The 60,948-nt window shown below is 40.5% G+C and overlaps 2 protein-coding genes across 2 annotated transcripts; both read left to right on the top strand.

Moving 5' to 3' along the window:
- Positions 1-11,977: 11,977 nt before the first annotated feature.
- Positions 11,978-35,441, top strand: LOC131222704 (protein EARLY FLOWERING 5). The gene is made up of 9 exons (XM_058217866.1): positions 11,978-12,172; positions 16,872-16,965; positions 19,317-19,402; positions 32,480-32,529; positions 32,642-32,708; positions 32,783-32,864; positions 33,026-33,453; positions 34,429-34,968; positions 35,130-35,441. The coding sequence occupies exons 1-9, from the start codon at positions 12,092-12,094 to the stop codon at positions 35,352-35,354; spliced, it is 1,653 nt and encodes a 550-aa protein (XP_058073849.1). The 5' UTR covers positions 11,978-12,091; the 3' UTR covers positions 35,355-35,441.
- Positions 35,442-40,157: 4,716 nt separating this feature from the next.
- On the top strand, positions 40,158-48,091 carry LOC131222703 (HIPL1 protein-like). Its single transcript, XM_058217865.1, has 7 exons — positions 40,158-40,503; positions 40,604-40,761; positions 42,736-43,533; positions 44,044-44,260; positions 45,320-45,498; positions 46,439-46,680; positions 47,601-48,091. Exons 1-7 carry the CDS (start codon positions 40,419-40,421, stop codon positions 48,007-48,009), a joined length of 2,088 nt encoding a protein of 695 aa, XP_058073848.1. The 5' UTR covers positions 40,158-40,418; the 3' UTR covers positions 48,010-48,091.
- Positions 48,092-60,948: the final 12,857 nt, after the last annotated feature.

The following is a 60,948-nucleotide window of genomic DNA, read 5'->3' as shown; positions in this document are numbered from 1 at the left end:
CTAGAAATAAGAGAATTAAAAATACAAAGCTTACCTCTCTCTCATCCGTACGAAGAATCACATACCAAGAAATACCCCAGAAGACGAATTAATGAAATAGTGTACATATCTCTACCTATGGCCCTCCTTATATGGACCATACTACCCACAAGTTAGTGATTAGCCAACATGTGATTTTTAATGAAGGAATCAAACCGCTTGTACCAACACTTTGACGCCTATATTAAACCGTAAAGCGATCTGTTCAGCCTATAAAGTAGATTCTTCTTGTTTTCTTCAATAAAGCCTTCGGGTTGAGTCATATAAATTTCTTCATTAAAAATCACATCTCGATTAATCACGAACTTGTAGGCACTAGGGTCCCACAATTTGTACCCCTTTGTTCCATCTGCATAGCCAAGAAAATAATACTTTTTGGACCTTACATCCATCTTAGTCCTATGCTATTTGGGAATCCACACATAAGCATCACAACCAAAAGAACGAAGGAACGAATAATTAACAAGTTTTTCAGACGACACATCTCCAGGGATCTTGCAATCTAGCACAGTCATAGGAGAACAATTTACCAAGTAATAAGCTGTATTAACGGCTTCTGCCCAAAAACACTGCTCGAGCTTAGCCGAACTCAATATGCTCCTAACACGATCCATAAGCGCACGGTTCATATGCTCTGTAACCCCATTCTGTTGTGGAGTACTAGGGATTATGTAGTGTCTCTCAAAGTCATGCTCACTGCAAAAAATTTTAAATTCTTTCGAGGTATATTCTCCCCCATTATCATTTCTCAGACACTTAATTTTCTTTTCCTTTTTTATTTTCAACTAATGTTCTAAACTTGCTAAAATATTAAAAGCGTCACTTTTCCTTTTCAACATGTAAACCCATACCCTCATGGAAAAAACGTCAATAAAAGAAACAAAGTATTTCTAACCTCCAAAGGATTTAATTGGAGCCTCCTAAATATCAAAATGAATTAGATTTAAAACATCCTCACTTTTGGTGGTGGATAAAGGAAAACGAGCTTTACGGAGCTTTCCAAATAGGCAATTCTCACAAAAATATGAATTAATAGACTTTAAACCAGGAAGTAAATGCCGATCATTGCTTGCTCATGTGACCCAACCGCCTATGCTAGTTGTAGTAGAGTTTGTCACGCAATTGGCAACAATAGCATCGTTAACCATAGTATCTCGAATCAAACAATATAAGCCGACCATTAACTATCCTTTCGTCATTACCATCGCCCCTTTTACAATTTTCATTCGACTCTTTTCACCAAAAAATTTATAGCCATCTTCATTGAATTTTTCCAATGACAGAAGACTCTTCCACGGGTTCGATACGTGCCACACATCATAAACTATACGTGTGATACCATCAAACGTAGTTACTCTAAAATCTCCAATCCCCGCAATTTTACACATGCCATCATCACCCACAAAAATTGTGTTACCATCACATGACTGATGTGTTTAGAAACAATTTTTATGTGGAGTCATATGAAACAAAGCACCTGAATCTAAGATCCATTAATGGCTCAGATTCTCTCGTGGAATCACTGCAGACAACACTTCTCCGTCCTCGAATGAATTGTCTTTCTCAACTAGATTTCCTTGGGAACCCTTTGAATCTGATGCTTGATCATGCGAATCAGGTTTGTAATTTTCTTGATTTTCTTTCTTAAGTTTACAATTTTTAGGCAAGTGGCCCTTCTTCCAACACTAACCTGTTTTGTGCGCTTTCGACTTGAATCTCACCTAATCTCTCCCGCAAGTACCCTTCCCAATAGATCTTCCTCTAACCATCATAGCATCACCTGCAAATTCTCCATGCGCTCTTTTGTGAGATTTTTCGATAAGCAATGTAGACACGGCTAACTCCATAATGAAATCTGGACCATTATTGAGATTCATGATTAAATCATCCCACAAATCTAGCATTGAACAGAGCAGAAGTGCGACATTTTCTTCATCGTCAATCTTCACATCAACCACCGTTAATCTGCTAATCGGGTTGTTAAACCCATTAAAGTGTTCTTGCAAAGAGGACCATTCCTTCATCTTCAAGTTGTATAGTTGCCGTCAAAGAAATATCTTGTTCGGCATCAATTTCCTTCATATAGGTTTCACAATTTTTTGCAATGCTTTGATCAAACACGTTGAACAAAACCGAATCATCTAGTGCAAGAATAGGGTTCACCATAACTAATTGATTTTTCTCCTCAAATACCTCGTCTGTCCTTTCCACAGGTTTCTTTTCTTTTCCTTGAATCGCAATTGTGCATCCTTCCTTCATTAACACTGCGTTCATATTCAGTTTCCACAGCCCATAATTGGATTTGTCGGAACTTCGAAACCTCGAATCTGTTAAAACTCGATCCAACCATCTAATACACAATTACAAAACAAACGCCAACACCGATCTTGTGCTAAAAGGTTCCTCAACCTTTGGCTCTGATACCAATTGTTGAGGAAAAACGCTCGCACATGATCAATGTAGGTGAAGCCAAAACGCAAAAGAAAATAGCCAAACAAAAATAAGAGACAAGAGGCACAATGATTTACGCGGTTCGGCAATATGCTTACTTCACGGGACAGCAACACAGAGCTTTCTTCTTTACTATAAACAAGAGAAACGAAAATACAATGCTTACCTCCCTCTTACCCATATAAGGAATCTCACACTAAGGAATACCCCAAAAAATTAATACCAAATAGCATTGTACATCTTTCTACATATGACCCTCATTATATGGATCACACTATTTGAGATAGCATAGAACCAAACCCATCCAATTAAGCTTCACCATACATAGTCGTACGTGTGTATGGATGTACATAAGAGACAGAGAAATAGAGGAGTTAGAGAGAGATAAGGACATGCAGAAACATCTCCCACTGGAAACATCTTCCACCGCTACAACATTCTCCCACTTGAGGACTAGTTTATCTAATGCGAAAAACACTCCTAATAGCAGTAGCCCAAACGTCACCAATCGCTAGGTAACAACAAGCCCAAGAGAAGTCCTGCACCAAACGAACTTCTCCCTTGCAGTAGGCTTCATCAACATATATACTAGATTGTCGTCGGTGTGAATCTTCTACAATGAGATCTAACCATCTTCCACAGCGTCACAAACAAAGTGATACTGAACATCGATGTGCTTGGTCCGAGTATGAAATACTGAATTTTTAACCAAGTGTAACGCGCTCTAATTGTCACAAAGAATCACCACCACTTTCTGCTTAAATTTTAATTCTTCTAGCAGCTTCTTCAACCAAATAGCTTCCTTGCATACTTATGTAGCTGACATGTACTCTGTCTCTGAAATAGAAAAGGCCACCATTGGTTACAGACTCGACATCCAACTAACTGCATCACTAGCCAAAGAAAAAATATAACATGTAGTAGATCTTCTTTTATTACGATCTCCTGTATAATATGCATCCACAAACCCAACCAACTCTAAATTTTGGCCGCCATAACAAATAGCCGCCTCAGAAGTACCCTTCGAGTAATGAAGGATTCACTTCACAACAATCTAATGATCTTTCCCCAGGTTCGCCATGTATTTACTAACTATTCCCGCTGCTTGTGCAATATCTGATCCGGTGCACATCATGGCAACCATAAGGCTCTTTACCGCCGATGAATATGGTACTTAAGACATATTTGTCTTCTCTGCTTCTGTGCTAGGACATTGATCAAAAGAAATCTTGCAACTAACAGGGAATGGAGTACTAACTAGGTTAGAATTCTACATGTTGAAGCAACATAGAACTCTTTCAACGTAACCATTCTAAGTTATCCAGACTTTCTTGTTCTTCATGTCTCTAAATATGGTCATCCCAAAGATCTGATTAATGGCACCCAAATCTTTCATATCAAATTTTCTAGTCAAAAGAGATTCTAATGTTGCAATAGTATTTCTACTAGTACCTGCAACCAGCATATTATCCACAGATAATAATAAGATAATAAAGCCACCATCACCATCGCTACGAACATAGGCGCAATGGTCTACCTCACATCTCTGAAATTCAAGGCTCACAATGAAAGAATCAAACCACTTATACCAACACCTTGGCGCTTGCTTTAAACCGTAAAGCGATATGTTCAGCCAACAAAGTAGATTCTTCTTATTTTCTTTAATAAAGGCTTCAGGTTGAGTCATAGAAATTTCTCCATTAAAAATTACATATCAGCTAATCACTAACTTGTGGGCAGTAGGGTCCCACTGTGGAAGATGACGTCTCCCATTGGGAGATGTCTCTGCCTGTCCTTGTTTCTTTGTCTCTTGCGTACGTCCGTACACACGTATAGGTACGGTGAAGCCTGGTTGGATAGGTTTGGTTCTATATTATCTCACATGGTATGGTTCATATAAGGAGGAACATAGGTAAATATAGGTACGATGTTCTATTGTATTTATCTTCTGGGGTATTCCTTAGTGTGAGATTCCTTGTACGGGTGAGAGAGAGATAAGCCTTGTATTTCTATTTCTCTTGTTTATAGTAAAGAAAAAAGCTCTATATTACATCCCCGTGGAGTAGGCATATTGTCAAACCACGTAAATCCATATGCCTCTTGTCTCTTGTTTTTGTTTAGCCCTTTTCTTTTGCATTTTAGTCTCACCTACACCGATCACGTGCGGACGTTTTTCCACAATAATGTGCACATGCACATGTCAATGTGCCACCATCCATATTAAGCTCCCCACATTTGCCACAATCTATCATTTTTCCTTGTTACAAAGAGCTTTACAAACAAATAATAGAACAACTAATCATGGTGGCATGTCTGCAAACAACTAGTGCCGACAATATGTCCACGGAAGTTGTTGTGCCACAAACTTAGCCTCAATCCGAGAACAACCTCTGTGATTCATGGCCAAGGTGAATGGCAAATAAATTAAACTTAGCATCTGCATAGCATATTTGAATCATTAACATTATTATCCATCTATAGACTAAATATAATATGCATTGTAGATGAACATGGGCACAATTTGTTGTTTTGACACACTTTGAATGCCATTACAAATTGTATCTACTTCATACAATGGTTATCTTACGATTCACCAGACAATAGAAGTTCTATATCATCATCCTCATCATCAACAACAACAACATCATCTAAGCCTTATGCCAACTAATTGGAGTTAGCTCTACTAAACCTATCCAGCCATTCCACTATGGAAGTTCTATATGATTTATCCATCAACATCATCTAAGCTGTATGCCAACTAATTGGAGTCAGCCATGCTAAACTTGTTCAGTCATTCCACTATGGAAGTTCTATATGATTTATCCAATCAACTGATGTTACCGACTCAATTTAATGAGCACAGAGTACATGTGCAAAATGTCCAAGGGGCATTTTTGTCCTTCAATGAGGCTAGTGGCAAGTTTAAAAATATCAATATCAGTGGTCTGATCAGTGAGCCCAAAATCCAATGTATATTGGTTGCATCTGTGCCTATGTCAGCTGAACCAATGTCATTTTTCGCATATAAAAAAACAGACCAATAAAACTGAAAATGACTCATTTTTATATTTATTTTGTTCTCAGTATTTTTTTTATTTTTTTTTATGCATGTACGACAGTGTAATGGCTGCCATCTCTATCTGTTCAGTCTTGAATGCTTACTTCTGACTTTTTCAGTGACCCCATGTACTCTATTTTAGAGTTTTGAGGCATTCGATAGTTTTCAAATTACATGAATCACATGCATTTGTGTGCAAAAGTGAGGAACACAATATTAATGTATAGTACAAGTCGGGGATAAGAGTCCAACAACAGAAGGGCTATTCTTAAGCAAGCTAAAAGATTTGCTACATTATTTCCTTGCCTCTCAACAAACATGATGAAAGGAAATATTGCAAGAATTTAGTTTTAGATTTAGAGTTTTAAGGGTTGTAGTATATTTTAAAGCCATTAAAACAAAATGAGTATTTTGGCATGTGTGGGGTATAACCGAAGATGAATAACGGCTCATTTGGCATATTGACACATAGGGCACATGTGAGGCATTTGAAGACGGATGGTGACATATTTAGGCAAAACCCTTGCAAAACACACTTTCCTTCCATTGGAAGAAAATGCCTTTCGTACAGGCAAAGATGAGAAAATAAATTGGGCCATTTTCCAACAAAGATACAAAGTGGGAAATAGTGTTTCCCACGAATTCCCACAAAGACAGGCTTGACAATCAACAAAATTGACTTTCGTGTTCCTTTCCTTTCCATGAATCCAAACAGGCCCTTATATGATTGCTTTTCCCTTCAAATACTCCTAAAACATCTTTTGCCACTTTCTTAATGCGCTTGGCCATCTCATTCCACATAACATTTACTTCTTCCTCAACATTCCACTTTCTTTTTTCGATAAATTTATTTCGGAATAACATTGTTTTCTCTCCTTTTGAATTCAACCACCTAGTTTTTTAACACCTATTAATTTCACTCCCCTTCTTTCATCTCTTAATGTAAATATCCATAATCCTTAACCTTTGTTGTGAATCAAACTCTCTCCCAGTTGCAATCTTTACATACTGATTGTTTGGTTTTTCCTACGGAAAAAGAAATCTATTTGGTTTGTATATGATCCACTTTTGAAAGTTATTAAATGTCCATCTCTCTTTTAAGCGTGTGTTTGCTAGAGCTGGGTTATATGCCACTGGGAAATCAAGATAGCATCTCCTCAAAACCATATCCTCTATCTATATATGCTCGCATATGCTCTCAAGTCAGTTAATCAAGATTTGAAGAAAACGCCCACATCTCACGTGTGCAAGCTCCACACTTGTGCACAAGAAAAGGCCCACCCTTTTTTTTTTGCTCATCTATAATTTCCTTTTATATCATATCTCCATATTAGGAAATAAGTAATCTTAGATTTTTCTCATTTCCTTTTTTAGCCTATCTTAAATTTCCTTTGTCTTTTATATCTTTATATTAGGTAATAAGTAATCTTATATTTTTCTTATTTAACCGTTTGCTTAATTAAAATATTTTCTTATTTTTAGATATTAAGGCTTAGGCCTATGGAGTAAGATAGTTGAATAATAATCTCTTTGAAAGATTCTCTTGATTCTCTATGGTAGTTGTCGAAGGGGGAGAAGTGATCTCTAGTTTGAGACTAGAGGATTGTTGAGTTTGCTCATAGTCTTGCATTCTTTTTTCTTTTATGGTTTGAACTTAAATCTAGTACATTGAATCTTTTTGCAATTAGTTTCTTCCTTGATCTAGTTACATCAAGAAGTGATCTCTAGTACAAGACTGGAGGATTGTTGAGCTTACATTGAATCTTCGTGGTCATATGGATGCCTATAAATTCAGCTACCTGTAAATTAAATGCAGGCAAATGATTTACAGGCAGTGTTTGGATGCTCAAAAATGTCTGTAAATCATTTACAGCTTTTAGCTGCAAATGAAATTCCTCTGAAAAGCTGTGATTTTATTTACCTGTAAATCATTTACAGCCTAATAGCTATAATTTTGAACTTTTAGCTACAAATGAAATCCCTCTAAACAATTTATAGGCTATCCAAACGAAGACAACTATTTACCCGTAAACAGATTACATCTTAAAGCCAAACAGGACAGGCTGTAAATGATTTACACCTGCAAATCATTTACCGCTTACAAAATTTACAGGCATCCAAACACGCCCTTATTGCAATTAGTTACTTCCTCGATCTAGTTGCATTACCCTTGCATCTGACAATCACATGCAGCGCTTTTTTGTTGGGCCACGTCAGGAGTTACAGTAATCCCCGGTACTTTGCATCCATCCTATCATGTCATTTCCCTCCAAATCAGGACATGAAAAAATAAATCAAGAAACCGAATTCTGGAATCAGAATCCAGAATCCGAGACAGAAAGAGAAAAAGAGGGATGATTCCCGGGTGCAAACCAAACCCTAGATTACAATTTCAGATGTAGAGATAAACCCAGAGATACGAGCTGGAAACCCTAGAGTTGGAATCGGAGCTTACTTGGTTTCTCGGGCTTGCCATCAGTCCATTTGGAGACAGCAAAATGGACTTTTTCACGGGAAATGGATTCGGATTTATATGGTTCTTTGAGGCAGCTACGGACGAGAGAGGCGCAGATGTTTGAGTAGGTTATGTATGTCATGCCTGCTGCTCTCCAGAAGGGAACGGCCGCGCTCGATCCTGCTGCTGATGCCATAATTCTTCCGTCTTCTTCGTCTTCGATGCCAGCCCAGAATACTCCATATAGGTAAAGGGAAGCTGTTTGATACTCTGGCGGAGTATGACAGCTGATACACAGGCACACCGCAGATCGTATGAGTGGCGTTGATCAATTAAAATCTAGGGCTATCAACGGCTTAAAATTCCGAGAGAAGCAAACCTAGACGGGCCCGTTGATAGCCCTACTACTCATATATCGAAGGCCGATTGCTTTGTGGGGCCCACCATAATGCATGTTTTTTTTTTTTTTTTTTTTTTTTTTCTGTTTTTTTTTTATAATATATACACACGCGCGCACACACGCTGTGGCATTACACCACCGGTGGGTACTCGAACCCTTGACCCGTGTTGAAACTCCCGGGAGCCTACCACCCAGGTAAGCGTAAGGACCCACCATAATGCATGTATTTTATCACATTATTCATTCATTTTGGATCATTATTTTAGGGCATGATATGAAAATGAGGTAGATTCAAATATCCAGTGGACCACACCACATGAAAAGAGTGATGATTGAATGCATACAATTAAAAACTTTTTAGGCCCATTTTAATGTTTGTTTACTATTAAATCTGTTAATTAGGTCATATAGGCCCGATGATGGAAAAATGCTTAATCCAAAACTTATGCAGACCTCAAAAAGTTTTAGATGATGTGTGATCAATCATCACTATTTCTCGTGTTGTTGTTCGCCTAAAATTTTGTGGGCCCTGCCACAGTGTGTGTTTTATCTACACTGTTGCCTATTCATTTTTCCTGCTCATTTGAAGGCATGAGCCTAAAAATAAGGCTTATCTAAATCTTGACAAACCACACTATAAGACACAATGGCGATTGGACGCTAACCATTGGAATTTTCATTAAAAACCTTATTTTGGCCACAGAAGTTTAAATCAAGCTTATCTTTTTCCCTCTGCTTACATAGGTGGACCCAATTAATAAGCTGGATGAAAATAAACATTACAATGGACTTTGGATATTTTTAACTGATTTGCTTTGGTGTTATTCTTCCGAGATTTGGATCTGCTTCATTTTTGGGCTCATGTACTAAAATGATGAAAAATAAATTAACAACATGGTGGTGGGTCCAAAGAGCACCATTCAGTAACTATGTTGCTGGTGGTGCAGTATACAGTCTGCAATGGAGCGGAAATCATCCACACCTTACAAACCTATAGTAATAACCATTCATTCCTATTTTTTAAGACTCACTGTCATTCAGTAATCTAAGCACCAACGAAAAAAATATTTTAGATACTGGAGAAAGAAACGATGCTCTTCAACATACAATGCTTAATGCATATTCACTGAAAATTTATACAAGTGCAATACAAAAAAATCAAATTAGACCGACTACATTGTGGAACCTACTGACAAAGTTATATTTGTAAAATAAAATTGGTTGAACAATCGGAACCTCAATTTTTATTATCTCACTGTCTAATAAATATCAAGAATTCTGATATTAAGATAGTCAAATAATTTTAATTTATAATTCATTACACATCCAAATAATAGCCCATATTTTGAACAGTTCAATTTGAATTTCATATATGCAATGTAATTTACATGTGGTTGTTACAGTTAATCCGCTTTCATCCATGGAACCTCTTCGTCATCTCTTAACGAGAGAATGCAGCTGACCCCAACTAAGAACGTGCATATGCAGTTATACCAAAAAAAGGTGGAAAAAGGAGTGCAAGATCGGAGTTTTCCATTACTCAGCTACACTGTTTACATCTTCTAGCCTAAAAATAACCCATTTCACACCTCAGGTGGGTCTCATCATATAAGATAGATGGATGGCCATAAAGACTTATGCTAAAAATCAGCTTGCTTTGTACAATGTGGCCTACCCGAGGAGCACATCTGCATGATTTCTTAGGCTGAAAACGCAACCGTTGTTTTGAACCTGATGAAAAGCTCAGATCTTGAACACATGTTTCACAATGGCACATGTTCCTGCACACATACCTACATAGCTCCTCCCCGCTTGAAATTAGCAAACTCTTCTCACACGAGGCCATCAAATGAACGGGAGTGAACCACTCGGCACAGGGATATGCTCGGGGCTGTGTGTGGCATAGAAATGTCCTTAACAAATTTGCTTCATCTATTCTATTTTGAAAAATCACAATACCATAGGATTCTAAAAACCAAGAAAGTTTTGTATTGGGATGGTATTTGTTCCTGCAATTCATCATGGTAGTAATAAATTTATGAGGCGTTTGGAAGGCATATAAATATTATGGTAAGCTCATAAATGTTTTAATGGTGGACATTGTTGTTCTCATTTTTTATAATCCTATTACATGGTGGTCATTGAAAACAGAAAAAAATAATATAAAAAAAAAAAAGTGAATTTGTCACAAAAATGTCCATAAACCGAGCACATCCTTGAGGGGAGATATCTCTACGCTGTCTATGCCGGTGTCACAAGCAATCAGCTCTCCAGGCTGGAACAGCTAAATACAGTCTCCATGCGACTTGATGTGAGGCCCACTATGATATATGTGTTTTATATTGTTTATCCCTTTTCTAATTCATTTTAGGACATAAGCTTGAAATAAAGCAAATTAAAAGCTTAAGTAGGTTACACATGAAACGGTGTTAATCGAACCCCCGCCGTAAAAAACTTCTCAAGGCAACCAAGGTTTCAGGATCAAGTTGATATTTGCGTTTTCCATGTGACCTCATGATGGCACATAAACATTACAGCAGGCCTGAGAAGGCTTCAACCGTGGGTGTCAGGCATATAAAACTCGGGCTAAACCATTGAACTCATCAAACTGTTGGTTTCTGACGATCATGGCCGTCTAACTTCACTTTTCTCTGCGCACATGAGCGGCTTGATCTATTTGTTTCACATCAGGCCCAAGGCACTCTCAGCGGCAGCTTGACCGGTTCATGGCACATGCACACCGAACTGGCACGCGTGCCGCCAATAGCTTTCCACGTCCCGAGGTTGGCTAATTGCATTCGCGTGCAGTAGCTATTCCCATCCGCAGGCAGGCATACGTGCCAACATGGACCACGAGTGTTAGATCTGACCATTCCATCGGATGGGTTACACTGTCCACATCTTCTGCCCAAAAAATCAGGCCATTTCACAGCTCACGCCCCACGACCAACAAAACCAATGGATGGCTAAGAAACGTTCTTTAAACGGTCAGTTCACTCTTGTAAATTGCGACTCACCTAAGAGTGAAACCACCTGATTTTTTAGGCAAAAGATCTAAGCATCATCAACAACCATAAGGAAAGCTCGGATATCTCACACGTATCTAATACCGTACTGCGTGTTGATGCAAAGGCCTCACACGGGTGTGGTTAGCAAACATGAGGATAGGGATTCTCGTGTATTATTTTATTACGAGCTTTGCTGAGCGCGGACACGCGGGTCCAATAAAGTTCGCGTACACGCCACACAAACGTGTGAGATCTAATCCATCCATCAGGCTGGTCCGATCTTTGACATGTTTTCAGAGAAATAAAATCTGGTCCATTCAGCATGTGGGCTCCAATATTAGGAACAGGTTGAAGGGTTGAAAAACTTCAGCCAAGTTTTTCAGAGCCGTACATCTGTTTTGAAATTTGTGGCCCTCATGGTAAACGGATTAATCTGATTAATGGTTTTAAGTATCGATAAACTGTTCTGATGGATGGATTGGATCATGTAGCTATGGTGCCATGCTGGCACACGTGTGGCGTGTAAACGAGCTTTATCGCCTTAGCAAAGCTGTTTTATTAAAAATCAGAGCGCCTGTAAACGGCGCGAGCTCGAGCGACAAAACAGGCTCTCGTATTTTCACGTCCGAGGTGAGAGGAAAGGAAAACCAAAGATCGCTGCTTTTGGTGTGAGAGAGACGATGAAGACGACGAAAGGAGGGAAGGTCATGAACCCTACAGATGCCTATCGCAAGGAGCTCCGAAAGAAGGAGCTCAAAAGGGTATGAAAATCTCCTCAATCCCTCAATTCTAGGGTTTTTTTTTTTGTATTGTATTGTCTACCCTTTTCCTTCTAAATTCAAATTCATCCAAACATTCAGATGCTTGCAATTCCGTTCTCGAAACCCTGGATTTTTTGCGACCATAGGAAATGCGATGCGTCATCTCGAGGAGGGCCCGAGGATGATGCTCTCGCTATCGGTGTTGCTGGAAATAAGCCATCCGATTTTCGCTATCGGATGATCCGAATCGTTCTTCCTATGGGATCTGTCTTGGATTGGATGTGGTCATGTGGACAGAAAATTTACTTGATTGGATGATCCTTACCGTCCATTTGATGAACTTACTTCCCATGTAATGTGAACTTGCTGCATTGTCTTTTTTGAGAAGGTAACCAATTCATTAAACACACCAAAAAGCTAGAAAAGAAAATACTAGAACAGTAGCTGGGGTGACGCTCTCATTGCCTTCCTTTGCGCAAGATCCATCTATAAAAATCATAAGCATACAAGACTACGAGAAAAACAACTCAAGCCAAAAAGTCCAAGGGTAGCAAACCAAAAACGCAAGTCGCCCATAAACAATGGATTCCCAATTCAATCGAAGTCCTTCTAAACTCAGGCAGTGCCAGTGCCCACTTAAATACCAAAGACACAATGCTCAATTTGAGAGAGGCTAGGGGGAAATTGTGGCATTCATCTTTCTCAAGAAGTCCAAATGCCCCATACAACTGCAAAAGGCTGCAGCTTCCAAATTATCTTTCATTGCACAGAAAAGGGGCCAGCAGACCATCTGGGGATGACCTCAAAAGAAAAAGAAACGCCTTTAAGCCACTGAACTCAAACAAATCAAAGAAATGGTCCCCAATTTCATGTATGGACTAGCAACGAAGGAGTAAGTGGTCAACAGATTCCTCATCGTTTTCTACACACGAAACACGTACAGTAGCGCAGCTTGAGCTGTATTCATCTTCTTCAAATTGTGTATGGTAAGGATTTTGCTCATAGAGGCAATCCAAATGAAAGCTTGGAATGTAGGACGGCTAGGAGTTTTCCATACACGCGCATGGGTAATGCGAGCTTCCAATGTTGCAAATCTTTGATGTAAGGGATTTGGAAATTGGAAGTGAACCCTCCATTAGCCGACCATGTTCTTCACACAAAACATCAATGCTTGCCTCGTGAAGGGTAAACATGAGGGTGGAGAACTCACATCATCATCATTTAAATTTCTAAGGACTGCATTCCACACTATAGACCTTCCCATGAATTCGTAACAATCAACCACCATAGCTTCTCTATTCGTCGCTAAAGAGGACACCATAGCTTCTGTATTCGTAGCTAAAGAGAACAAGGGAAAGATTTTCCAACTTTGAGTCTACTCAAGCCAAATGTCCTTCCAAACGATTGACCTTATTACCACAACCAACAATAAACTGAATCCCCTCCTCAAACGATCACCTCAATTTGCTCGGGATTGATTGCTCATTTCCTCTGCCTAGACAGGCTCCCCCAATCATACTAATAGTTCAATGGAGGACACGTGGCTAGTGAGAGTAGTGACGCATTTGGGTTTTTAGAGGCGTGTTAATTGCTTAGAAACTCCAAGGAGGTGTCAAAAGCTTTTTGAACGTTAATAGATTCAGGCCAGCTCCCCTAGAGGGCTCGCTCTAGAGGAAGGAGTGACGACCCTATCGAATATGAATTTGTATGGAGGCACCGGACTAAAGAAGAAGAAGAAGAAAGGAGAGGATAGTGGCCTCGTGCCTAGGGAGGAAGGTAAGGCGTTGAAAGCGGATTGTGAAGGGGATTCATATGGTGAGGAGAAATCTCAAAGTTCTCCATTGGAAGGACTGAAATCCCTAGGTACTCCAATCTCTTCGTTGTCTTCTTCTTCTTCTTCTTCTTTTTTGGTCACCTTCAACTAAAGATCATTGGAACCTCCCAATTTTGTTTAGAGCAGGGCCCTAGATGAAAATTAGTGTGTTTGTGAGTGGTGACAGAAGCGAAAGGAAGTGAGGAGAGGAAGATCGTGGTTATTGAAGGTGGTGGGAAACCATCACCTGTGATCAGTACCATACCTAAGGAAGAAACTTGTTCATTAGCATACTCTAACTCTCCACCACAATAGCAAAAATGAGAAGGTCCCCTTGATGAAGATCTCTAGAACTAGAGAAGCAACCTATCATTGATCTATTAACCATGGTGGAAAAAGAAGTCCTGCTGATGAACTCATTTGACTGGTCTTCATGTAGGCTGATGCATTGCTGTTGTCACTTGAACGGTTGAACCGCGAGAATCATCCCCCCTAGCATTTAGAGCAGGAAAGGATAAAGGTTCCACTTGATGCTTATCTGGCTTCACCATGACACCCAGATCCTTAGAACTTCTACTTGCCTCCACCTACCAGTTTACTGTATTTGGACATGTGTACCATTAGTTTCCATCTCTCAGCAGACCTACCATTAAGAACACCGAAGGCCTTGCTTCATCCCAGTATCAAAATCTAGCAAATACAAACCTTCTCAGTTTCCCTTATCCCTGTGAGTCTGTGACAAGGTATAATTGTTTCCATGAGGGGACCCAAGTTGTCAAACACCTCCACAATGTCACCGGCTCCCCACTTTGAACTGGCCATCACTGCACAACCTTCTAGCCTGGAATCACACCATTCGGACTGTCCATTGCTGTGGTGCTAATGGAATCACAATCCACAGCAAAATCCGCTTCCAATCCCACATGGGGACCACAGTCAACCCATTGAACACATGAATGGGGAGGCATCTGGCAAATCCCCTCAATCCACTGTTCAACCGGCTGAAAGAAAGTCTAAGGGGCTGTTTGATTTTTAATTTCCTTGGTAAATACATGGAAATAAGTAATTATTACTTACTCCACCTATTTGAAATTCGCCGGGAATTACGTTTCGAAAATCGGTCCATAAAAACCCTGTTATTACTAATTTAAATATGTGGGCCCCATCATGATATATGTGAGTTATCCACACCATCCATCCTTTTAAAAAACACATTTTAAGCAATGATTCCAAAAATGAGGAAAATCAAAAGTTCAAGTGGACCACACCTTAGGAAACAATGATCATTAAGACGTCCACGGTTAAAAGCCACTGACAAATGGGGAGGCATCCTGCATATCCCCTTGATTTGCAGTGTAGTCTGTAGAGATGGTTGCTCTTGGCCTCAAACAATGAGGAGGGGACAGGGATTCCCTGGAGAAAGAGCTTGATGAGAACATGATGCAGTACACATTATGGAAAGATCACATTAACCGCCAGCCAGAAGATGGCGGTCTAAAATTTGTCTTTTGGTTCCGTTCATGTACTACCAGGTAGATGGTTAAAATTGTCAAGCCAGTGTGATTTTTGGTATATGAATTTTTCATGGTTGGGCCTAATGATGCTCTGAATCTAAATCACATTCTACATAAAATTGTGCTTCTTCGACAGTTGCACTTAACTGCATTGTTACATTTATTTCTTCAACATATCAACCCTAGTGTGTGTTTTGTGACCCAATTAGATGGTTAGGATTTCTGATTAGTGTTTTGTTTGGTCTTGGTCCCATTCATAGTTGGACCAACTCAGTGAATGGTCTGGATCTTGTCCACAGTATGTCACATAAGTGGTATTCTACATTAATTTGTATTATAAAAGATGATTGGTTTAACTCTTCAAGCAGTTGTATGGTTGAGTGGCAATCTTTTTCCTATAACTCAACTGGCTGTAAAATATTGAATTGAGATTATTTCGGTCCATATCAATTGGATCCCATAGAGCATTGCTCAGGACTGATTTCGCATAATAGTACTAGTTATGGTCCACTTATATTTTAAGTTGGATTGACCGACTTACCATGAAAAAAAGGTTAGATGGATTGACTTACCACCTGTATGTCATGGTTTGTTTATTTGTTTTGGTGGGTATTTTGTTTTCCATGCCGGAATTAATAGTTTCAGCATTTTGATGTTTTCAGTGTTCAATCTTGGGAAGGACAATATCTCTCTGTCACTTCAATCATCATCATCTAAGCCTTATCCCTATAAATCAGGGTTGGCTGCGTGAATCCTATTCCGTTGTTCCACTCTATCAAGGGCAAGACCTTCAGTTAAACCATAGGTCAAAATAGAGGACAAGAAAATGTAATTAAATAAAATTGTAAATTGTCCTTTAGTTTTTAACTTCCTCATTCAACTAGAAAGCGAACCTAAGTGCCCCTAAATGCATTGAGAAATGCCAGCCAAAATGGCCAAACATTGGAAGCCTTTACAAGAAATTGTAGCATAAACATTCTAGCCAGAATGGACGGAAATGGTTCGCACTGGAACAGGGAGCAGTAGATTCTGGTACCTATATATCTGAACAGCACAAAATATTTGGCTGTTTCAGACAGAACTACATTGATAACTATGATGGGCACTCAATTTTACACCCGTTTTGGTGACAACAGTATCTGCTTTAAGCTACTTTTGAAGATATTTCTGACTTCTTCCACATTCGATTTGTGATAATGTGGTCAGGCATTTGGAGCTAGCATATGTAAAAATTCTGTACACTGTTCAGTCTTTTTTCAGCTTTTGTTTCATATTCTTTGTTACTTTTTCTGGTATTAATCCTTGGTTAGTCATTTGGGATTTTTCATTTCCGGGCATAAAGATTTTCATTTGAGTTGATTCTTTGTAACAGAACAAAAAAGAAAGAAAGAAAGTGCGGGAGGTTGGGATTCTAAAGAAGGATCCAGAAACCATTAGGGAGCAGATTGAGAAGCTGGAAATGATGAGTAAGTGATATATATCTATTGCTACCTTTTCATTGAAAACAAACTAAAAGATTTCTTTCCAAACTAATCATTAAGCTTTAACTTGTTGAATGTGGATTACATTGTAAGGTATTCAATTACTGTCATTGGGCTTGCTATCATCATAGTCATCACTATCCTCATTGCCATCTCCATCTACATTGCCATCGCCATCGCCGCCGTTGTCATCATCATCATCAATAACATCACCAGAAACTAACTAAAAAGGCTTCTTTCCAAATTAATCATGAAGCCCTAACATCGTTGAACGTGGATTATACTATAAAATATTAAATTACTGTATCAAGCTTGCTATGATCTATCAGAATCTAATGATTTGTGGAGCATCAGTTGGAATTGATGGTGCTGTATTTAAAACAATTGCACATTCTCACTGCTGTTGGACTCGAGAGTAGCAAGGTATAAAATTTATCATCAAGCCTAGGTTGTAATTGTCAGACAAAATAAAACCTGAAACTAAGTTTGTGCAAGTCTGGCGAAGCAGGATTTGATTGGCAAAACAGAATTCATAAAGCTGACCCTGAATAGCTGGGACCAGTTCGTAGAAGTTTAGGGGTTGCAGTCACCTGGACAGTCCAGACAATGTTTTCTTAAATGATCCAGAAACCATTAGGGAGCAGATTGAGAAGCTGGAAATGATGAGTAAGGCCCCGTTTGTTAAATCTGAAGTCTAAAGCCTGAATCTGAAATCTGAAGTCAAAAAACTTGTTTGGTAACTATGGCTGAAGTCTGAAAATTAAGTACTGAATTTGAAACAATCTGTTTGTTAACAAACATCTGAAATGTCTGAAATATGTTAATTTGACACATTTACCCCTATCTATCTCTTGTTTTGAAATGTTTTATATTATAAAGAAATTATTTTTTATTAAATGAAAATAAAGTTATTTTTTTATTAAATGAAAATAAAATTATTTTTTATTAAATGAAAATAAAATTATTTTTTTATTGGATCACACCTTAAATTATCTAAAAAGATTGATGGACGATGTGGATCAAACACATAAATCATGGTGGGGCATAAAGAAATTCTGCAGGTTAAAGGTTGATTTTGTATTGCGCAAGCAATTGAAAAGAAAAACTTTCCATAATAACTTGAAAAGGGGTACTTTTGGAAGCAAAAAATTTTTGTTTAATGAAAAATCACGGAGCGCATTCCGCGTTCACCATTAAGCCAGACTCCTATCACTGAAAGAATTCAGTGAAAAACCACTTAGCGCTTTCCGTCTTTCGCGTTAACAACGCATTAACAAACACCACTAAACACGGAAAATTTTCCACATTCCGCGTTAAGTGCAAAAATTCAGCGTTAACAAACACGGCCTAAGTGATATATATCTATTGCTACCTTTTCATTGAAAACAAACTAAAAGATTTCTTTCCAAACTAATCATTAAGCTTTAACATTGTTGAATGTGGATTACATTGTAAGGTATTCAATTACTGTCATTGGGCTTGCTATCATCATAGTCATCACTATCCTCATTGCCATCTCCATCTACATTGCCATCGCCATCACCGCCGTTGTCATCATCATCATCAATAACATCACCAGAAACTAACTAAAAAGGCTTCTTTCCAAATTAATCATGAAGCCCTAACATCGTTGAACGTGGATTATACTATAAAATATTAAATTACTGTATCAAGCTTGCTATGATCTATCAGAATCTAATGATTTGTGGAGCATCAGTTGGAATTGATGGTGCTGTATTTAAAACAATTGCACATTCTCACTGCTGTTGGACTCGAGAGTAGCAAGGTATAAAATTTATCATCAAGCCTAGGTTGTAATTGTCAGACAAAATAAAACCTGAAACTAAGTTTGTGCAAGTCTGGCGAAGCAGGATTTGATTGGCAAAACAGAATTCATAAAGCTGACCCTGAATAGCTGGGACCAGTTCGTAGAAGTTTAGGGGTTGCAGTCACCTGGACAGTCCAGACAATGTTTTCTTAAATCATAATTCAATTTTTCTCAAGTAAAAAAACCACTCACTGCCATCTTATCCCCAACTAATTGGGGTCGGCTAAGTTATATATAAAAAAACCATTAAAAAAAGTTGGGTAAAAGTGCAGTTGCTTCTACCCATATATATGTTTTGTGTGCTTTGGTAAGCTGGTCGTGCCCCTATTTGCATGTCAACATGTTAGATTTTGGATTTTAGTAAACACAGCATTGTCTTATTCTTTACCAGTGACATTTATCCATAACTTTTATTTCTTATATTCTGTTATTCAAATACTGATGATTTGACAAAGGTGTTCTTGTCATTTGAAATTTGGATTAGTGACTGTATTATTGAATGGTGCAGAAGCGGATGGTGCTCTTGACAAGGCAAGGAAGCACAAGAAAAGACAACTTGAGGACACATTAAATCTTGTTTTGAAGAAGAGAAAGGTAACAACGACTCTTGTGTACTGGAGGTTAAAGGACACTTTCAATGGCGGTGTATTGTACCGATTACATTTGCTGATGCTTTTAGGTTTCAAGTGAGAGTCAAATGTAACTTAATTACATGATGCAGTTAATGATGTCAGTTTTATGTCTTCTTTGCAAAAATTATTTCTCCAGTGATATCTACCCCACAGGATTCCACTTGCCCTTGTATTAATGTTTGGGATACTGTCATTGGGAAAAGCCAAGGAAGCCCAATGGCTAAGAGGTTTTTCATGGGGTGGTGAGGTCTCCTGTCCTTTCTACATTTGTCTTTTTTTGTTGTGAACTTCAAAATGTTCTCCATGTTCACCATTGTTTACAAACTTGGAGTGAACTTGGTAGTAGGATTGGTTTGGACCAGAACTGTCCACCAGAATGGTCAGGTCACCAGAAACTTGGTAGTAGGATTGGTTAGGTGGGCAACTTTTTTCTTGCAAAAAAGGAAAAGAAAAAACTAAAGAAGATGAACCGTTGGAGGTGGTTGCCATGATTCAGTGGGGATAGTTGTCCCATGGCTATAATGAGGGCACAACAAATTTCATCAAGGGGCTGCGTCTTTGGTCCCCACGCGTCCAACCCCCTTTTCAGTCATGCCGCGACCATTAGGAGGAGAGGGATAGATGGTAGGATATTTCCAAAGGGTCTAGAAGCAACTCCTTTAGTGCTCTTGTGGGAATGACGTGTTTCTGACTGGTTTTTGGAGTCTGGAACAAGAGAGAAAGGGGATCATTTAAGGAGGGCCACTTTTTACTGCCATTTTCTGTCTCGAGGAAGTGAATGTCAGAGGGCAGAGGATTCTCCATTGGTTTGAGACATGGCAACTTGATGCAACCAAATGGTCATACAAGTCGATTGATCAAGATTTGAAGAAAAGGCTCACATCTCACGCGTGCATGCTCCACACGTGTGTACAAGAAAAGGACCACTTTTCCTTTTTAGCCCATCACTACTTTCCTTTTCTTTCAAATCTCTAGATTAAGATTTTTTTTTTCCACATCTTTATATTAAGCAAGTAGTAATTTTAGTTTTTTCTTATTTAAATATTTTCTTATTTAGGTACTTTCTTAATTGCAAAGCTTTCTTATTTAAGTAGTTTAATATTTTCTTAGATCTTGGCTAGCTAGGAATTTTATTTTTACATTCCATGACTTTTATTAGAGATTGTAAGGACTAATTATAAATAAGGCCCGCCTATGGTCTATGGAATAAGACATGTTGAATAATATTCTCTTTTATAAAAATTCCCATATTTTCTCTAAGGTAGTTGTTGAAGGGGGGGAAGTGATCTGTAGTTCAAGATTAAAGGACAATTGAGCTTGCTCATCGTCTTGCATTCGTGGTCTGTAGCATTCGGATAGAGGATTGTTGGGTCATTTCCCACAATCTCTTTATTCTTTTCTTTGATCTATTTACTTCTCCTTTCGGGGTTTGCATTATAGCTCCCGTGGTGTGTAGGAGGGGACATCAATGTGATGAGGTGTGCTTACGAGAAATTCAAAGGGTCGTGCATAACTAGTAGTATGCGTGAGTTTTTCTGAGTGGGTCTAGAAGCATGAGCTCTTTGATCCGCCCATGAGAGGATTCAAGTTTACGTGGCTTAATGGTAAAAATAATGATGCGGACACAGGTGCATTCAAGGTGTACCAACGAAGAAAGCGCCAACCACAAGTGCCGTCCTTGTGGATAGACGAATATTGAGGAGCTGAAGACCTTTCACATGTGATTGGACATATAGAAGACCCCACTTAGGGAAGACACATGTGAAGGAAGATTGGAGAAAGAAGACCGAGCACCCAAACTTTCCCATACTTATGTTATTTGCGCGTTTTTTTGACTTAGTTAGGGGTCTTTTAGTAATCTTATATCTTTATTTGCTTATCCTAGGGGTATTTTAGTAATTTTATGTCTTTATTTGCTTATTTAAGTGTGGTAAAGCCCTAAACACGAATTTCAACTATTGATTAATGAACAGCAAACCCTTTAGTTGCCTCCTTCCTCTCTTCTCTCTAATGGTGCTTCTTCTCTCCCCTTGATCTTCTTTTTCTAATTTCTTCTTGTGCCCCTCCAACTTCCTCAAGGTAATAGCTTTTTTCTTTCTATTTTTCACTTTTGGCTAATTCTTCTTCGATCAAAATCTTGAGAATCAATCTAAACCCTAAATCCCCAAATTCTCAAATCCCTAATTCGAGAAACTTCTTGGTTCTTCGGACTAGTGACCTTCATTGATCGATTGGGTGTGACCATGCAAGATCGGGAGGTCTCATCCCTCGCCGGATCCAACCTAAGTAGTAATTGAATTCCATACTCCATGGTTGTAGTGATGGCCCGCTCCATTGCATGTTTCCTTTATGATTTTCTTAGTTATGATGATTACTGTTAGAATTTTATATCATTTATTCCTTTTATTTCCGCTGTTTAATTATCTCCATGAGCATGCATCATAATTAGGGCTGTCCTGCGTCAAATTTGGTATCAAAGCCTAGGCTTGCATGGTTTTTGTCTAGATCGAGTTATCAAATTAGGGTTTTGATTTTTAGGTTTAACTTAGGAAAGTTTCAGGTTTAGAAAGTTTTCAATTTTAGAAACTTTCTAATTTTAGAAAGTTCCTAATCTGGAAAATTTTCAAATTTGAGTTGTTTCCTGTTTCAACTTAATTGTGTTAGTTCATAGTAGTTTTGCATTCATCGCATTCATCTTGAAAGTCATAACACCTAGTAGTCTAGTTAGGTAGAGTTTGGTTCAAGTCTTCATTGTATGCCCACGAGAAGAGGTAGAGGTTTCGGACTTCAACCTACCATGAATAACGAGCAGTTATCTGAGCAACTTGCTCAATTGATACAAAAGATAACCGCCCTAGAAGCGGGTCAAAGGCGTGAGTTTGCCCGCCTTGAGAACCAAATTATCACCACCATGACTAAGGTGGAGCAACTAGAGGCGTCCCAAAAGGAAAATCCCGCTGTAGGGGAAGATGCGCACTCCCAAGTGGAAGGAATCATTGAAGAACGTGCTGCCACACGTGGTGGTAGTGAGGATAGAGATTGTGGTAACGGTCGTGGTGTGGTGCGAGAGGCACGAGCCACATGTGGTCATCAAGACCGTTATGATCCAGATGAGCGTGCGATGAAGAGTGTGAGAGTTGAGGCCTCGAGTTTTGATGGACACTTGGATCCCAAGGCATTCCTTGACTGGGTTGCTGACATGGACCACTACTTTGAGTGGTATGGCATGTCAGAAAACCGTCAAATGTGGTTTGCTAAGATGAAGCTTGTGGGTCAAGCCAAGCTCTTCTGGACCAACACCGAGCGTAGGGTAGAGAGAGTTGGTAGAGCCCCTATCACACATTGGTATGAGATGAAAGAGAAGTTGAAGGAGAAGTACCTTCCTCTCTCATACCGTCAGAAGCTCCTTGACCAATGGCAATCCTTACGCCAAGGGTCAATGCCTGCCGCTGACTACATCGCTAAATTTGAAGAGTATGTGATACGATGTGATATCCAAGAAGACCCTCTAGTAACGCTCTCGCGTTTTAAGACGGGACTTTGTGCGGATCTTCAGCGCGAGCTTATTACTCGGCCCTTAACGGACTTAGATGAAGCATATCAAGTCGTGCAGGAGTTAGAGCAGTATTTGAAGGCTCCTGTCGTTCGTTGTTTTGAGTCCCGAGACTCCAATGCTAGATCTAGTTCCCAAGGAACTAGACCTAATATTGGTAATCAACCTAGGGCACAGGCGACCATTTCGCCTAGGCCTAGGGAGGACAAGGGCAAAGGGGTTCTTGGTGCCGGTCCTAGTAACATGCGCCAAGTGAGGTGCTATGAGTGTGGCAACCTTGGCCACATGTCTAATCAGTGTCCTACGAAGAGCCATGGGAGAGCCTTAGTTATAGGCGAGTCCCACGAGGGTGGAGATGATCAGGGTGATTATGAAGTTGATAGTATCACCCTGAAGGAGGACTTACTGATGAAGAAGTGGATGGAGAAGCAACGCTTGCAGTAGTCAGGCGTGTGTTAGCTCAGTCTAGAAGTAGTGCCGACTGGCGTCGAAGCACTATCTTCTACACTATTGCCAAGTGTGGTGAAAAGAATTGTAAGGTGATAGTGGACAGTGGAAGTTGTCAGAATGTGATTTCCACTAGCACCTTAGATCGCTTAAAACTGAAATTCACACCTCATCCAGACCCGTATAAAGTTTCTTGGGTTGACAAGACATCCCTACCTATCACCCAGCAATGTCTAGTCCCCATCGAGTTTGGGTCATACAAAGAGTCCCTGTGGTGTGATGTTTTACCTATGGATGTGGGACATGTTATCCTAGGTAGACCGTGGCTATTCGATAATGATGTCACGATCTTTGGCCGTTCGAATGCGTGTACTTTTATGTATAATGGTAAAAAGATCAAACTTAATCCCATGCCACCTGAGAATACACTAGGGAAGAAGAAGGATGAGAAGGCAAGTGAGCCTAGAGAAATGGAGAAATCCAAACCTAAGTCTTTACATATAATCAGCGCAAGAGAGTTTGAAAAAGAGGCTAAGGAGGATTCTATGATGTATGCCCTTGTGGCTAGAGAAATTACACCTGAGGTTCCATCAGAGTTGCCCCGTGAGGTGACCTCGGTCCTGAAGGAATACAGTGATGTATTTCCTGAAGACTTACCGAATGAGTTGCCACCTATGAGGGACATACAGCATGCCATTGATCTTGTCCCAGGGTCTACTCTATCGAACCTTCCTCACTACAGGATGAACCCTGCAGCGCATGCAGAGTTGAAGAAGCAAGTTGATGAGCTTCTGCAAAAGGGTTTCATCCAAGAGAGTATGAGCCCGTGTGCCGTGCCTGCATTGTTGACGCCAAAGAAAGACGGCACGTGGCGCATGTGTGTGGACAGCCGTGCCATAAACAAAATTACTGTCAAGTATAGGTTCCCTATACCTAGACTTGATGATATGCTTGACATGATGGCCAGGTCCACTATATTCTCTAAGATAGACCTCAAGAGTGGATATCACCAAATTCGTATACGCCCAGGAGATGAGTGGAAGACGGCGTTTAAGACGAAAGATGGGCTGTATGAGTGGTTGGTCATGCCCTTCGGCTTGACTAACGCACCCAGTACTTTCATGCGGGTGATGACACAAACTTTGAGGCCGTTCATGGAAAAATTCCTAATGGTGTACTTTGACGATATTCTTATTTATAGTACTACTAAGGAATCACACCTTGAACATTTAAAGAAGGTCTGTAGTGTCCTTAGGAAGGAAAAGTTGTACGCTAATCTTAAGAAATGTGCATTCATGTCTAACCAAGTTGTGTTCTTAGGATTTATAGTGTCATCTGAAGGGATGCGCGCAGACCCTAAAAAAGTCAGGGCCATAGTTGAGTGGCCAGAACCAAGGAATATTCATGAGGTGCGAAGTTTTCACGGCCTAGCAACTTTTTATCGTCGGTTCATTAGGGGTTTTAGCACGATCATGGCTCCCATTACCTAGTGCATGAAAAAGGGAGAGTTTGTGTGGTCTAAAGCCGCCGTCAAGGCTTTTAAAGAAATTAAGGGCAAGATGGTGGAAGCTCCTGTCATGCGACTACCTGACTTTTCTACAGTCTTTGTAATAGCGTGCGATGCGTCCGGTGTCGGTATAGGTGGAGTGTTGAGTCAAGAAGGACACCCAGTGGCCTATTTCAGTGAGAAACTGAATGAGGCAAAACAAAAATACTCCACTTACGACAAAGAATTTTATGCGGTAGTGCAATCCCTGAGACATTGGCGACACTACCTCCTACCGCAAGAATTCGTTTTGTTTTCTGACCATGAGGCTTTGAGATATTTGCATTCTCAGAAGAAACTCAACCCAAGGCATGCCAAGTGGGTAGCGTTTCTTCAGGAATATTCGTTTGTTTTGAAACACAAGGCTGGGGTTGAAAACAAACCAGCGGATGCCCTTAGTAGGAGAGTGGCGTTGCTCAACTCCTTGAGTGTAGAGGTAGTCGGATTTGAGCAACTGAAAGATGAATACCCCATATGTCCTGATTTTGGGGGTACTTACACGTCGCTCTCTAATGACCAGCATATTATGGGTGGATATGTTCTTAAAGATGGCTTTCTTTTCAAGGGAGACAGACTTTGTATTCCCCGTATGTCCCTTCGTGAATTCCTCATCTGGGAGCTTCATTCAGGAGGGATAGCTGACCATTTTGGTCGTGATAAGACCATTGCCCTCGTGGAAGATCGTTTCTATTGGCCAAGCCTCAAGCGAGACGTAGCCAAAGTTTTAGGGCAGTGTCGAACATGTCAGCTAGCAAAGCAAAGAAAGCAAAATATTGGGTTGTACACGCCATTGCCAGTGCCACATGCTCCGTGGCAGGACATTAGTATGGACTTCGTGCTCGGGCTTCCCAAGACTATAAAAAAGCACGATTCCGTTTTTGTCGTTGTGGACCGTTTTTCTAAAATGGCGCATTTCCTCCCATGTTTGAAGACGTCAGATGCGTCTCATGTTGCTCGTCTTTTTTTTGATGGTGTGGTGCGTCTCCATGGGTTACCTAAAACCATAGTGTCTGATCGTGATGTTCGATTTACTAGCTATTTTTGGAAGACACTGTGGCACATTATGGGAACTCATTTGCAATTTTCTACTGCTTACCACCCACAAACAGATGGTCAAACTGAAGTGGTAAACCGTAGCCTTGGAAATCTTCTACGTTGTCTAGTGGGTGAACATGTTAAGACTTGGGACCTAATTTTACCAACTGCTGAACTTGCTTATAATGGGTCAGTTAATAGATCTACAGGGTTGAGTCCTTTTGAAATTGTAAGTGGTTATAAACCTAGAATGCCCATAGATCTCTTACCTATGTCTATTACCCAAAGGTCTTCTGAGTCAGCCGATGCATTCGCACGCCATATTCATGATTTGCATACACATATTAGACAGCGGTTAAATAAGAGCAATGATGATTATAAAGTTTCAGCTGATTCTCATCGTAGAGTGCAAGAATTTCAAGAAGGAGACTGTAATGGTGCGAATAAGACCAGAGCGACTCTCTCAAGGATCTGCAAAGAAATTACAAGCGCGTAGTGCTGGACCATTCAAGATATTACAAAAGGTTGGGTCCAACGCGTATCAGGTTGACCTTCCACCTGAAATGAGCATTAATCCAACTTTTAATGTGGAAGATCTAGTCCGTGCCCATACTCCCATTGTTGATACATCGTCCCTTTCATGGCCTTTTTCTGAGTTTGCTACCCAACCCCTTTCACCACCTCCTCCACTCATTACCCATAAAGAAGCAATTGAGGAAATCTTGGATGACGAGATAGTATCCACGAGAGATGGGGGTTTCCAAAGGTATCTTGTCAGGTGGAAAAACAAACCATCGTCTGAATCTACGTGGCTGTCGGGTGACGTATTGCAAGGTATTGATCCAGATCTACTCGAGCGCTACAAAAGTTTCAACTCGTCGGAGTCGAGTTTTTCTCACCCGAGGGGAATTGATGCGGACATAGGTGCATTCAAGGTGTACCAACGAAGAAAGCGCCAACCACAAGTGCCGTCCTTGTGGATAAGCGAATATTGAGGAGCTGAAGACCTTTCACATGTGATTGGACAGATAAAAGACCCCACTTAGGGAAGACACATGTGAAGGAAGATTGGAGAAAGAAGACCGAGCACCCAAACTTTCCCATACTTATGTTATTTGCGCGTTTTTTGACTTAGTTAGGGGTCTTTTAGTAATCTTATATCTTTATTTGCTTATCCTAGGGGTATTTTAGTAATTTTATGTCTTTATTTGCTTATTTAAGTGGGGCAAAGCCCTAAACACGAATTTCAACTATTGATTAATGAACAGCAAACCCTTTAGTTGCCTCCTTCCTCTCTTCTCTCTAATGGTGCTTCTTCTCTCCTCTTGATCTTCTTCTTCTAATTTCTTCTTGTGCCCCTCCAACTTCCTCAAGGTAATAACTTTTTTCTTTCTATTTTTCACTTTTGGCTAATTCTTCTTCGATCAAAATCTTGAGAATCGATCTAAACCCTAAATCCCCAAATTCTCAAATCCCTAATCCGAGAAACTTCTTGGTTCTTCGGACTAGTGACCTTCATTGATCGATTGGGTGTGACCATGCAAGATCGGGAGGTCTCATCCCTCGCCGGATCCAACCTAAGTAGTAATTGAATTTCATACTCCATGGTTGTAGTGATGGCCCGCTCCATTGCATGTTCCCTTTATGATTTTCTTAGTTAATGATTACTGTTAGAATTTTATATCATTTATTCCTTTTATTTCCGCTGTTTAATTATCTCCATGAGCATGCATCATAATTAGGGCTATCCTGCGTCAAATAACCTCGCGATGTCTAAGCTTGACAAGTTCCTAGTCTCTCTATCTTGGGTGGAAAAGTGATGCAGGACAACTAACCACTTGATTTAAAAGTTCGAATTGATAAAGCGTGGCGAATCAATCCCTTTATCTCGTAGCCCATGCTCCACATCTTATGGGTTAGGTCCTCAGTTGAACCCCCCTCGTGGGCCCCACATAACATGGATTCCACCTCACACGAGCCACCCGCCTCTCACAGGCTGCCCACCTCGAGTGTGCCCCTGCATCCAACAGGCCACCCCACTCAAAGCCGATGTGAAAATGCCCCTCCATTAATCACCCCTGATAAGGGTCTCGAACACGAGACTTCCCGCTCTGATATTAATTTGATGCAAGACAACTAACCACTTGCTCTAAAAGCTCGAACTGATAAAGCGTGGCAAATCAATTCCTTTATCTCATAGCCCAGGCCTTACGTCCCATGGGTTAGGTCCTCGACCGAACCTCCCTCGTGGGCCTCACATCACATGGATTTCACCTCACACGAGCCACCTACCTTAATACTCTCACCCGCCTCTCACGGGCCTCCCAACCTGAGTGTGCCCCTGCATCCCACATGCCACCCCACTCGAGCCCGGTGTGAAAATGCCCCTGCAGTAAAAAGTATCTGCTCATGATCCAAAGGGTTCTTCCCAAACCCACCCCTGATCATTTGCCCCATCATCCTCAAAGTGGATGAGGGTATAATTGGGGCTCTAAGCCCTTATGATTTGAGAAAGCATGGTTAGAAGTGGAAGGCTTCGCTCGTCGGGCGACAGAGTGGTGGAATTCGTTCTAGGTTCAGGGAGCAACATGGTTAGAATCATTGTAGAAGCTCAAGGCTCTCAAATTTAAGTTGAAGTCCTGGAGTAAGGAAGCGTTTGAGCAGAGAGACGCGGAGTCGGCGAGAATCCTCAGGGCTATCCTAGCTCTGGTAATTAAAGAAGAAGAGGGTTTTGCGTTGGCATCCCATCAGGCTGAGAGAGAATCTCTATCTCACCTATGGTCAACGACTGAAAGAGGAAGAAATCAAGTGCTGCCAGAGATCCAAGGCCTTGTGGCTTAAAGAGGGAGACCGATACTTGGAAGTTCTTCCATGAAATTGCAAGTGCCTAGCCCGGTGCAAATACATTTATTGCCTTATGATTGATGGTAAGAATGTCAAAAAGAAAGATCAAATTTGTTTTCCTATTGTCAACTTCTTTCGGGGCTTCTCTCGAAGGAAGATTGGGTCCGTCCTAGTCTTGAAAATTTGTTATATGATTGCATCTACCCCTCTGATGCGTAGCTTGTCTAGGCACTTGTGTCGGAAAAAGAATTTTGGGAAGTTGTTATGGCGCTAGGGAGGGATAAAGCCTTGGGATTAGGCGGGTTTGCTCTGGCGTTTTTTCAAGTTTTTCGGGGAGACTACTAGGGTGGCGTTGTTGAGTTTGTTTTTTTATTCGATCAACTGTCTAAGGAGCTAGGGAGTTCGTTCTTGCTTTGATTCTTAACAAGTCTCAAAGATTTTCGTCCCATAAGTTTGATCAGTAGTCCCTACAAGATTGTCGCCAAAATTCTAGCTCAGCCTTAGAGGTTGAGGTTAGTCTTGCCTAAGGCCATCTCTTATTCCCAGTTTGCATTTATCTCTAGCCGACAACTCACCCATTGTTTGCGGATTGCTAATGAATGCGTTGATTCATACCACAGGGAGGGTCGTAAGGGATCTGTAAGCTGAACTTAAAGAGGGCTTACAATCATGTTGAGTGGGGATTTCCAGATTACATGTTGGGTAGGTTAGGATTTGGGGATAAGTGAAAGTTGTAGATCTGACCGTGTGTTTCTCTATCCTGATTACCGAATCTCCTTTTGGCTTTTCTAGAGCTTCCAAGGTCTTAGATAGGGTTACCCTCTCTCTTCCTTCCTCATTTTTGAGGCTTTGAGCAGAATGCCAAGTAAAAGTTTGTCTTTGGGTTTGTTTGAAGGCTTCAAAATTCTGAGGGTAGAAAATCCCATCTCCCACATCCGGTTTGCTGACGATAACCATGTTCTACGGGGCGGAGTCCTAAGTGGACAACCTACGCAAAATCATTCAGTGCTTTGAGGTAGTGTTGGGCCTTAAGGTCAATCTCTCTAAAAGTAAGCATCTAGGGTTAATTTGGTCGAGGGGGAAGTTAAGTCGTTAGCTGAGTTGTTCGGTTGTTGTGTGGGCTCCCTCCCGATCTTGTATCTCGGGCTTCCACTATGCTGTGGTAAGCCTCCTAGTCTTCTCTGAGGTATTGTTATCGAAAGAATGGAGAGGAAGCTTTCCCCATGGAAAGGCAAGCTTTTGTCTCTAGGGGGTAGAATCAACCTTGTGAAGTCGACGTTGTCTAATTTCCCACTCGATTTCATATCCTTATTTCGATGACCTAAGTCGGTGATCCAGGGAATTGACAAGCTTCATAGAGATTCTCTACCGTGGCGGTGCCACATCTGAGAAATTCCTTCTTTTGAAGTATAGGGAGGTGTGTAGGCCCTTCGGGGAGGGTGGGGGCTAAGATAAGAAGGCTTGAAGATGTTAATTCGGCTCTTTGGGAAAGTGGGTCTGCAGTTTGGGGTCAAGGAGGAGAGTCTTTGGAAGTCAGTTATAGCTGGAAAACATGGAATCTTGAAGACAGGGTGGTGGATAAAGGAATCCTCTCAATACAAGGCTTCCTGTGTTTGGAAGGTGATCACTAGATTGGCCTAGAAGGTCTTCTCGGACATAGGGTTTTCGGTTGGAGATAGCGCAAGGATTTGGTTTTGGGAAGACACCTGGAGAGGAGAGTTCTCTTCTCACTCTCTGTTCCCTCGAACTGCCAAGCGTTCTCTGGACCTGGACATCTCGATTGCTGAGTGCTTCTCTCTCCATGGCAGCAGAGGTGTGTGGATCCCCCCTTGCTGGCGTAATCTATCGAAAGCTGAAATCAAGGAGATGTTGAGGCTCCTTGTGAGTCTGGAAGGCATCAGCCTCTCCCTGGCTCTTAAGGATGATTTATGCTGGAGAAGAGAGATTAGGTTAGGTTCTCCATTCGCTCCTTCGTTTTGGTGTCTGGTTCCGCGCCAACAGCTGAGGGTGTTCACACAGGGATGGTCTGGAGGTACAGGGCCCCACCGAAGGTTGCAGCATTCGCTTGGTTGGTTGGTAGGAACAAAATTCTCACTATTGACTACCTGTGGAAAAGGGGTGTGATGCTCCCAAACATGTCTTCTTTGTCCGAAGAACGAGGAGATGGTGGTGCATCTTTTCTTGCTTTGCCCATTTGTGCACTTGATTTGGGATGGTGTCCTCTTTGCATTCAAAGTTCTGTGGTTTTGCTGGATAGTATGTAGATGCTGTTCTTGTCTTGGCATGAAGGTGGTCCGAGATCAAAAGCCAAAGGGGAGTGGCGGTTGGCCCTGTTGGTGGTCCTGTGGTCAGTTTGGTTGGAAAGAAACAACATGTGCTTTCGGAATAGCAGGGCCCTGGTTGCATCCATTGTCAGTAGATTTTTTTTTTTTCACTAGTCAGGCAATGGGCTTCTTTGTCCTTGGGGGTGGGGACTGTGGACTTTTGTATTTTTGTTGTTTGTAGTCTTTTCCTTCTACTTTTTCAGCCTTTTGGCTTCTAATAAATTTCTCTATTTTCAAAAAGAAAAGAAAAGAAAAGAAAATCCACCACGGATAAGGGTTAAACCAATGACCTGTAGTCATAAACCAAAAGCCCAAGCCACTATGTGAGGAGTAAGCTGTTGCTTAAATCCTTTTATTTTAATGATTTTAGATTTGATAAGATCGCAGTCCAGAATGACTTAGCACACGTTGGACTGTTTTGATTAAATGGCCTGTTAAAATGGGTAGTGGTTGTCCAAGTTTAAAATATTGGTGTTGATTGAGTTTGTAACCATAACATGTTGCTGATCCACACGCGCGCGCGCACACAGAAAAAAAAAAAGGGGTGGGGGGGGGGGGGAGGGGACAATGTTGAACCAGAGAAATTAGGCATGTCACCATGTAACCGCATTACTAAACCTCTCCTATCAAACATAAGTCTGTACTTCTTGACCAATCTCTAAGAGAAAACCTGGAATGTTTTTGTTTCCCATCACCTGACTAATATCAGAAGTGTACAAGGTCCAAATTGATAATCACATAGGCCCTACCTTGGATGAGCCATATCCCAAATTTCACATGTGGTGCATGATTGCAACCCTTGGATTGGACAATTTTTCGGGACAAAGAGCCATTTGAAATCTATTTTCTTATCAGCATGATTTCAGGGTACAGGCCACACAGCCCTTTGATGTAGAGATTACCTGATGTTCCACATTTGTCAAGTCTATGAAAGGCAAGTCACTGATGAACTTGCAGGGAAGAAATTGACAGACACGATAGTCTAGCCAAGCTTTCAATATGATCAGGCAATTTTTACCAGTTCTTAGGGCATTAATTGCTACTTTTAACTGCAACTTAAATTCTATACCCTTCATGATTTTCTTTACATTTTGGTGTTGTGACTGACAATTCATTATCTACTGGAATTATGCTTCAGCTATGTTTATCTGCAGCTCATCTTCCAATTTATTGTCTGCTGCTTCAAATGGCATATTTCATTTTACTTAGATGTATCATTTTCTGTCGTTGCCTATCCATGCATATTACTATTTGAGGGCATGTCTTACATCTTTCTTTGCTTCTGAACAGGAATATGAAGAGAAAATGCGTGACAAAGGCGAGGCACCCGTTATGTTCAGGTGTGAAGCATTTCTTATCTAACTTATTTTATTTTATGCATGCAATGCTGTTTTGAGTTTTAATTAAATCCATCCTTTCACAATTTAGAAAATTTTTATATGTTTGTTTTAGCCATTTGGGGCCTCCACGAAGACGAACTGCAGAAGAAGAGGAGAGAACAAAACACCCAAAGCCAGAGGTATTTCTATATCTTATTCAAGTCGATGCATTATTTGCAATTCAATCTGATTTCCAACTGTGGTATGGATGCAGGACTCTGTTTACTATCATCCAACATTAAACCCAACTGGGGCACCACCTCCTGGAAAACCTCCCATGTACAAATCATCAATAGGTTACTCCAACTTTAGCTTATTACTCGTAAAAATGTAGTTTCTTTTTACCTTCCTCTCATTCCGTCTCATTTGTCATGTTTTGATTCTGCTGCGGTGGCAGCTTCAAGTCTTCTTCTTCTTTTTCTAAAAATTTCGGGTTTTTTTTTTTTTTCCACTGTAGGACCCAGGATTCCCCTATCGGCTTCAACAGGTGCTGCAGCATCATCTTCAAAGTCCGAGTCAGAGGAAGGGGCTTTGGATGTACCTCCTCCACCTCCTCCTCCGCCACCACCCTTGCCAAGTTCCGGTGAATTGTCTTCTGCAGATGATTCTTCTGTAGCAGCATCTTTGCCACTACCGCCACCTCCACCTCCTCCGGCACCGCCAAAGCCCACTGCAGAGTCAGGTACACAATTTCCCCCAGTGCCGCTGCCCCCGCCACCTCCAGGCCCCCCACCGAAAGAATCAGTGGCAGTTCATGCTTCACTGCCACCACCACCACCGCTTCAACGACCTCCTCAACCACCCCCGCCAGGCACTGGTGGAAGTGAGAGGGAGAAGAGTCAAAATTCGGCATCAGATAGCTTCAGACCAAACGATTCTAATCAGGTAAGTTCTTGTTGTATCCGTGGTTTTGGAGGTATGTGTACAGTTAAATAATGCTCTGATAAAGCTAACTCGCATTTGCCTCATTCTTCTTGGTGGCATAGAAGGTTGCCATTTCCTACTACGTCTAAGCTTTGTTATTCTTATTTAGGTGCAGAAAACCATCCACATTCTTCTTTTTTCTTTTCATTTGGCTGCTTATAACAAACTCCCATGGCCTACATCGTATTGTTGTGAGAAATGATAGGCTGTTGAGCCCCACAAATTTATTGTTTGCTGAGGTCCGTGATTCCATACATGTAGTGCTCATGGTTTTATGATCCAGACTATCAATCTGATGAGCCCCATCATCAACTTTTGGATAATAAAACCCACTGGGCCCCACATTTAGGGTTTCCTGGGCTTCAGCATCCTATAATTCCTATATTGTTGTTTAAGGAGCTTCTATCTCAATGCCGATAGAAAAGGAGCCTTGGTCTCATTCGGTCTGTTGTCATACCACAAAACAATGTGGCCTTTTCCACACACCCACACACACAAAAAACAGAAAAAAAAAAAAAAAAAAAACCCTCAAAACAATGTGTGGGTGATGTCAACTTGACGCTTCTATTCTCCATTTCCTCCCTTGCAGTCTTTAGTTGTTGCCATTTCCTGACTTTGCTTTTGTATTTGAGCTATCAATAGCTTGATTTGTTATTTCCACGGCCGCGTTTATGCTGTGCTGTTGAATTTTCCAAAAGCCGAAACTGATGGAGCCCAAATCATACATCGAGTCCACACGAGCCAGCCCAAGGTGACTCATAGCCAGAGTTGACAAGTCAACATGATTCCCATCTGCTAGATAGCAAGTATGGTTTTGAAGTCGCAACAAGTTCAATAGCAGTTTCAAAGAATTCCATCGAAATCATATTTTGCCTTCAGCATTTGAAGAACCTTTGTCTCATATTCAAAACAATCATAAGGTCATCTCTCTTGCAGGCTGCTGCTGTGCTCCCTCCACCTCCACCACCACCTGGGTTGCCACCGAAGTTGGTGACTCAGCAGCCCGAAGGTCCACCGTCCGGAACTGATGCCAATAATGCTACAGGGACAAAAGATGCCCCTAAAATGATTCCCCCACCACCGCCCCCTCCAAGGCAGCCATTACCAAGGCCTCCCATGATCCCCACTATACAGCCTGATGTATTACCTCCAGGCATTTCACGCTTCCCTCCACCCCCGCCCCCGCCAGATATGAGGCCACCATTCCCAGGCCCTGGACTTCCTACTCGGCCCACTCCTCCTGGAATGGTTGTCCCACCAATTCCAGGGCCCCCACCCTTCGGTCTTCCCCCTGGGCCACCACCACCTCCTCCCATGTTGAGGCCACCACTTCCACCTGGGGTTCTCCCCAACCCAGAAGATGATCTTGCAGCAACTAAACCGTTGGCATCTCAGAAGCCGTCCTATGTTAAATCGGCAGCATCTACAGTTGTGAAGAGGCCACTGGCGCAACATACCCCAGAACTTACATCCATGGTGAGTTTGGACTGCTGATTATTTCCTTGTCTTTTGGTAGTGTGTGCATTTGCCTGTGCTTTTCTTGATTTGAGAACATCCAAAACCTGCATTTGTTTGGGTCCTCTGTTGGTTTTAGCGTGTAAATGTGGGTAAGATAATAACCATTGATCTCAAAGCAGGTTCCTGCATCCGTCCGTGTGAGGAGAGAGACCGCAGTTCCGAAAGCAAAGCCGAAGCCGCAGCTCCCCACAGTAACCACAGCACTGCGGCCATCACCAGCCCCCGCCGCTGTTGGGAAACTGGAATTCACAGCCCAGCCATCGGCATCGAAGCCGCAAAGCATAGATGATTCCTATATGGCCTTTTTGGAGGACATGAAGGCGCTGGGTGCACTTGACAGTTAAAAAAATTGAACATGTGCTGTTTAAGGTTGACAACCATGTATAAAATGCTCTTTTAAAAGCATTGGGGCTGGTGGCCCCATTATAACCTTGCTTTTTTTTCTTTTTTTCTTTTTTTGGTTAAATCGTTTTATCTCTTACCGTCTTGTGGTATCACTACCAGGCTTCTCTTCTGTGTTAGTTGAAAACTTCCAATTTCCTCCCTTGCCGAGGGTTTTCCTAACTTCGGCATTTTTCACATGATGAATATGCAAAGGCAGCATGACAGTCATAAGGAAAAGTTAAAGCCAGCACATTGCATTTGAGATCCCTAAGAGGTCATTTGGATGCTGGTAAAATCCCACAGTTGTAGAGGGCTTTCAGGTAAACACATTACAAGAGCTGTTTGGATGCCTATAATTGTCTGTAAACCTTTTTCAGCTTGTAACACTTTGCAGGTTACATGGACTTTCAGGGGGCGTTTGGATCTAATAGTTAGGAAATTTCATGGGCTCCAGGCACAATGTTTGGTGTCTTCATTCCCCTATTGCACGTTGCGTGGGAATCCAGCTAATATTTAATCCAAGGGCCAATGTTTGGTGTCTCCGTTCCCTTATATTGCATGTTTTGTGACCCACCCAGGCTTGCGAGAATCCCGCTAATATTTAATCCAAGGGCCTAAAATCACGATTTGAATGCCATCAGTGGATTGAATGTCACCACATATAGGCCGACGGAGGAAGGGAGAGAGAGGAGAAAATATTGTCCGGTCTTCTAATCCTTATAGAGAAGAGGTGGACACGGCTAACTCTTAAAAAAAGATACTGAATTTTTTTTCTTTTTTTAAAATTCTTTTCAACACACCCACGCATAGTTCATGAGTACTTGAACCCATAATCTTAGTGAATACATATATATATATGTGTGTGTGTGTGTGGTGTGTGTGGGGTGTGTGTGTGCAGTCAAGTGCATGGAAACTTTCCATGAGGTAGAGCTGTGTGGGCCCCACCGTGATGCGTGTCAAACATCTAGCCTATCAGTCAGATGCACCATTCCATGGTGGGCCTAGGGCTTAAAAAACAAGTCAATTCGTGACTTGTGTGGGCCACACCAAATACAAAAGTTGAGAGGGGTTACCCTCCATTAAAACATTCATAATAATTTGTTGGGCCCACCGAGATGTGGTTCACAAATCCAGCCCATCCATTATGTGTGTCCCACTTGGATGAGGAGTAAGACCAAGTTTTAGATGCATCCAAATTTCAGGTGGGCCCCACCAAGTGCTTTTATATTTTTTAGAAATGTCTTCATATGATTTTAGATGGTACGGCGTATACGGCTGATTTTTAGGATATCTCATAATTTAAAGGGGACCCATCAAATGCATGAATATATATATAAAGAGAATATGAAGAGAATGGATAGCCACCTCACGTGGCTATGGGCCTATGGCATGGGTGTGGTTGTTATATCATAATGGGGCACTAAAGCGAAGCAAGGCATGTGAAATAAGCTATTTTTCTCCCAATAAGTTGATCTAAAGCCGTACACGTATCACATGCATAGAAATCCATCCCATTCGTCCATCAGGCTCCAAGGTGGATAGACCATAGCCCATGAATTACATGAAATTGGATGACATTAGGAAACATATTGGCAGTAGCAAATAGATGAAATTCCGACGAGTGGACCAGAATGGTTTTTTTCACTATGGGCCCACATGAAGAACGGTTCAGATTTCAGGCATGGATGACAATCTGTTACGTGAGAGATGCAAGAGGCTTGCTGGCTGTGTATAAGAACCATCCTTCCATTTGGCGAGATCATCGTAAACCTTGAGTGGACCACACTGCAAAAAGTAGCAGGGATTGAACGTCTACCATTGAAACCCTTTTGGGGTCACAGAAGTTTTACGTAAATATGATATTTGTTTTTCCTCCTCATCAAGGTCTGTGTGACCTTATAAATAGATTGGATGAAAAATAAACGTTATGATGGGCCCTAATATGTTTTAATGGTGAGAATCATTGTCCCACTGCTATTTGTGGTGTGATTCACTTAAGCTCTGTATATGAATCATTTTTGGTATCGTACTCTAAAATGATCTCTCAAAATGGATGAACGGTGTGGATACAACAAAAACATAATTTTGGGGGCCATGTAACTTTGATCTCCTTTGAACCGTTCGTGCAACTCGGAGCTCGAGGAGCGGCAGCTCTCGACTTCGCACGGCATGTGTCTACACCAGCGCGAGATCGGTTGTGTGTGTACGCCAGCCAATCCGCTTCCCTGTTTCATGCGGATTGCGTCCTACCCCCGTCCGGGCGGGCAGGGATTTTTGGGGCCCACCATGATGTTAGTGTTTTATCCACGCCGTTCATCGCTTTTCTAAGATCATTTTAAAAGTATATTTCTAAAAATAAATCAGGTACACAGCTCCAGTGGACCACACCAAAGGAAGCTAACAGTGATCATGACATACACCGTTGAAACCTTTCTAAGGGGGACCGTGATGTTTTTTTAACCATCTAACCTATTCATGAGGTCATTTAGATGTTGATGAAGTGAAAACACAAATATCAGCTTGATCCGAAACTTCTCCAGCTCCCAGGAAATTTTTAATGGTGGAAATTCAATCCCCACCTTGTGGTCCACTTAAAACCTTTAACTATCTAATTTTTGGTCTCATAATGTAAAATGATCTTATAAAAACTATTAACGGAGTGGATAAAACACTTACATCACGGTGGGCCCACATATCCCTGCCCGGACGGCGGGCGTAGGACGCAATCCTTGTCCGTATGCAGTCGCCCTACCTTGTTCGCAAATCGCAGAAAGAGGAAAAAGTTAGATACACTGCCAGAACGTGACAATCCATACTCATGAACTTGTTCATTCCATAAGTGAAAAATTTGTACCAGATCAAACGGGCCAAATTTATCTAAATACCATAGATGGATCATAACCCAAAAAATCATTGTAAGACATGACATAAAATGGATGTTTCATCAGATTCTATAGAATTTTTCATTAATCATATCTCAATATCATTCTCTCAAATTGATTTTGGGATTTTAACCTAAATACAATTTTTCCCACTATTTAGACGGTTTGGATATTATTAATTCTCTTCCACGTGTACAATAACCAGTGCATCAGTATGGCTTGTCACACTGCTCGCGTATCAGATCGTTCTTAAAAAAAGGGTATTCCGACGCCCCAACAACCCAAGCATCAATTCAAGTCAATCCTTTGACTATTCAATCCCGCCCCACAACAATGTCTCTTTATAAAAGGGATTTTTTTGATACTCTGGAGAAGTGTGCTGATTAATACTCAGGCACTCAGGAATTGTACACGTCGCAGAACTGACTCAAATTCAAGAGTCCAAACTTCCACATGCAGTGTAAATAGGCCATTATCCCAAAATCAGATTTTTGAACAACCCCAACCTCCGATACCTAAGACCTTTGGCTGGTTTTCATTTTAACCGCCTATGCACTCTGTACAACAACCTACAAGTCATGGTACATTTCAATTGGGTCCCACACATTGAGTTTGAGGGACTTTAAAGTATATCAGTGCATAATTACTTGGTGCCTGTGTATCAACTATCACACTCTGCCAGAGTACTAAAACTTTTCTCCTTTATAAAACTATTAACAACCAGTGCTCTGTATGCATTCTCTCGATTCCTCGCATTCGCAGGAAGTTCCTGCGCAAGAATGCTGTGTGGGCCCACCATCATGTTTTTGGGAAATGTACTCCGTTCATCCGTTTGGTGACCTAATTTTAGGAAAATTGACCAAAAACGAAGTGGATCCAAAACTAAAGTGGGCCACACGAGAGGGAAAGAAATACCTACCGTTGAAAGCTTCCTGGGCTCCACCTTGATGTTTATATGCCATCCAAACCGTTTATAAGGTTATTAACACAAGGATGAAGTGAAAATACAACAAGATTAGCCTGAAACAAAGCTTTTATGGTCATAAGAATGTTTCAACGGTTCTAACTGAATCCCTACTGTTTCCTCTCGTGTGGCCCACTTGAGTCTTGGATCCACCTCGTTTTTTGTAGCTTGTCCTAAAATGAGGTCACCAAACGGATGAACGGAGTACATTTCCCAAAAACATGATGGTGGGCCCCACACAGCATTCTTGCGCAGGAACTTCCTGCGAAAGGCTTTCGCAGGCAGTGCTCTGTATGCATTCTCTCGATTCCTCGCATTCGGTATGACCCCTCCACCACCGAGCTCGGTACTGGTTGGTGTCCTGTGGCCCGTAATGATGTATATTTTTATCTACGCCGTCCATCCATTTTTAGATCATTTTATGACATGAGCCAAAAAAGTAGTCAGATACACCTCAGGTGGACCACACCAGAGTAAACAATAGTGTATTGAACTACCACCGTTAAAAATTTCCAGGGGCCACACGAGTTTTGGGTTAAGCCAATATTTGTGTTTTCCCTTCATCTAGGTCTGTATGACCTAATCAATAGGTTGGATGGCATGTAAACATTACAGTGGGCCCTAGGAAATTTTTAGTGGTAGGCTTTCAATCACAATACTTTCCTATGGTGTGTTCCGGCTGAGATTTAGATCTGTCTCATTTTTGGGCTTGTGTCCTAAAATGATCTGAAATTATGGATGGACGGAGTAGATAAAACACATAAATCACGGTGGGCCCCACTGATTTTCCAGCACTGAGCTCAGTACTGGAGGGGTCACTACCGAAACCAAGTCCTCTTTTAACCACAATTTGAAATTTTGAGAGAGAGAGAGAGAGAGAGAGAGGAGGTGCAGATCTTATCCAACGCCATCTCATTTTCAACACCCAAAAATCCAACTATCTAGATTTTGGCCTTATTTTAGTGTAGTGGGTCAATCAGACAACTATAAAAAAATATTTCAATAATACAATAATCATGCGTTTTCTATTGTAAGAACTATTGAGTATGTATGTTTTTAATCAAAAGTAGGAAAAAAGACGTTGAGGCCTAGTGCGTTTCATGTATGCCTCTTGAAGAATAAATAACAACCAGAAGCAGAGATTGTGGAAGGGATTGATAGAGGAGGAAGAAACTCAGATGGGTGGTGTTCTTACATTTCTCCTCTTTTCTCTCTCCTTTCTCATTCCACCTTCTTCTTCTTTGCCCTTGTGCACTAATTCAAGTGGGTCTCTCTTCTTTCTTCCTTTGTTCTTTCCCTTTTCTCTTTGGAATCTCCTTTTCCTTGAAGACCCAGATTTTTATTTTATTTTATTTTTATGCAGGAGCACCCTTTCCGGCGAAGACGCCTTTGGCATTCTGTCCTTACAATGGGACAGTCTGTTGTGATGGGAGGGAGGATTTGCAGCTGCAGAGACAATTTGAGGACATGAACATTACTGATCCTGCTTGCGGGTCGCTTCTCAAGTCGATTCTATGCGTGGTAATTCGAGTGGTCTCTGGAATTTGACTTCTCAGTTTTTGGAATTATGACTGGATTACTGGTTGAGGAATCTGTTTTAAGTGATCTGAGACTCAGGTCTTAGCAATTGATTGATTGTGTCTATGAATTTTCATGTTCTTTTGAAGTATTAGAATGTGTTCGCATCGAATTGCATTGTAACAATTCAATTCAATATGGAGAATATAAGAGCAAGTGAACAAATTGCAGTTACCTTTGTATCCATTACGAGGAAGTAGCTGTTGAATTGCAGTTGCGTCACGTTTGGAATCCAAATTGAAAGTGCAGTAACCGCAATTTGGAGCCGGGTCCCTCAATATGGAGTTATGGACCCAATGATGGCAATTAGAAATTTGTTCATTTCCTATTTACTTAGCTAATAATCGTAATTCAATTCAATAGCGCATCCAAATGCATCCTTAAGCAGGTGCGGTATTGAAGTCAACTCTCTCTCTCTCTCCAATTACGTTATTTTCATTATTCAATTCAATATTGTGACCAAACATGGTTTGGATGGTGTTTTACTCTACTGTCTCTTTCAATTGGACACGGATTTCCTGCGAAAGGCTTTAGCAGGAAGTTCCTGCTCTCAAAACCTAGGTGGGGCCCACTGTTATGTTTGTAAGAAATCCAACCCCTTTCAATTCTGCCATTTCCACTTTATTTAACTAATTAATGATTGAGGCTGGATCCACTAGAAGCTTTGTAGACCTACGATCGCTGCATGGGGCCCACTGTGATGTGTGTATGACATCCAATCCTTCCATCATGTGCACCCCCTTCATGTTTTCCTTCCTGATGGGCTGCATCTTTTGACTTGTGATTGATCGGCATATACAGAACGCGGTGGACTCCACACACGATCTGGAAGGTTTTTTATGATGCGCGTCCCCATCCCAACATTTCCCTAGGTGTGGTCACCTGAGTTTTGGATGGATTGGATGTCATGCAAACGTTATGGTGGGCCCCACAATCTCGTTGTTGGTTAAGCTTGACCAACAAAGGTTAGTAAGACTATGCTTTGCAGCTTTGAATGAATGACTTTACAAGTTTGGCCTGGTCCGGATCTGTGATGAATCCATCTATAAATGCTGATATAATGAAATCTTTGTTCTCAATTGATTTGCTAATTCTTCCAATGAACATCAGATTACCACAGTCTAAGCTTGAAATTTTTATCACATATGTACAACCAATACATGTGATTTGCAGATGTTCCCATAGGCTATGTTTGGATGTACTATTGAATTGTAGGGGTGCAACATGAGAAGGTTGGGTCGGGTTGAGGGTCAACCCGAGCCCAACCTGACCTTGAGAGCACTGGACCCACAACCCAACCCGTCCCGAATCCTAACCTGAGGTGCCCAACACAAACCCAACCTGAAGTCCTCTAGAACCAACCAAACCTGACCCAAATACATGTGAGTGTTCACAACCCGACCTAACCCGGTAGAATTTTCTCAACCCGAATTCAACTCAGATTGGCAATTTTGAACCCGAACCCAACTTGAGAACCTTGACAACCCAACCCGATTGAATTAGTTCAATTTCATGTAACAGATCAAATTCAAAATACCATTCACTCATTCCGTATCCATAACTGGGGGATTGCACCCCACATTGCGAACGCATACTTTCAATGTATGCTTGAAAGGAATGCAACTGTAATTTAAGAGCTACAACCTCATCAAATACTAGAGAATGCAGTTATAGTTTGGACTTTTCAACTCAACTGAACTAGTAATTGCAATTAATTTCGATAGTGCATCCAAACACAGTCTTAATGTTTATCCTTGCTTGATAAAGAATGAAGACTTGGTGTTGCCATGAATATGGGATTGATTTGAACCCTACTATGCTAAACACTGCCTCTAAAATGTTTGTGTTATTATCTCATGCATTTCACCCATAGAACAATGTCACCTGCTTTAATATTTTGGTTTCCATGTCTTGTAGAAATGTGACAAGTTCTCGGCTGAGCTATTTAAAAATGAATTGCAACTTGGGACCGTTCCCGTCTTGTGCAATTCAACTGTTCTGGTGAACTCATCCCAAACGAATGGTGCAGAGAATGACTTTTGTGCAAAGGTTTGGGATACATGCCGGAACATATCGATACGGAATTCCCCGTTTGCACCGTCATTGCAAGGAAGAGCTGGTGTTCCAGCTAATTCTACGTTTTCAAAACTAACTGACCTCTGGCAGTCACAAGATGACTTCTGCAAAGCATTTGGTGGGCCTTCCAGTGATGGGTCAGTCTGTTTTGATGGCGAGCCAGTTTCACTGAATAATACCCAAGTTCCAATTCCTACAGGTGGTCTGTGCATTGAGAAAATCGGGACAGGAGCTTACCTTAACATGGCTGCTCATCCAGATGGGTCCGATCGTGTCTTCTTATCTGACCAACCTGGTAAGATATGGTTGGCAACTCTTCCTGAACAAGGATCAGGTGGAACTTTGAGGATTGATCAATCCACTCCCTTTCTAGATTTAACTGATGAAGTACATTTTGACACCCAGTTTGGGCTAATGGGTCTTGCATTCCATCCGGATTTTGCGAGAAATGGCCGTTTCTTTGTTTCGTTCAACTGTGATAAGGCTGATTGGGCAAGCTGTTCCGGAAGATGTTCATGCAACTCAGATGTGGGCTGTGATCCTTCGACGATTGGTACTGATAATGGAGCCCAGCCATGCCAGTATAACAGTGTTGTTGCAGAATTTACAGCTAATGGTACCTCATCGACGCCTTCCTCGGTACAAATCCATAAGCTTCCTTTAGGAACTGCAGCTTAAATTTCCCTTCAGTGGCTGGGGCTAGACTATGCTCTTCCACTGTTTCCTCCACCGTCCATGTAGTGTCCACAGACATCAATCCAGGCTGCCAAGATTGTTGGCTTCATTGTGGAAGGAGCACATGCCAAAAGCCACACTGATTGGATAATCCTAAACATCCAATCAATGACCATCAAGTTGAAAATTAATTGGTCATTAGTCCAAACTCATTGGCTGATTTGGGCTGTTTAAGATCATATGGTCAGTGTTCTCTTTTGGCCATGGTCCATTCTAAATGAAGCCATGATTTGGGTAGTCTGGGTTAATATAAATGTATGTGACTTGGACCATTGTTTGAAATTTTAAGAAATGGTGGAAACACTTACAGTAGTCTAATCCTCTGTAGTTGTGCATTGGATTATTATAACACAATACCGTTTATAATCTTCACAAATGCATTGTAATGAGATTTCATGTAAATGTATTTTACAGGCAACAAATGCTAATCCATCAGAAGTAAGAAGGATAATTACAATGGGCCTCCCATTTACATCTCATCATGCGGGGCAGATTCTCTTTGGACCTGAAGACGGATATTTATACTTTATGATGGGGGATGGTGGAAACCGAGGCGATCCTTTCAATTTCAGCCAGAATAAAAAATCTTTGCTAGGAAAGATTATGCGGCTTGATGTGAATAACATACCAAGTGAGTATCAAGAAATAAACTCTGTAGTATCAGTCCATTTTTCTTAAAGGATAGTAATGGCCCTATGATATTAGCATGTTTGCACTCTCTACTGTATTTCAGACCATGAAGTTTTAAAAAGCATTTTATGCATTGTTAGCTGATGTTTATTATTTGTTTCTTAATTACACTTTTGGATGATTAGAAATCAAGTATTTTTATGGATAAATCAGTTACACACATTGTTAGATGAAGCTTATTATTTTGTGGATTGACAAATTCATGTATTTTTATGGATAAATTAGCTATTTAAAATTAAGAGCTTTGCTAAGCGCGCGCACGCGTCCAATAAAACTCATGTACATGCCAAACATGTGCCAGCATGGCACATAGGTGCGAAATTCAGTCTATCCATCAGGGCTGGTCTGACCTTCTACATGTTTTCCTAAAACTAAATATGGTCCACTCAGCATGCGGGCCACATTAATGGAAACAGGTGGATGGGTTAGAAAAGTTTAGCCAAGTATTTCAGAGCTGTACATTTGCTTTGCAAACTGTGGCCCTCCTGACCACTGGATCAACCTGATTCTTGGGCTACAGCATCAATATGGTGGCGGCTTTCTGATGGATGGATTGGATTTTAGACCTATCATCCCATGCTAGCATGTGTGGCTTTGACACAAAACATTGTTGTGCACACGTGGGCTTAGCAAAGCTCTACTATCAAAATTGAAGAAAATGACCCCTGATTTTGTTTTTTTTTTTTGTAGAATCTAACCATCTAACATACTGGATTTGGACCTCCGACTATTTTCTGTCCGTTTGATTACTACCAAACTGACAGTTATGATCATGTGAAATATGATTTTTGGGCTATTCTCTACCTGCTATAGGCCCTGGGTCCCATCTGTGTATCCTGCATCTACAATTGATAAGTTGCCATGAAGTAATACTGTGGCAACCACACATAAAGTCCAGCACAATTTTCTTCTCTGATACTCCAATGAAGCAAGTTTGAATTGGTTAGTCATCTACAGTCCCACAAACAATTTCTTTCTCACCATTGTTATGTATTTCCAGGTGCGACCGAAATACAAGACCTTGGTCTGTGGGGAAATTATTCAATTCCTAGAGATAATCCTTTTGTTGACAACAGTCAATGGCAGCCTGAAATCTGGGCCTTGGGGCTTAGGAATCCATGGCGTTGCAGTTTTGATTCAGAAAGGCCGTCCTACTTTATCTGTGCAGATGTTGGCCAGGTTTCAAGATTTTTCCCCTTTAAAGTTCTTTCTGATGTCTTAAACTTTTGTTATGTGTATTGTTCTAGTGACTGCACATTGGAATCTTAACTTTTTGCTACTTCGCTTAAGCCCCGTTTGGTTGCCACTTAAAAACGAGTTCCATCTCGTTTTAGTTAATAATAATTATGCATTAGAGATTTTGCTTAAGGATTAAAAAAAATCTTGATAACCTATAATTTATATAAAGTATGGTCTCTAGTTCATAATTATTTTTAACTAAAATGAAATGAAATCATTTTTAAGTGGCAACCAAACAGGGCCTTAGTTTTACTTTGAGATTCATCGTCTTGAGATTTTTCATGATCATCAAACAGGCCACCTTTCTGAAGTAATAAGCTAATGAGGTGTTTTGCCATGCTCAGCCCAAATTACTGGCCTTTCTTTCCATTTGAACCAAGCATTTCATATATGTTGGGCCCATCTTTCAGTGACCAAAACTCTTCTCTATCAGACAATCCAGCCATCTGAGAGTGGACTTTACAGTTACGTATAGACTGTTAGCCATCCATTTTCAGGCCAATTAATGGATGGCAAGGATCTGTCATGCATAGTGGGGGCGACCGAATGAACAGTGTGGATAAGTGGTAGGTTAGCTCACCTGTACAAGGTGCTATGCAAACAGAAACCCCAATAACTCGGGCCAAACACTGTATTTCTTCTAATCATATTCATATAAAGGCTGTAGGTTGGTATTTATTTGAACCTCAATATCATAACAAAGCATTGGATGGGTAAAAAAAGGCCAGTCAGTGTTTGTTTAAGAATAAGAAAATCAACTTCTGTTCGCTTTCACATGTTATGATTTCCTCACTTTTCATTAGAAGTTGATTTTCCAGTTAAGAACCAGTTCAGATATTAAACATGGCTAATGCTTATTTATGATCTTTGGACTCCATAGGAAGTATATGAAGAGGTGGATTTGATTACAAAGGGTGGAAACTATGGTTGGCGTGTTTACGAAGGTCCAGATCTTTATACTACTTTACAGACTCCTGGTGGAAATACAACTCCTGATTCAATAAATGCCATCTTCCCTGTGATGGGATACACCCACTCAGATGTAAATAAAAAAGAAGGATCTGCAGCAATCACTGGCGGTTATTTTTATCGGTCTGAAACGGACCCATGCATGACAGGAAGGTGAGTCAAGATCTGTTCAATCAGATTACTAACAAGGATTATTACACTACATTCCTATGTAACATAGACAGTTCACCTTTCAAAAATTTTGTCACGACAAATATGTGCCCGACAAAGATCAAAATGGAAGTTGGGTAAAACCTTTAAATTATCTCCCCCCCACCCCCCCTTATCTAGTTTCTCCCTATGATAGGGACGCACAAGTACACCCTTGCCTTTTGATCTGCATACATGCATTTTCCATTTTGGGAATTGAAATAGTATGCATTCATGAATTTTGGATGGAGGGAATTCAAAACGTGGATGTGGAAAACTGGGGAATCCTCATCAAATGGAAAACTATGGAATCCAATGGAAGTTTTGTTGTTAGGTTTGGAGTGCAGTTCTCCATAGAAATGTTAAAAGGTCAATGGTCAAAGGGAAAGTTGTCTCTCATAACCTTAGAAATTGATTCACATTTTTAGTAAAACTTGGGAAATGGAAATCGATTTCCATATTCTTTTTTCACAAACTTTTGAAAATTCCAATTTCATGGAAATCGAATTCATTTCCAGAGTATTCAACGTATCCAAATGTCCCTGGAAATTGAAATAGTAAGAAAGTGTACTAGTTCAATTACCAAAATGTAAAGCAAGTGTATGCAAATAAAAAGGAATGTATGTAAATATCAATCGCCGTTAATGTCTTTTATCATCTAGACATATTTTTCCTATAGTTTATGCTTTCATGAATTGATATGTATATAAGAGCATGTTGTTATCTTATAATTGCACATACGTGCTTGCATGTCAGGTTTCTTTGCATCGGATGCATGCATCAAATGTCTAAGTTAGATTGATACATGAAAACATGAAAATTCTCGTATCCACATGATAAAACTTAAGTTGTCCAGTTAATCATCTGTCTTATATGTGGAACAGGTACTTGTATGCAGATTTATATGCTGGTTTCATGTGGGCGGGCACAGAAAGCCCTGAAAACAGCGGAAACTTCAATAGCACCTCAATTCCTTTCAGTTGTGCTCAAGACTCTCCAATGCCGTGTACTTCCGTACCCGGAACTTCTCTCCCCTCTTTGGGCTACATATTTTCGTATGGTGAAGACAACAGAAAAGACGTCTATCTTTTAACCAGCATGGGTGTATACAGAGTCGTCCGCCCAAGCCGTTGCAAGTACACATGCTCAAAGGAAAATGTTTCAGCTAGTGGGAATCCACCGCCAAGCCCGTCCCCATCGTCCCCATCATCTGCGTTCTGGTTGGCAGACTTCCATAAGCAATGGATTTTCTTGTTCTCTGCCTTCCTACTTGTATTGGGTTTTAGCTTGTAAGTTTTTTAATAACTTGTTTTCGAATATTGGGAGAACTATGATATCTGGTTTGAAATGAGAAGATGTTGGTGGAAAAGAGAAATGCCCGGGTAAGTTCTGATCGAGGACATCTTCCATGAGTTGGACGTGAAGTCTTCCGAATGTGCCGCTCAGTAGTCTATTCAGTTTTTTCGTGGTTGAGGAGAATAGCGAAAGTCAAGATCCAACAAGGACATGTACTTATGAGCTTGTGAAAGTTACTGCATTTTCATGGAGTGGAATGGCAATTAGCCCAAATGACCATTGTGTTCAATTCTTCTATTTGAAGAATTGAGCTTGCTCGCTATTTGGACTGGTTTGATGGATTTTGTCCACTCCGCTCAAATGCAGAATGGGGTTTCCGCACTTCCAAGATAGGCCTGATTGGCATTTTTGCTGCACTCTAATTGGCACCTTGTCTATGGTTCGAAATTCTCTGTTACTAGTAATTTGGTTGTTGTTGTTGTTACAGTAGCGAATGCATGATATACATGCCATTGAATTCTTGTTGTTGTTGTTGTTACAGTAGCGAATGCATGATATACATGCCATTGCAGTTTCTTTTATTAATGATTGAAGGTTCAAGGATGTGAGCTTAATGCATGATTGATATTAAGAGATCATGAACCAATCCACTGTACATGTGGATATGGATTGTTTTTAGGCTCCTGAAGTCCAATTGGTGGCTATCAAATGGATGGTTAAAAAGATGGTTGGCATTCCAATTTCAATGGGCAAAATCAGATGGTTAGGATCATCCAATCAGTGTGATTTACAGTCTTATCTTCATCGGCAGTCAGGCCCACTATTTGGACAGCCCTGACGGATAATACCTGTATGCAATGTCTACAGTCTGGAGGGACAGAATATCTTGGTGGTAGTTGGGGTTCACCTCTTCAATCATAGAAATTTCTCTCATGTAGGGCTGGCAATGGATATCTATTTGCCCAACAATCTCACCCAACAAAATCAGATTTGGATATGTGATCTTTTACTAGAAGTCGAATGCAAACAATACCACGTCTGTGTCTGCTTACAGCATTATCCAAGAACATTTTTGTAATTTACCTAACTAATAACATTTTAAACTAAAGTATAAAATAATAATAGTGATAGATTAGATGGATTGAATTAACTAGCTCAGAAAATGTTTGGCCCATATTGCTTATACAGTGAAGTGTTATCGCAAATTACAGATTTACAAATTTTGTAAAATAATAAAGAAATTGAAAAGTTAAGGACAGGCTGAAGCATGTGTGACTACATTGTCTTTAAATTGTTATTCTCCCCTTTTCAAAGTGATTGAGAATACTGATAGGTTGCAGGTAAATAAATAGCTTCTAGGATACGACGAGCCTGTATGTGATTCTGCGTTCAGCAAACATGAAGAACCATGAATGAAACTCTGTATACACAAATTTCTTCTAACAGATAAATAAAATAAAACCCCAGATCTAAGAGAAAGTAAGAAAAATTGTTGCCAGTGTAGACTACTGCTTTGATTTATTTTTTAAGGATTGTTGGCTAAGGTTTGTATTGAACCTGGCTAGCTTGATCTTGCTCTTCTTATTGAGTCGTATGTGAGAGTGGTTCGATTTGTTGGTGATGGTCCAATGAACCACCTAGGCATTGTTTATATAGGCCAGGGTTGCTCGCTGTTTTGGTCCAAGGTCATAACTCCATATGACCATTTTATGGTTGTTGGTGAGAACTCCAATCACCTGACCTATATTCTCTGTTGCACTGTGATTCACACTCATCTAACACCGGTCCGCAATGAGCGAACTACGAAATGCGAAGTGCGCCACTAATGCCTCTACACCCACTGCCTCACATGCCTACGCCCTTGCACCGCCCGAGACTATGCCCGTGCATGCGCACGGGTGTTCCAGTGTGCAAAACATGCAAGTTCTAGTACTCATGGATCTACCAAGGAAATAATAAGGTCTCTACACCTCGTACATAAACACATTATTTTCTTCTCTCCTTTCCATATGGGACTTTCCAAAACTCCAAAAAACCCAAGTTTTTCGAAAATACACACACACATATATATTTTTATTTAAAATATTTTTTTAATCAATATTTTCACAACATGAGGCCCATCATATCAACAGTCTAGATAACCATACCATATGTATGCAATCTTGCACCGCAATCATATGAATGGATGCATTAGGACATTGTTTGTCCAGGTTGGCAATGGATTTCTGATTGCCCAATCATCCAACATTTTTCACTTGCGACAATTGGATTTGGATATGTGACTTTATAGCCATTTAATTTATTTATTTATACTGATTACTCCAATTATCTAACTTACAAGCAGGTCAGATACGGTCTTTGATTACCCAATCCTCTCAAAAATCTCTTCGAACGGACAACCTGAACAATAAGAGTAATGGCCAAGGCAATGAACGATTCGTATTGATTGATTATACTAGAAAAGGTCCATCTCTCATGTTAGACCCACCTTTGATTATGCAAGGCCGACTCAAGTCACTTTGATCAGATGATCCTAACCATCCAATTAGTTGTTGAAACCATTACCATGCATACAGTTGTAGAAAGAGTGCCGTTGGTGTGTTGTGAAAATACATTAGAGCCGGTGGGGCCCACTGGTGAGCAATCACTAGTGGGTGGGTCCCACATGTTTAGGCTTTCTCCGGCCTTCTTTTCCATTCGGTTGAGATTTCAAATTCAACTTTGAATTTGAAATATGATAAGAGATAGGGATTTGACCGGATAATATGGTTTCATCCTATCTCATCCGATTTCTCCCTCCTTTCCTATAAAAGGGATGCGTTCTCTCTCTCGCAACAACACAATCATACGAAATACCGAGAGTATACAGAGAGATATAGTGTGCACGGTAGTCTGTCCATCTTAGCTTGTCCTTGGGACGATCTGATCCATAGATCGCAATCCGGGGCCACTATATACCGTAGGATCAGAGGTGTGAATAGTTCCATCTGCTCCAGTAGTAGATAGGCGGGCCGTTGGAGCGTCAATCTTCTGCTTTGTAAAGGTTCCAAACATCGTGTAGACCGTCAGATCTTGAGGGCTCACCTTCCGCGCTTCCCTACAGTGGTATCAGAGCATATTTAACGGCGGATCTCCGATTATATTCATCTAAAAAGGTAAGTAACCCATCTTTTTTTTTGGATTGGAATCCATGTTTTACGAATGGTATCAAATCAGCATGTGTACGGTGGATTAGTTTTTGTATACACGTATGCCATCTACATGTAAGCCCGATGATGATGGACCAAGATGATCATGTAGATCTTTATGATTCTATACATCTTAATGTACACCATGTTATTGGTTTATGGAATGGTCCACATATTGTACCCCATGCGTGTACATCATATCCACCAATAGTTGTTTAATAGAAATACATCCACTAATAGTTGTTGTATTGAACTGCACCACTTAAAGGCATGCTCACCTACGCACCTTTACACACGTGACATTGGTGTCGAATCCGAATGGTCAATAAGATGTGGAATCCCATGAAACCTCAGGAGGTGAATTTTCACACTGATCTAAGATTCTAGTGGGCCATAGCAAAGAGAAATTCAAATCGAGGAAAGAAAATGTTTGAATTTGTAATGGCCCACCAAAGTTTTGGTTCGAAGTAACAGTTGGTACCATGGGATTTCATGAGGTTCTGCTTCATGTGGACCGTTCAGATTTATAAGACTCATCAGATGTGATGAGTTCTCAAAAAAAAAAAAAGGGTTTGCATGTAGTACACATGTTGGCTAATCTGCAATAGCTAATCTGCAAGTACATGTTATACACATGTGTACATGTGTTGACATATACACATGTGTACACGTGTTGACATATGTGTGAAGCAGATCTGCAATAGCTAATCTGCAAGTACTGTGTGAAGCAATCTGCAATAGCTAATCTGCAAGTACGTGTTATACACATATGTACACGTGTTGGCTTAGCTACTGTACACGTACAATACGTGTGTTAGCTAATGTGGGCATACATGTGTTAGCTAATGTGGGCATACATCTGTTAGCTACTGTACATGTGTTAGCTAATGTGGGCATACATGTGTTAGCTACTATACATGTGTTAGCTAATGTGGGCATATTGTGTTAACTAATGTGGGCATACATGTGTTAGCTACTGTACATGTGTTAGCTACTGTACACGTACTATACACCAGCTAATGTGCATACATGTGTCATAACTACTGCTATACACATGTGTACACGTGTTGGCTGATGTACACGTATAGTACACGTGTTGGCTGATATGAAACATACATTTGATAAATATATATGTACACGTTGGCTGATGTCCTCATTTTGTACACGTGACAAGATAATGTACATAAGATGTTGTATTGTAATTCATACATGTACATCTCACCACACATACAAATATTATTGTTGTATTCAACTGCATACGTCACCAGTATCAAATGTACGTTGAATTGCCTGATGTGCACTTGAATGGGTTGATGAGCACACGTGTTGGCTAATGTACACACGTGTGTTATAAATTGCTAAAGTACACGTGTTGTACACATGTTGGCTATCTGTACACATGTGTACATATCAGCCGCAAATGTTGGTTAAACATATATTGTTCTCTACAACATATCAGCCACACATGTGCGTACCACTCATTGGCAATCCGTATTGTACTATAACAGATGTAGTAATATACATCAGCTACACATGTAGATCTGATCCGTGTACAATACAGATCTCTTCACTATATATGTGTTGAATCCAAACCATCCATCCATCTGATGAGCTTGGATTTATACTGGAGAAATACAATAAGCACTTGGTCAATGTACTAGTGTATACGTGTTGGCGGATGTGCGCTGATATACTGGTGCAGCAACTATGTTTTTAGTTTTACTAATTTCACATGTGTAGATCTGTTGAAGGATGATGGACACATATCAAGAATGTTGTTTCTTTTATTATATCTTCTTCACTATTGATCTAAAGCTTATTAGTAATCGAAACGATCATCAACTATGATGATCAATGTTGATGAAAGGATCCATCATCAACAATGATCATTATCGGTAATGATCAGATCCATCACTAATAGTCATGATCACAGGTGAAGATTGTACTCTCTCTATATCTAAGCACTTAATTTTTCCTTTCTGATGATGATGTTAATATGCATGAAAATATTCGGCTTGATGTGTTTAGATCTAAGCCCCCTTATTTTTCATTGGAAAATATAGAAAAACTTAGTACTTAGATACTCCCTATACACAAATAAAGGTTGTGCATAACCTGAGTGGGAGTTTATTCTCCTACACCAAATGATGCATGCAACCATGTAATGGAAGGTTGCACGTTATATAAATTTATTCTTATAAAAGCATTAAATCTCATCTTAATTAGAGAACTTGATTGTTCTACACCGCCCATTCGGGTATGTGGACTTTCAGATCTCATTAAGATGTGTTAACTGCTTTTATAGTTTGAAATTTTATATAACACATAGAAATGTTGATGATTAGTGTCAATACCTTAAATCATAACTAAGTAGTGATACTTATGCAATGTAGAGATGGCCACCAAAGCGTTAATCGCTAAACAGCTAAAAGGACAACATTTCGACGGCAACAACTACGAAGACTGGTCCCGAGCAGTGCGATGCCTTCTGGACGAGGACGACATATCTCACACACTCGATGTAGTTCAAGAGGAACCCATCCTAGCTGAAAACGAAAATTTACAAGAACATAGGGTTACGATGACTCGCTATAATAAGTGGCGAAAATAAAATCATTCAGCTCGTAATGTCCTTTTTAGCACTATGCACAAAGAACTCATACCTACGTATGAAGTGCATGAAACCGCTAAGGGAATCTGGGAAGCACTGACAGATGCCTATGCGCAGAAGTCAGATGCGAGAGTTAGGGCAATGGAATTAGAATTCCAGGAGTACAGGATGCCTGTCGGCTGCCCCATCAAAGATCATATTCGTAAGATGGAGCAAATGATAGGTGCCCTTAGGAATGTTGGGTGCAAATTGACTGAAAATCAGAAGATTATAGCCATGCACCGTTCCTTGCCTGAATCTTGGGCCCAAATCAAAAGAATTCTGAACCATACTGATTCTATCACTACGTTCAGAGACTTTTGTGGCCACTTGGTACGTGAGGTTGAAATGAATGCAATTCAGCCAGGTTCGGCCAAGGCCTTTGTAGCAGAGACCCATAAGCGAAAAGCTAACAAAAAACGGTTCAAAGCTCGCAAGAAGGCGAAGAAGAATAATCAAGAACAGAAGACCACAGCACCTCCTCCAAATCTCAAGAAGGGAAATGGAAAGAAGAAGCAAAAAAAGACGAAAATAATCTGCTTTGTCTGTAGAAATTTCTGCCATTATGCTCGGCAGTGTGCCCACAAAAAGACGGTAATTTCTCAGTCACAAGAGACTTTGTATGTAGGCGTTTGTTCTGAAATCCTTTCCGTTGATACTATATCTAACGAGTGGATTTTGGATTCAGGCGCAACAAAGCATGTGACACAGAGTCTTCGAGGACTCAAGGAATTCCAGCCTGTAGCAAAAGGAAGTTACAAGCTGTACATGGGCAATAACGCTATTGAAGACGTACTAAGGATTGGCGTTCTCCATCTCCGTACGCGCATAGGGCAAACAATAATCCTTCGTGATACTCTTTTTGCATCGGGGATGCGTCGGAATTTAATTTCTGTTTCTAGGTTATCATTTGATGGTTTTGATATTCGATTTTCTGGGACAAGAGTTTCTTTGAGAATGAATAACCTCATCTTTGTATGGAAAAATTTAATTTCAGATTTATTTATTCTAGACATAGATTGTGATAATGCCCCTCTTGCTTTATCTGCTATGTCGAATAAAAATGTAGTATCTGAATCTCAAAAATGGCACGCGAGGTTAGGTCACATCGAAAAGGATCGTATGACAAGAATAATACGTTCTGGTCTGTTAGACTCCTTATCTAAAGTTGATTTGCCATTTTGTGAACATTGTGTGTCCGAGAAGACATCGAAGAAACCATTTCCCAAAGCGGCCAGGTCCAAGGGCACACTAGAGATAATCTATTCAGATATCTGTGAACCCTTTAATGTACATGCCAGAAATAGATGTCAATACTTTGTCACTTTCATTGACGATTACTCGCGCTATGGATATGTATTTCTCATCTCACACAAATCTGAAGCTTTTGATTATTTTCTTAAATATAAGCTGATGTGAAAATTTAGCTTGAGAAAAATATTAAAATCCTTCGATCTGATAGAGGTGGCAAGTATACATCTATAATGTTTAAATCATATTGTGAAAATGATGACATTGTTCGATAGTACACAATGGCTTATACTCCACAACAAAATGGTGTTGCAGAGAGAATAAATAGGACACTATGAGACATGGTTAAATCGATGATGGCACAAGCCAATTTCTCTACCACATTCTGGTGAGACGCACTGTTAACAGCCGTCTACGTCCTTAATAGAGTCTCATCCAAAACTATTCATAAGACTCCATATGAGATGTGGTCTGGGAGGACTCCTTCTTTAGCCAACCTACGCCCTTGGGGATCTTTGGGATATATTTTGCTACCTACTCAACATAGAGGTAAACTTGATAGTAAAACCATTGAATGCGTGTTCATTAGGTACCCTATGCATTCAAAGGGATACGTTCTAGTTTATGAGGACCATGGACGATGGATTGAGATAGAATCCCGAGACGTGACCTTCGTTGAAGATAGATACCCAAGCCGAGTGAAGCAAAAGGTTCCAATAGAACTTTTTGAAATACCCGATGTATCTCAGGAGAGTGGGAGTTCTGCTCCTCAAGATGAAGATGCTCCTATAGTTCAAAGTAGGCTCCTGAGTTACTTTGAAGCGAAAGAGGATTGATTCCTCGAAGATACTTCGATATTGAGGGCAAACATTCTCTTGCGTTGCAGTTGATGATGATGAACCTGAGTCATATCAGGATGCATTATTATCTTCTAACTCGGTCGATTGGGTGAATGTTATAGACGAAGAGATCGCTTCCGTGGAAAAGAATAAAGTCTGGGAACTTGTTAATCTACCTTCCAATCACAAAGCGATAGGTAATAAATGGGTACTAAATATCAAAAGAAAGGTAAATAGTACAGTGGACAAGTATAAAGCACGATTAGTTGCTAAAGGTTTTACATAAAAAGAAAGGCATTAATTACGAGGAGACGTTTTCACCTGTTGTAAAGTTCTCCACAATCTGCATGATCTTGTCCATTGTCGCAAGTTTAAACTTAGAGTTATATCAGATGAATATAAAGACCGCATTCTTAAATGGTAACTTGGATGAAGAGATATACATGCAACAACCCATGGGTTATGTGAACAAAAAACATCTAAAAAAAGTTTGTAAGTTGTTAAAATCTATCTATGGGTTGAAGCAATCTTCAAAAAAGTGGTACATGAGGTTCCACTTAACCATCACCACTTTTGGATTCACGATGAGTAAAGAAGATCATTATGTATACATGAAACAATGTAGAAGATCTTTTCTGATACTATCTCTATATGTAGATGATATCCTGTTAACTGGTAATGACATGCAATTGTTGATATTGACTAAAGATTGGCTATTCTCGAACTTTAATATGAAAGACCTCGGTGAAGCCAACTTTATTCTTGGGGTAAAAATCATTAGGGATCGCCCTAAGAAATTTTTAGGCTTGTCTCAAGCCATCTATATACAAAAGATCTTACAGCGGTTCAGGATGAAAAATTCAAAAGCCGTTGAAACCCCTATCGATAAAACTACCAAGCTAGATAGAAAATCGTGTCCCTAGACTGAAGCCGAGAAATTGGTTATGTCCTTAGTACCTTATGCAAGCGCAGTGGGGAGCTTAATGCATGTTATGCTTTTCACTAGACCGGATATTAGCTATGCAGTTGGCATAGTAAGCCATTACCCGAGTAACCGGGGACAGTCTCATTGGCAAGCCGTCAAACTTATATTCCGCTATCTTAGAGGAACAAAAGACCTAATGTTGTGTTATTAAGGAACAAGCCTCGAGCTCAAAGGATATTCAGATGTTGCTTGGGGTAATGACGCCGACGAGAGAAAGTCTACTTCAGATACGTTTTCTTACTCGGAGGAGGAGCTATCTCATGGTCGAGTAAGAAAGAGCTTGCCACACTCTTTCATCTATGGAGGCCGAGTACATTGCATATTGTGCTGCTCAGGAGTGTGTATGTGTTCGCAGATTTCTATTGAGTCCGGGTATTGTATCGAGTGTTCGTCAGCTTATATCACATAGACAATACTTCCGCCATTGACTTGGCAAAGGACCCTAAACACCACCAGAAATCTAAGCACATTGAGATCAAGTATCATTACGTCCGTGATCAAGTGAGAGATAAGAAGGTCTCCCTCAGCTACATTCCTACTAAGGAGATGATGGCTGATCCCATGACGAAACCTATAGGTAGAGATCTATTTCAGGTTCACGTCAGGCAGATGTGATTGAGGAAAGCTTGACTGATGTACTTGTTTTGTAGTACCTTTAATCTTTCATTAATGAATATTATATTTCTTTTATTCAGTATTGAACACTAATATAACTAGGTATGAAGATCATCAGCATTTACCTTGAAATCATGTACGATTTTGATTTTTGTCAGCAGGCTGCTCACCCACTCGCACGGGTTGACCAACCTTGAATGTATAAGAAAGTTACATTTGGGGCTATATTTATACATTGAGGTATGAATTTCTTTTTATTGTGAATACTTTAGAATGAAGATATTAGTGAGTCGTATCCGCCTACAATCTTATAAAGATTGAAGATGAGACTAATAAAGTCAAATAACATAATCGCACCATTTCGTTACATGCGATCAATGTTATGGCCTGAAATTAAAGCCAGGTTATGAGATGAGTCGTACCTCATGTAGAATGACCTGCGTATTATAGACCCGACATTCACCTAGTATTATCTACTTTACGACTTGGATTGTAACCACGTGCTAGGACCTATTACCTACAGATTGCTTTGATTCGATCTAATTATTGCAACGTGCGAGTAGCCAGTCCCGTAGGTGACTCTTTGTGTCCTTAGCTACCCTCCTCTTGTGTATATGAGGATGAGATTGAGTGTTGCTACTTTAGTGTACTATGACGAAAGGTCCTTGATTGGCCAGACTCAGTTACGCTAGGAAAGCAGCTTGATTAATTCCAAATTACACATCTGCGTGGGGAAGATCCCGTGACAGCTACACCAAGTTTCTAGAACTATAAATACGCACTTGAAGACTTATCCGCCGGCAGTATCGAGTTGTTTTTATTAGACTTTTGCAAACAGTATTTTTCTTAAAAAGCATATACATATATAAGTATTGCTTTAAATTGGTTTTATTCGAAGTTTGTGAAAAATCAAGTTTTCATAATAACTCGATAAGTTGGATAAGTGCGTATGTTGGCCGAGTACTCCAGGTCGGGAGTTAACTCCATCCGGTGTGGTCATGCGGACTAGGACAGGCATTGCAAAGCTTGGGTTATTGAGTACTAGTCAGGTGGTCACTTAGTACTTAAGCACCTGTGAGAAGATTATGGTGATCCAGCTGGTCCCACGCCTCTGATTCTTTTGATCGCGATGTTTGGTTTTTGATTGTTATTAGGCAAGTTAGATGGACAAATCTTTTGTGCCTATCCCACAATGTGATTGAGTGAGAGATGTTAGACGTAGGCCAGTGGGGCCCACTGGTGAGCAATCACTAGTGGGTGGGTCCCACATGTTTAGGCTTTCTCCGGCCTTTTCCATTCGGTTAAGATTTCAAATTCAACTTTGAATTTGAAATATGATAAGAGATAGGGATTTGACCGGATAATATGGTTTCATCCTATCTCATCCGATTTCTCCCTCCTTTCCTATAAAAGGGATGCGTTCTCTCTCTCGCAATATAACAATCATACGAAATACCGAGAGTATACAGAGAGATATAGTGTGCACGGTAGTTTGTCCATCTTAGCTTGTCCTTGGGACGATCTGATCCATAGATCGCAATCCGGGGCCACTATATACCGTAGGATCAGAGGTGTGAATAGTTTCATCTGACTCAAGTCACTTTGATCAGATGATCCTAACCATCCAATTAGTTGTTGAAACCATTACCATGCATACAGTTGTAGAAAGAGTGCCGTTGGTGTGTTGTGAAAATACATTAGAGCATTTTATATCAGGCTAATTTTTGTGTCCTCCCTTAATCCTTATGAGTCACACCTTATGAATGACTTAAAGATACCAACATGGTGGCCTCACATATAAAACTATACCTTAATTTAATTCGCCAACGATTGTCCAGCTAGACACTTAACCAATTCCATTTGCATGGGACTATTGTGGTAACTTGCCTACCATATATGTGGCATATCTCTGCCATATATAATGCCACACACACACACACACACACACTATCCATTATTTTTATAGATCATTTTAGGGCATGAGCCGAAAAAGTAGGCAGATTGAAGGCTCAAGTGGACCACACGACTAGAAGAAGTGGAGATTGAATTCCTGTCGTTGAAAAATTCCTAGGGCCCACCATGATGTTTATTTTCAATCCAAACTATTCATAAGGTTACAAAGACCTGCTAAGGGAAAACATAAAGATCAGCTTGATCCAAAACTTCTATACCCCAAGAAGTTTTCAATGGCAGAGCTTTTAATCCCCATTCCCCACTGCATCATGTGGTGTGGTCCAATTAAGTATTCAAAATGCCTCCTTTTTTAGCTCATATCGTAAAATGATATTTCAAATTAGATAGACAATGGCTAAAATATATAAATTACGATGGCCCCACATAGCCCCTGACCGGACCCCCCACATCTGGCAAGTTCATGGTGGGAGTAATACCCAATCCGCACCCAATTTCATGATATTTCATGATTAATCAGTCTAATCTGATGAAAATTCATCATATTTAACCAAGTTTAGTGCAACCAAATGCACTCTAATTTCTAACGTAGCAATATATTGCACACGTTTAGGTGTTCCAGACTGTTTATCAATGCGACCTACAACAGATAGGATTTATAACAGAAATCAAAACAGTAGGATGTCCTAACCATTGGTTGCAGCTTTTATCCCATGGCTCGGATTTCACCAACTCCACATAATCCAAGATTCCTAGGATTGGGAGTCTATGATCAATGAATAGTGGGGTATGCTAATAGGAACTAATAGATGGATGGTCTTGATCTCACACGCGCGTACTGTCCACAAACATATTCTGCTAGATAACATCGATACCACTGGCACCCCTGTTGACCTGATCTAGGCAAATCTGGATTAACAGACGCCCCAAAAATCAGGGGGATCCAGCCATCACGTGGGCCCCACAGAAAATTATACGCTATTGCCCATCCCTTGGGGGGTCGGACAACATCATGAACGGCGATGCATGAGATTACAGAAACAGCATGTATGAATGAGAATCCTCACTTGGAAAAGGAATCGTTCTATCTAATTCACACTTGGAAGAAGGATTCAAAATTACCTCCGTGTGTTCCTGGAGGGAACTCCCCATTCACAATCAATATGGGATACTTCCACCATACATTCTTAGAATGGGATCCAGGGAAACTCTGGTATCTAATTTAATGGCCTGTTTGGATGCAATCTATATTAAAATATCTTGATATACATTGATATACATTTCTCTTTAAAAGTGGTTGTTTAACATGATATCAAAGCGCAGAAAGTTCAGAATATAAACTCTTTTATTTAAATTTTGGGAGCAACATATATGCCTTTCTACTTATCCAGTATATTTCTCAGCAAACCTACCTTTCTTCTGCCACACAATAAAATCCAGTTAATTAAAATCAGCTGGTATAGGAAGAGTGCAGGCCTGCACAAGGAAGTGCATCCA

This window comes from Magnolia sinica, chromosome 13 (assembly GCF_029962835.1).
Source record: "Magnolia sinica isolate HGM2019 chromosome 13, MsV1, whole genome shotgun sequence".
NCBI lineage: Eukaryota > Viridiplantae > Streptophyta > Magnoliopsida > Magnoliales > Magnoliaceae > Magnolia > Magnolia sinica.
This window is presented reverse-complemented; position numbering and strand designations above follow the sequence as displayed.

Coding starts and splice junctions, on each gene's coding strand:
- LOC131222704 (XM_058217866.1), top strand. CDS start 12,092: ATGAAGACGACGAAAGGAGGGAAGGTCATGAACCCTACAGATGCCTAT. Junction 16,966..19,316: donor TGAGAAGCTGGAAATGATGA/GTAAGTGATATA, acceptor TGAATGGTGCAG/AAGCGGATGGTGCTCTTGAC. Junction 19,403..32,479: donor TTGTTTTGAAGAAGAGAAAG/GTAACAACGACT, acceptor GCTTCTGAACAG/GAATATGAAGAGAAAATGCG.
- LOC131222703 (XM_058217865.1), top strand. CDS start 40,419: ATGGGTGGTGTTCTTACATTTCTCCTCTTTTCTCTCTCCTTTCTCATT. Junction 40,762..42,735: donor TCAAGTCGATTCTATGCGTG/GTAATTCGAGTG, acceptor CATGTCTTGTAG/AAATGTGACAAGTTCTCGGC. Junction 46,681..47,600: donor GACCCATGCATGACAGGAAG/GTGAGTCAAGAT, acceptor TATGTGGAACAG/GTACTTGTATGCAGATTTAT.